A 65,212-nucleotide genomic window follows, 5' to 3' on the forward strand; every position below is an offset into this window, starting at 1 on the left:
TGACTACTTTGTATTTTGACCCTATTTGGAAACTCACTGACAGAAGTCGCAAGTTTTTCTTTCCGCAAACTATTACAACTGGTTTAGCTCTTCCTTTTTATTACAAGACTCTGTATTTATTCTAGACTTTAATGTAGCTTTCCAAGTGGCAATACAACAGTCGTGCAATACTGAATTTGGAAGAATTACACAAAGAGGTTTTATTCCAGAGAAACAGGAAGTTGTTACATGTATGCAAGAAATAACTATGCTTAAAGACTCAATTTCTGAATCTTCTCACAAGAAATTATGCTGTTAATACGAAAGAATATTTACTTATACAAAAGCCCCAACAAGTGTCATAATACACGTTGCCAACACCTATACGCAAGCACCTTAGATGTCAAATCAGGTTTTCAGAGCATTAAGGCAAGCATTGATTTGCGACTTTTGATTGCATGTAGTCTCTCCTATAAACTCAACTGTTTAGATTGCTGTCCTTTCAAAACTCATACTTTTAAAATGTTCTTCAAGCACATCAGAATCTTCATTGCTGTCTATACTGCCAAAGTTTGTATCAAAATCCAGCTCGTCCTCCAAAGCACTGGTTTCTTGGCCATTTTTAACAGTCACACTCTCAGTTCTGTCTTGTCCTTTATTAATCCTGCAGAAAGCAAGAGGATATTATCACCACTCTCTTTTGGAATTTATTTTTCTTTTAAAAAAGAATGGGATAGAGGGTAGAATATTCTCCTGGGGATGGAAGGGGGTGGGAGCTGGGGAGGAGAAGGAGACGGACAATAATCTAAAGTTACTTTCATGTTGAATAGGAAAGATGTAAAAGACAGTAAAGGAAAAAGAATCAGTGAATAAAAAATAAATAAATAAATGAGCAGTTTGACCAACCAACTGCTGGCCAGTTGTCACAAACTATTGAGCATCCCGTATTAATTTATGAAAGAGAACTTTAGTAGAAGAATAAAAAAAACAAAAGCCTGATAAATATGTTGCAGTAACTGTGCTCAATATCAGCTCTTGTTTAGTTTTTCTGTTCACTAGTAACTGAATCATGAAATGCCAGACAAAATGCAAACAGTAAATTGGCTTATGCATATTTTATTATGCTTTATACTGAAATCCATTTTGAGTGCTTCGTTCCTAAGGAAAATATGCAATTTACCCTTTGGTATCAAAATAAAGTGTCTAATCCAAGTAAGAATTTTTTCGGCCCAGGCCCGCTAACATCAATAGGCATTTTATCCCTAGTTTCAGCAGAAGAAAGAGAGGGTAATGACTCCTACTGATTCCTGTCAGGATTATTCAGAATATGGCGTAAAGTACAACAGCTTGTTGGCAGTTTCCAAACAAGCTTTATTAAAAGGAGAAGAAACAGTGCAGTACTGAAACTGTGTAACCTATGAGCTACTTACGGAATTACTATTTCTTCTTCTTTTCCACATTTAGCACAAACTTCTAGTTTACTAGCACATGGTCGACAAATAATATGGTAAGGATCTTTTACAGTCTTCTGGAGGCACTTCACACTATGAAGAGAAAGAAAACATGATGAAGAAAATATTTATGGACACTTATTAAAAATTCTGTCTTCAAAGACAATGTAAACATACTCTTCAAAAAAGGATAACAGCATGTTATAGGCCAGTTTCATATGAAACAATTGGTGTTTTAACAAGCAGCACTATCAAAATCATTGCCTGTCTTCCCTCTCCTTTAACTTCTTCAGGAAGAATTATTAAAAGAACTGAAGGAGAAACATAAAATCAATAATTTTTATATTTAGAAGCTGACAAAAGAAATCTTTTCATTCATATGAGTAGGTAGTTTTACTTTAAAAGCTACATAATTTCTTCTTCTGGTTTCATGATAAAATAAAAATATGGTATAAAAAGGTGGATGCATTCTACAAATAGAAAGCTTTCAACTCAAACACTACAATGTCTTCCTCTTGAACTTCTCAGAGTATAATCAAAGCTTTCTATGAACACAAGCCTGCATGGAACTGTATTCTGAACAAACCCAACCTTATTATGTAAAGGTTTTTGGGTATTCTTTTTCAAGATATGATAAAACTCTGTAGATTGTCATATTTAAAATGCTATAGCTTAACGTAATTCAGCTGACATTTCTAAAGCCTTGTGTTTTTGGAGAAGAGAATCTGGAACTATGTAACCCATGTAATGCAGCTGTCCTAAAAGTTATTCTTTCTTGGTTCCTCAGGCACTCAGAAGTCTGTCAAGAAAGCTTTAGCATACAGTTCTGAAAAGCGGATTTGCAGACTTGGCTAAAATAGGCTAAAGAAAAATATCAAGTGTTTTTGCATGCCTTATAAAGAGAGATGCGCTAACTAGCATCTAGTGAAACAGAACTTTTACTTGCTTTCTCAAATCCCATTCTTAAGCACTATCGCCTTCTCCCTACTATCTTCATCTAGGCTCTGCTGAGCTTTCATTATTAAGATATGCACATCTAATTTCTTAAGAATTGCCGCAAGACACATTCGACAAAAGCAAAGTCTGAACTGCCTAGTGTTTCTGGTCCTCTCCTCCAGTTAAATCCCACACTTAGATGCCACATGGATGGAAATACCTACTTAGTTTTGGGTTTTTTTTTTCTTTCTTCTATGTTCAGTTGCATTAGTATTAAAAAATGCCTACAGCTCTTCCCAGCCATGTCACACCAGACAGGGCCACTATCAATGAAAGGTGAATAGACTTTTTTTTTTACAGAGTTTAATTTGTAATAAATAAATACTTGAAATAAAAGTAAAGAATGGATAACTTGTGGTTGTACTAGCAATCATAATTTTGAAGGTGTTAAAAAACTAAAAATACGTTGAGGTACAGAGAAGTCCTCCACTCCCATCGTCTGTGACATGAAGAATTCATTTTTTACCATGTAGTCACATCTCTAATGTCTATAGTGTGTTTACTACACCTAGAAGCTTCACTCATTGAGTACATTCATAGTCTTGTCCTTTCAGAACAGTGGCCCACTCAGCCATTGTACTCCTGTAGGCTGAGCTAGAAACCACCACCTGTAGAGCTAGAATGGTCTGCAGGCCAATTTACTTACTCAAAACTGAAAACATCACATATTCTGTCATAAGCAGCTTTTTTTATTCCCAATGCTTCTCTGATTTACATGCTTTTTTGCCTGATTTTTTTCCTTTGGGTGTCGGCAGAGAAGAGGCAAAAGAACCAGATCCACCACTATGATTTGTTACAGCTCATTACTTTGAAACAGGATGCACATAGTCATTTGAGAAAAAAGTTAAAAAAAGACAAATTCCAACTTTATCCAGAGTGAATAGAACCCAGAATGTTTAGTTTGAGAACCAGTGAGACTTCTACCTAATCTTTTTTTTTTACATGAAAGCGTGAAATTGTTTACTAAACCCAAAATATTTGTTTCATATGGTTTCATATTGAAAAGTAAAACTTTTCACAAGTGAGGGATATAGTATGAACAAACACTCCTTCTCTTTTAATCCACTAAAAATCAAAATAAAATATACTGTCATTCAGGGAACTGAATACATACATTTACGGAATCTCTTCAAGTAGTGCATAAGTATTTCAGAAGGATATAACTGAGAACAACACACAAACGCAGAGCAAACTATTGTAACGAAACGGGCTGTATCATACACCACAGCCCAGCTGTAGTTTCTTTGAGTTCAACATTTCATTGTTGAAACACTGTGTCTGCAGCCACAGAGGTAAGGACCTCTGCAGCTGAGCAAGTAAGAAGGAAGCAGAGCGTACCCACTTCAGAAAATTAACCTATCACAACCTAGAAATTATTTTAAGATATTTATCACCTTTGTTATGTAATTATCCAAAAACACCTAATCCAGAACTGTATGCAAACTATCATTTAGTATTTAGGATTACAGTTTCATACACAAAAAGAAAGAACATGCTAAGAGGTAATGAAATGCATGTATTGCAAACAGTTTGTAAAAACTGAGGCCTCGGTAATGCTGCGAACAGTGTTGCTGATGAGTTTTGATATGATACAAAATTAAAGCCTTCCTCTCCCCATTTCTCTATTAGATAGTCCTGGTCAACCACAAAAGTTAAGAGATGTTCAGATTTCTCTAGTACTGACTTCCAAGGAGGCCTTGGAAAATTGTGTTGCAACTGGTTCAGATTTGTTCAGAAGGACACAGTTCAAGCATTTCAACAGCGAAGAGGGAAGCAGTTGCTTTTCCACTGCGTTTTCTTTGCAAAAGTTTAAGATAAAAGACTAATGAATTAGAAAATTAACACTGCATACATATTGTCATTGCAGACACCAAATTTGAAGAATTCATATAGTAGCAGCTACTACTTGTGAGTTTCCAAAACTAGAATATTTTCCAAAAAGTTTACAAACCACACTACCAGTGATTAACACAAAGTGTCTTAACTCACCATTTTTTAGGTTTTGATAGTAGTTTGTACTTGCTGAATTTTACCCGCCACTCCAAGATACCTTTGCAATGCCGACATACTCCATCATGAAGCTTAGCATTTATTTTCTGGGGGAAAAAAAAAAAAAAAAAGAATATATTGAAGATTTCCTACTTTTACAGGTATAATCTTGCTTAGAAAGCATTTCCACACATCACGTTATTAATACAGTATTTAGAAAGATGTTTGTTTAATATTAACATCAGCATTTCGTACATATTTACTGCTAGTAATTTTCTTCCATGGAAAGAGGGCTGAGGTAGTCTTTTACCTGGAGTCTTCATTACTATCATAATTTTAATATTGCTAATAATAGTACTTATTTTTGTTACAATAGATTGTTACAGATACTTTATTTTTATTTTAATCTCTAGAGATTTTACGAAACAGATGTAAGTAGGAGCGAGCCCTGAAATATGCAAGTTTTATCCAAAGAAGATACAAACTCACAAGACTTAACATTTAACTCATTATTGCTCAAGCTACCATTATACTACATACTTTAAGTAAGTAGTCTCAGAATTTTTCTCAGATCACAGTAAAGTAGAATCCACACATTATTTGCAGTCAAATCTCTTTCATCATAATTTCCTTTATGAAAAAGCAGTACACTTTTGCTCTCAGTATCTAAGATAAAATTGTCAAAATGGTCATTTAAACTATGGTATATTTTGAAGACAATGCAAAGTTAAACCTTAAGATCTTCTACAACATTTTGTGTTTAGTTTGCTCAGAGATACAAAATGTCGACTGCCCAGTACTATTTGCACAAGAGAAGTCATTCTGAGATGGGAAATAATACCAAACCACACTGTTACCTTAATAACAAGCAACAGGTACTTGTACATTCAACCGACTTTTATTTCTTCTCTAGAAATGACAGCAGTAATTTTATCTTTCATACAGTTGTGTGCATTCATTCAGAACTTTAAAAATAGAAATTTCACAATTAAAAAAAACGCATATAGCAAAAAAAAAAAATCTATTGTGCCTTTTTAAAGACTGCTTAAAAATGGCTACTGTACCAAAATTACATTATTAACATGGTCTAAACCACATCTATTTCTCAGAATAGCTAAAAGTTCATTGGAACAGATTCTGTATAAACTGGGATTAGAGTTTATGTTATTCTTTTACAAATAAACTGAAAAGTTATTCTATGCATACAGCAGCTTCTGAAGTAATTTCCTATTTTTATGACCCAAAAGTGCTTCTTACTAATCCACAAAGTTCTGCTTCAATCCACGAGACAAAAGAACAAGCCTAGTTTTAGAAATACAGTAAATTATTCTGAAAAATATATGTGGCAGAGGAAATGCTACTTACAAGTGAGACTATACTATGGGACTTGTTTTCCTTTGTTTCCTTTTTTACTAAACGTATGCTATTCAGTATGAGTTTTCCCATGGTGCAGTTAATTGAAGGTGTGGTGGGTTTTGGTTCAGTTAAAAGATATTAAACTTCTTTTCAAATAAGCAAATACAGACTTGACATGTTTAAAAAAAAAAGAAAGAAAGAAACAAGGTTTTGCAGAATGTTTGAATATTGAATACAGAAAGCTGTGGTTAGGATGTCAGCCATGCATTATGAATTAAACACTCTAAGAAACACAAATATTTCGCCTATGTGGAAACTTTCTGAGAGAAGAAAATCATTGGTAAGTTCTCAGCAGATATCTGTTGAAGGGCTGGCAATTCAAACTGCTGTCAGCTCAGACTGTGTTCATTCTTTCAAAATTCATGCGATTTGAAGATAAGCCTTCTTTTCAGTGCTTGACTAGCACAAAGTAAGGCTCCAAATAGTATAGTTTGAAAAAGCTTCTAATAACCTGCAAATTAGTCTGAACTTCCCAGTTCTCCCTCTCCTGATCTGCATTAATTAGTAATGCAGGAGGGAAGAAAGACACAAACACTGTAATTTGTATTCCCAGGTGTTCTTTATTGTGATCAACTATTTTTAGTATTGCTAAGGCAGAACCTAATAAATGACAAAAGATTGCAATAGTTTAAGCTGAAGATCACTAGTTGTCTTTCCAAAGGGAGTTAGCTTCCTTGATGAAAACTACCTCGTTTCCAATAATACATCCTGACATCATGGCTAGGGACAGGAGCCCCAGCAATGCGTAACGCACTTGGAATGCAATAGGCCACACTCAGGACTGTATGGGGCATAAACAGTGCAGAAGAACAAAATAGGAACTACTTTCACCTCTTATCTGAAGGAATTCCAAAGTTTGTCGAACAGGCAGCCTATTACATATTCTGCTAAACATTAGCTATGGAACAAGGAACTATGTACAATTATTATTAATAGAGCTTTATAAAGCTCTCCCCCCTCCCAATATGCTTATCATCTGGCTCCAGAATAAAAAACAATCATACAGTGATGAATTTCTTTTTTATTTTTTATCAGCCAAACTAAACCGCAGACCATCCCAAATTCCGAAGATGCCTTTTCATGTTACTCATAGTATAGATCTTTGCATGAAAATACCACCTCATAGCAAAGCCAAGAGACCAAGGCTATATTATTGGGACTTCACCTTTGCTTTGAACAACAAAGGCCTCCATCTTATCTGATGACCTCATCGCAAAGATTAGCCCTCCCTCTATATTAAGACATTGTTTCACCACTAAAAAAGGTCTTTACAAGATAAGTAACGCACAAGAAACTCTAAAGTAAAGTTAATGTAATTCAACTGCACAGCAGCAATCACAGTATCCACATGAAGGCAACGAATCTCTATCAGAGCTGGTCTTGTATTTAGATTACTTGTCCACAGTCACATTTGAACTGTTCGTTTTCTTGTTATGATCAGCAACACTTTCAAATATCCAGTGCAAAGATAAAGAACATGGACCAAAATGCTGCCTAAGAGTCTTTTGACACCAAATAATTTTGTAGCTATGAAGATCATATTTACGTGTAACTTAAGATCCTGATCCAGGCATAAAGATGCTTGGACTTTTTAACCTAGTCACCTGTAGGACCACAAATCTTACACAACTCAAAGAAACCACGTGGTATCTGCTCAGAAGGTAGCAATTGCAAGAAAGACAACAGCTTTTAAGTTCTAACTTCCTCCTTCCAACAGGCACATGTACAGCAGAGTCTCTTCCCCCGTTTCAGCAATTTCCTGTATTTTTTACTCAATGTTGGCACTTCAAGTATGGGGTGGTATAGTTAATGATTGGCTCAGCAAATTTGAATATGAGAGAGACTATGACCCTACAATCCTTCTACCAGGCTGTTGATTTAGAAAGTCAACAGAGAATGATGGATTGATGTAAAAACAGCAAGCAGAGAGATTCACAGTTTAACCTTGACTTGTGTTTGCCTTCCAAGTTTATTTTGCTCAGAAAAAATGCCTGATATTTAAATGTTACTACTACGAAAACAAGTTGATAATTTACTGTGGTTTTTGACACTAATTTCAACATTTCCTTTGACAAAAAAAGTATCATATCACTTTCAAAAGCAACACAGACTTGAAGAAGCAAAGAAAGATGTCCCTAGTTAAAGATTTGGACAAGCTGTTTTTTGCAGATTTTTGAAATCACCAAAGAACACATGAGAGTAAGTTCTCCTAACAAACTGGAAGAGAAAAACTTTCCTGCTATCTCAGTTCCCAGTCAGAATGGGCAAGTTATTACTTAAAGCAAAGAAATCCCTCTGCTGCTTACTTTTCCTGTTAATATTCACTTTTAAAATATATTTTGTACATTGTTTAAACTTTCGTATATTCATATTTTCTTCCTTTTGCCCATTTAATAGCTTGTTTTCCTTTAAGGGTACAAGAAACCCAAGAAACCACACTAAGACCTAAACAAGGTTTGTCAACTTCATTATTCCTTTCCAACTTTTCTACCCAGCTTTTACGCAGGTAGTTAGCTCTCATTCACAAAGGGGTGGTAGTGCTTATGGTCTAAAATGGATTTTTTGGTGTGAGAACTACTCTGATAGGTTAGATTCTGCTTCTGTCACAGCAGTTTCTCTATTTATTTGCTTTTATGCTCATTTCCCTGCTTTAGTCAATAGGTCTTTCCTCTTCTCTTTTGCCATACTTCCCTCCAAGGACAAGTGCAACTCATCCAGTGCTTATAGTATGTCTACATATTCTCCAAAGAAATTACAGTTATGCAATACAGACATACATAAACAGTCTTAAAGTACACAGTCACAACATATTCCATGTGCATATTGTATATACACTGTCAGGTCAACTGCATTAACAAAACAGCATCCTCTGTATGTTCATGTAACCCAATATTAAATCATTTAACAACCCGCCAAAAGCAGTTCAGAATGTATTAAAGTAAACACATGCTCCTACACCTACTAACTTGGTACACAAAATAACCTCTAGCTTATGCTAGCATTAAAGCACTCACAAGCAAGATGTAATGACTGGGTTTCAAAGAAGCCTTGCTGTCTGTATAGAAGTTTCTAATTATGGGTGAACCTATGGGTATTTTGATTTACTCTACTGAAAGCAGACTCCTACTATTGAGCACACATTAGTGGTCTATTCTGGTGTAAATGAATGCAATGTCAATGCCATCCATAAACTTCCTTGTCAGAAGCACAAGTGATACTGCTTCAACCAACAAGGCTGAATGCAGCACTTCTGAATAACTACACTCTCAGAAGAGCAAAACTCCACAGGATCTCTAGTGCACGACTTCAAAGCTGTTAGAGTAGATCAGTGCAGACTAACAAACATGAAAGTGTGATACGAGACATCAGCTCTTCAGGGTTCTAATACACATTTCACAGGCTGAAATCAAGTCCTCCAAAGAGCTTCACTTGGTCATGTATTTTATCAGTATTACTTTAAATTCTGTTCTCTACACAGTGGTTTTCTCATCTCTTTCTAAAAAGAGGTATACTTAACATTTTAACCAAAGCCTTGAGGTCTTCCTTACATCCATACTGGCTACGTATGGATGGCTATATAGCTTGCATTTAAGACCCTTTAGTATTTTATTGATCTGGACTTTAAAACACATGAAATCAAAAGCTTTCTCTAAGCCAAATTCCAAATGGCCATCTTGGAGATCAAGATGTTTACCTTTTTTCAGATCAGTGACCATGGATCTGAAAACATGCAAGTAACAAGCAAGACACTGTACACACTTGGAAGAACCAACAGTCAACTCCCATCCTCTTCCCCACAAAGAACTGAACACACACGTGGCTTGCGTGCTCCCTCCCTCTCTCTCCCCAACCCCATTCCCTCCAAGTTAAGTTAGAGTCCAGAACAGACATTATGCTTGCTCCTCTTCTCTTTACATGAAAGGCTATAACCCAGGCCTGAATGCACTTCCAAACCCAGAATAACAGGGGTGGCTAGAGAGTAGACTTTAGCCTACCAAGCTACTCTGTGTTGCAGCAAGAACAGAAACAAAACAAACTCCAGTACTGTTATCTGACAATTCCAGTTGGCTACTGGTTTATCTGTATCTCCCCTCTAAGCTTCAAGTCACAATCACTGACTCAGCATTTAAGCTCTCTATCCACCTGTTCTGTTCCTACTGCCTTCCCACAGTCTTGACCAGTGTCTCCATCAAAACAGGTTACTTATCCATAGAGACAGCTGAAGAAGTAGCTGATGTCAACACTATGGTAAAGCTGGGGTTCAGTGTTAATAACCTCTGAAATGTAGGGAAGTGCGAATTATCATCTGGGTCGTACTTAATGAGAGGAAAGAAATGGCGAAACAGATCAGTCATTTGGGTGTAAATATGAATCACTTTGTGGTTTACCATCTTATTATGACGGAATTCTGCATGTTCTCATTGAATGCTATTTGCTTTCATCTCTAGAACTACTCCAGCTTCTCTGTTGACTTATGTAATACACTTTACATAAAATGTATATTCATATAACATAATGTATATTCCTCAGCTCAGTGCTGCAAACAGGTGTTCTGGAATATACTATGTAAAGCAGGCACCCATAAACAAATGCCAAGATTCAATAACTAACAACACAGTGTGTCTTACCCTGTCCTGGCTCCTTCTTCTTCAGCTCATCCTAGGATGGAAGCTTTCCCAGCACTGTTGTAGGCAGTTACCCAAATACAGTAGAGAGGCAGTATACTTCACTGCAAGGGTATTTCACCTCAACTAGCCTATCTCAGAGTAATGCTGTAGTCAAGATTGATCATTAGAGGAAAGACAGATGGATCTTTCAGCATGTTCTGCAAGTAATCACATCTATGGTCTTTAAGATTAGAAAATGGATGCCACAGTGAGTGTCAGACAGAGAACACAAAATCTTCCAAGAAACCACAAAACAGCTGTATAATGACTGCCAGCAGGGAAAAGTCAAAAGACTATTAGATCAATTTCCTCTGCAGATACTGCTTCACTGAGAGAAGCAGCAGTAACACGGCAAATAACTACCTCAACTGCACCCACAGCATGACCTGAAGCTACTGTAGTTAATAGTCAACATTGCTAATGCAGTGCACAAATGCAGTGGGATAAAAATTTTAAGCCAAAAAGCCTTCTGCAGCCTTTCAAGATAGTATTGCATTGGACAGTGTATAACAGTAGTCAAAGATAGGCTAAACACTTAAAAAAAAAATATCAGAGATTTACAGAAGATTCACCCTCTTTCAGCAGCTCTGAGTATACTTTTGATCTACTAAGCTAGTGATAGGTGTAAAGCAAGACTGTGCCACTCCTGTATCAGTCTCTGTGATCAAATTGCTACTATTTCCTCCTTTCCCTCATCACACCCTGAACATCTGTGGCGCATCTGATCATTCAGGACTACACAAGACAGACATGCAAAACTGTCATCATTCAGCATAGCCTATGTCATAGTACCTAAACTATGACATTAATCACCACTTAACCTTTGTTAGTCTAACTTTTCTCCAAATCTCTCAAATAGCAGAGTCAGGCCTACTCATCATTATAAAGACCCCTGAGTACTCCTTAGCACTAGGATTTGTACATGACGGTACGCCAAAAGAAAAATGTGTTCTTTCCCTTTACCACACACTATCTAACCCTGTAATAGGAAGCACCTTCTTCAGGAAGCTTCTTCCCTCTGTTCAGAGATCTCCATGAACTGGAAGGCACAGAGAGAAAAGAAATCATTCACTAGAAACAGAAGGGAAAAAGACATAGCCCCGTACCACAGTTAATGCTCTCAGTGAATCTTGGCTACATTCAAAAGCTTTTTAAAAAATTTATTCATTTGAGTCCATGGTACTGTGTAGCCAGTTCTATCTGATACGAAATATTAAAAAATGGGAAGAAAAACAGCCATGTAGTTATTAAAGTAAATATTTCAGTCACAAAACTGATGCCAGAACTCAGTTTCTCTTTGAAGACTTTTCTGATAGACAACTCTCTAGGATATTTTTGTGTGTGTGTATGTGTAGAAGCCAGAGAGGAAAACACTCTCCTATCAGGGATCATGCAGTGACTCACAGGATAAATAACACCGGCCTGCCTAAAGCCCCAGGAAAGTGGCCTGTTCAACTTGCAGAACCAGTCCTACAACATCAGAAAAAAAAACCAAAACCCAAACCAAAACCCAAACCTCCCTCTTTGGTGCCATTGCTCTAACTTAGTATTTTCTTCCCCTCCTCTCAGTTCTTTTTGACAACCCAGTAAGGTTCAGTTAAGGGGTACTGACATAACAGCAGTAGACTAGATAAGCCTCTCTAGAATGCTCATCTTGTGTTTTGTTTTATTCATCTCTTTCAGTTTAGCTTGTAAGACATAACATCCCACTTTCATATTGTTACTGCTCAGGCATACTGCTTTGGTGTCCATCCTCTCCCAAACTGCTATTATGTTACCACAACTACAAGCACACAGCATGTTCCAAGAATATATGGTAAACCATTACCTTTTCTCTCTTCAGAAACAAAAAAAAAGACAACAATGGCCTTTTGTAACAATAGTGTGGAAATACCAAACCATGATAACGTGTGTAGCAAAAGCATTGATAAAACAGCTTAAAGACACCTTTCTATGTAACTACTCGGAAAAGCCCCTTAAGATTTTTTAAAGCCTTAAAGCAAATATTAGTCTTTTTTAAGTTGTCTCAAAAGTAGGCAAAGCAAAACTTGATATTTATACGGATGACGGGGGCAGTTGTTCAAAATAAATTCTCCAGATGTTAAGATGCCTGAAGTAAGACCTCATAGTCACAAACTTTCGGAAGACCAAACACCTTTCAAGAAGTCACATGGATAATACTTCAGGGAACGTTTACTTGCTGCACTTGCTGCACAAAAGTAAATGCTTTATCTCAGTCTTACTGTTAATAATTCTTTGGCTTAACGAGGGCCTTCCACGTCATAAATACCATGCACGTATCACGCAATGTATTTGCTTATGCAACAGCCAAAGACACGGCGCCAGGTGATAGCTGGCTGAAATGGCTTCTTATGGATTAGTCCCCGAGAACCACAATGAACCTTTCTGACAGACCTGGGCTTCTCCACCGCTAAAATGCGGAGGTTTCTCGGCTACTGTATGACTTCGTCCACGATCCTGAAGCTCTTCAGGACCCTCCACCACAGGACTGCACAGGATCAGGCCACCGCTTCGTCCGTGCGCCCAGCAGGCCGCAGCGGCTCCCATTTACACTAGACGCCATCAAACCTCTTCCGCCGCCCCGCCCCGCCATCGCTCCCGCCACCTCCAGAGGGGTCGCCCCTCCCGCGGCGTCTCCCTGCCAGCCCTCCCGCGACGCACCCGCGCCCACTGGGCAGCGAGCTGCCCGGAGAGGAGGGAGAAGTGGAGCCGGGGCCGCCCCACCGTCTACCTTGCGCCGGGCGCTGGTGTCGTACTTGTCGTTCCTGAAGGCGCGCGCGTTCTGGTAGCGCTGGGGCCGCGTGCGCGACACGTTCCCCTTCTCCGAGCTCATCCCCCGGGCAACGGCCACGGCCGGCGACACCTGCCCCGGAACCGCTCCGCACCCTCCGGCCCCCTCCGCCTCGCCATTGGGCCGCAGCCGGCGCCAGTGTAACCCCTCCGCCCACGACGGTTCGCTGCCTCATCACTGCTTCCCGCCCACCCGCGTTCAGGCGGAGCCTGAGTGGCCGGAGCGGCGCTGCGGGCTGCGCCCCCATTGGCGCGCTACAGCCGGCGGCCGGTCCCGCCCCGCCCCGCCGCCGCCGCCTTGGCCGCTCGAGTCTGCCGCCCGCCCCGATGCAGTCGCTCGGCGAGGCGAGGCCGGCGCTGCTCCCCTAGGCCGCGTGGAGAGCAGCTCTCCAGGAGCCGCGCGTGCTCTGCCGCGGAGCGCGGCCGCGGAGCTGCGGGCCGGGGCGCTGACAGCTGCCGCGCCGTTACTCAGCACAACCGGCACCCCTCCCCCCGCCGGAGCGCCAGGCGCAGGTACGGGCTCTCCCCCCGCCGGCAGCGGCGGGTCCGGGCCGGGGTTGTGTGGCCAGGCGAGTTGCGGCGAGTGGAATGGTGGGGAGCAGCCAGCGCGGGCTCGGCTCGGCTCTGGCGGCGGGGTTGCTGTTGGAGGATCTGCTTCCGAGGTGTGGGGGCGAGGGGGGCCCCTCCTCACCTACCCGCGGGCTTTCTCCTCCGTCTGGGGCACCGTGTGGCGGCCCCCCCGCCCCGGGGCCGTGGCGTGGGGCAGGAGGAAGGGCCGCAGCAGGTAACTTCTTAAACGGTTGTTAAATTCTGGCTTTTAGCGGGTCTAAATAGTGCCTCCGTGTCAGTGTTGTTGGCTTCCGCGAAGTCCTTGTTAGATACAGGCACCTGAAGAGTTCATTTAATTCTTGTGAACCTGATTTAACGTATTTCTTCAGCTTCTGCTGTTGGTGGTGGGAGGAACGCTGGCCTTACAATTGCTCTCAGGTGTTACTAGTTTAAAAGTTTAAAGTGTTTGGCCAGAAGGTAGCTAGAAAAATGCATGGCTGCAGAAACCAAAACAGGGCGGTCTGAATGTCGAGCGGTTCTGAAGCGGATCTGCTTGTGGACCGATGGACGGACCGACCGACGGGCGCAGGGAAGCACCAGGCCGGCGTGGCTGAAACGCAGCTGGGGGCTCCGGCGCCTGGCAGCATGCAGGGGGCTGTGGCAGGGCAGTTCCGTGGTGCAGAGTCTCGCTTGGACAGGCAGGACATCATGTAATCCGACTTAATCCCACAGTGGTCTAGTGGGGATCTTTAGAGGGTTGCCTTGTTGTTAAGGTGAGAAGGAAGGGCTAGATTTTACACTTTCCTGTATTGCCTTTTGGTTTTTTTTTTTTTTTTTTTTTTTTCCAGCGGGGCCATTAGGTTTCGAAGGTATACAAAGTAACCACCAGAAGAGTAATAATATCTCTATATACAAGATAAGATTGGGAATATTGCTAGAACTTGTGAGAATAGTAAAGCAGTTCATTTGTTTAAAATCAAACTAACCAAAATGAAATTCTGGTGCTATCAGGCTTCTCTGTTTTTATGTAGGTTGTTTTGCTCTTTGAAAACTACCTTAACGAGTTACTTCATGGTATTTCTTGGTATGGCTCTTTCGTTATTGAATAGACTTCCTCTTGTGTTCTTTTCCGGCCCTACTGTGTATTTTTTCTTAATAATTATATTAGTTTAATCCTTTTATATAACACTTAATCAAACACAGGCTTTTTTTCCCCCACTAACTATTTTGTTGCTTTAACTGTTGAAATACCCTTCTGTTCAATTTTTAATATAATGAGGATGTTGAAGTAAGTATGAGTGCTTGAGTAGTGGCTTGAACTCAAGTTTTCATTACATTGTGTTCAATGAAAGGGTGAGGGAAACTACTTGAGTTTCTTATTTCAGCAGTATATAATGAAAAATTATTATTTAAAAACAAAACACCCAAACAACAAACAAACAAAAAACCCCAGCAATTTGAATGTCTTGCCTCTTACAGTTAGAGCACCACTAAAATTTTCAAGCCAGCAGCTGTATTTACGAGATTGACTTTGTTCTTGTGAATAGTTCCTATGAAATAGGTAATTTAATTTAAATATACAATTAGGATAATTTATATTCAATGTAAATACAAGATTTCTAGATAAGTGTTTGCAAGGGTTGGGCTTTTGAGACTAACACGTAGTGAAGTACTCAGATGTGAATAATGGGAGTCACTTATGATTTGTGGAGGGAAAAGGACAGGAATAATTGCTTATATGAAAGGACTACATTTGTGTTATCCTAGGAATCACAAGATAAATATTTGAGGTGTTCTTTCAGATTAGATAGACTTTTTCCCCCCCTCCTCTGTCAGCCTTAATGAAAAGGTTAATTGCCGAAGAATTGATTGAAATTACTGCCTTTGGGCAGTTTTTACATTTGTCATTTTCTATGTTACTTTTTTATTCATAGGAGAGTTAAAGAGAGAAATTTTATCAAATTATCTCATCTCTCTTTTAAAAGCTATCCCTTGTAGGAATAGAAGGGGTGGGTTATGCCACTTGGGTGTGTTTTATGTCTTAGTCTTTCTTGGTGCTATAGTAGTTTATTACTTTTTCACAGTTTCTTCCACAGAATTTTTCTACTTAATTTATATGGAAAATGCAGTATAATTTTAAAGGATATATATATTTCTCTTATTATATTCTTTTTGTCGTTAGTAATTTTACCAGCATTAGGAACTGTGTTCGCAGGACAGCACTGGCTTCTTTATTAGTACTGCAATGACAAATAGAAGGTGAAGTAGTTATGTTGTTGGGTTGTGTTGATCTCTCTGTCTGATGATGCCACTGTAATGAGCACATTTACATCATACGTGCTAAGAAGGTGTTAGACTATAATTTAGGTATTCACAACATATCTTAGGCAAACAAGTCCCATTGAAGTTATTAATCTGTACTTGTGGAACTGTATGCTAAAGGTAATTTGTGGTCAGCGTTGGTTTTGCCCCGGTTTCACTAAGAGTCCAGATAAGCCCATTTGTTATTAGAGTGATTTTTTTTTTTTTATTGCAGCTTCACTTGTGATACCTTGTTTGCTTTCCATAAATCATATTTTAGACTTAATACAATAATTTGTCTCTTAAGAATGTTGATCTCCAAAGCTTTTTCCAAGGCTGGGTGATAATAAATAAAGGGGACTTTGTGACTTTTAATTTTTACTGTAATAATTTCTGGCGGGATGGAATCATTAGGGAGTCACATTACATGTCTTCTAACATTAAGAACATTTGGAAGAAAACACACTATTGGGGGGGTAACATTAAGTTTAATTCCTCGTTGAAGTATCTGAGCAGTATACTTTTTGAGGAAAGATAACACCTGTTTATTTGAAGTTAAATTATGACACCTGGTGGATAACTATGAGGCTGAAATGCTGATTCAGTTGAACTCTTAAACAGTGGTAGCAGAATTACTCTATACACCCTGGGGATTCTCTCACATGCTGGTTCCATTCCAGATCCGGAGGTTAAGAACACACTCATGTGAATACAATGAGTGACAAACCAGTTCCCGTATAATGGAAACGTTGTTTGCATTTAGTGAAGGTATCCTCCTGAGGAAGTGGGTATTTTGTGTCAGATTTGTTCAGTTAGTGATGCTACAGATCTGCTGGTTTTCTTGGGTCTTCTGAGTGAAGAAAATAGCAAGTATTCGTCTTAAAGAAAAGAGTTTTTGCTAGCCATGATTTACATGGAGAACAACTCTGGAGTCGGAATCTTTAGTTTCAGTAGACAGAGTTTCCATTGGATTAAATGGACATTATATAAAGTCTACATTACAGTCTAGTATAGGGAAGGAATAGTACTTTAACCATGGTCTTAGCATAAGTCATTTGCCATATGTGGCAACAGCTCATTTTTAGCACATTTAAGCTATCTTGGGGCACAGTACCACCTCAGCTGATTAACTGCGGTTACTGCAGTTCTGCCCGCTGTGTGAATTCCACAGACCAGCTTCCAGTCTTCTAAAATGACTTTGACAAATAGCAAATATTTTCTGAGTGAGATTGTATTTGTAGTGTTGCTGGACTGTTTGTAGTTATAAATAATGTAAACTTCTGTTTAATTCTTTCTGACAAATGGGTTGGGAAGGAAGTAAGAAATTCTGTAGCTATTGTTATAAACTGGAATAGAGCATAATCTGCTGTTCCTGGGTAGAACAGGCTATTTATACCTTACTTTTGGAGGTACATATTCTTCTAAATTTTTCAAATAAAAGATTTTTTTTTTTTCCTCCCCCACATAGAATAAATTGTAGTATCTAGCTCTGTCCTTTAATTTTTCTGAAAATGTGGGAAAACTTACTTGGAAGAGATCAGTTTAATAGTTTCTGATAGAAATAGAAGTGTGGTTGAATACCGGGTCATAAGCATTTCTTGCAAAAAAAGCTTATTGAGGCATCACAGCAGTTTCTCTGGGCTGTGAACATGAACTTTCTATGTAAAGGTGAAAAAAGTGGTTCCTTTGGTGCTCACAGCTGTAAGACAGGTAAAGAAGCAAAAAAAAGTATTGAGTTCTTCCTGTGCATAAGATAGCCTAAGCCTTTTGCCAGTCCCTAGACCTCTTCCATAGCCTGCTTCCACTTCCTGTCCCAACTTGAAGATTAAAATTAAAGTGTCCAAATAATCTCACCTGACAGGGAGAAGATGAGCTATTCCAAATTTGAGTTACTACTTGTACTGATTACATAAATACATTGAGGTTGTTTCTTTAGCTGGCAGAAATAAGGTTATTTATTCAGGATCTTAATTTAAGAGACAATCTGCATTTTTACAGGAGGTTGGAGCACAAGTCTTATGAGGAGCGGCTGAGGAAACTGGGGTTGTTTAGTCTGGAGAAGAGGAGGCTGAGGGGAGACCTTATCGCTCTCTACAACTACCTGAAAGGGGGTTGTGGCGACGAGGGTGTTGGCCTCTTTTCCCAAGTAACCAGTGATAGGACAAGAGGAAATGGCCTCAAGTTGTGCCAGGGGAGGTTTAGATTGGATATTAGGAAAAATTTCTTCACTGAGAGGGTGGTCAGGCATTGGAACAGGCTGCCCAGGGAGTTGGTAGAGTCACCATCTCTGGAAGCGTTCAAACAACATGTGGATGTGGCACTTCAAGAGATGGTTTAGGCAACATGGTGGCGCTGGATTAATGGTTGGACTTGATGATCTTGAAGGTCCTTTCCAACCTAGTGATTCTGTGATCGGTATGCCTTTCCTGCCATCTTCTCTAAATTGGTAGTGTTGGTCACGCATATCTAAGAATATGTGATTTCCCTCTATTTTGAAGAAAACTAGAGACTTGGGGTGAAGACTTGCAGCAGCCGTGGAAAAAAAAATGGTTTTTTTCTGCTGTACAAAGAGGAGTAGTATTCCAAGAATGCTCATGCTGTTTATCGGACTGTCTTGCTGTGCCTGTGTTTAATATTCCATGTAGCATTGTATGCAGTATGCATTCATACTCTACCACAGGGAAGAAACCATTCACAGATCCAAAATACAGATAGTTGTTCAGTGACCTGTATCAACAATTCATACAGTGTGTCCTTGAAGCTTTTCTAAAGAAATTTATACAGGCATGAAAACTATGCTTGTATACAAGTTACAGGACAAACTTTGAAATATGATATAAATACACAAAGTATTACAGTTAGCAGTAAGATTTTATTACTGGATTACCCAAATGCTTCTGAAACAACATGGGACGGTGGACATCAGAAATCAGCTTGCTTTGTTCCCATTTGTAAACTTGGATCTAGCAGTCAAAGGTGGTACATGAAACTTTAAGAGTGTCTCTGTTCTCAGTAACCTGGCAGGAGCTGAGCTTGAGACCTGTAGATAGATTTGGGATAGAAAAGTTGATTAAGTTGAGATGAAATGTCAGATGCCTTCATACAAGGAGAGTAGCGTAAATGCTTCCCTTAGGTGTGCTGGTTTCCAGCATTGCTTTTGGCAGATTTCATCATTCTTCCTACCTCTGAGAAAAAGTATTGTGATGACAAGTATCCTGCAAATGCTACAACATATTTTAATTGTTTTTTGTAACCTATGTATTTGTCAACGGGATGAACACTTCTCCTAATGGCTTAAGATGAGGGAATTATTTCCTCCACACAAGCTCCAAAACTCATGCTTTGTTCTTTCCCTGCGTAATCATATTTAACTTTAATATCTGGTACGGCTTCAGAGTTATCACTCTTCTCTAATAATATGCTCATTCTAAAGTAGCTAATAATATCAAATAAGCTATTAGATGGAAAATTACTTATGTTTTTAAATCTGTTTTGTTAAATGTTTCACTAAAATTATGTATTTTCTAGAGGTTAAGCTTACATTTTCCATGAGGTTTTCTTTGTTATATAGGATTGTAACTAGAAACTGATACCATTCTCTCTTCCTGTTTCAGACTAGAAGATGAATAATCTTTCCTTTAGTGAGCTGTGTTGCCTGTTCTGTTGTCCACCATGCCCAGGGAAAATTGCCTCCAAACTGGCATTCTTGCCTCCTGATCCCACGTACACACTGATGTGTGATGAGAGTGGTAGTCGCTGGACTTTACATCTCTCAGAGCGAGCAGACTGGCAATATTCTTCTAGAGAAAAAGATGCCATTGAGTGCTTCATGACTAGAACAAGTAAAGGTAACAGGATTGCCTGTATGTTTGTGCGTTGCTCGCCTAACGCCAAGTACACTTTGCTCTTCTCGCATGGAAATGCTGTTGACCTAGGTCAGATGAGCAGCTTTTACATAGGACTGGGTTCACGGATTAATTGCAACATATTCTCATATGATTATTCTGGATATGGTGCAAGTTCTGGGAAGCCAACAGAGAAGAATCTGTATGCTGACATTGATGCTGCTTGGGTGGCTCTTAGGACAAGGTAAGACATTAGTTGCCGTTTTTCTTTTACAGTGTGCTTTTTCAAATGGTTGTATTTAATCTGCATTAAATTAAATGCATAAATTAAATGCATAAAATACAGAAATGCTGTATTTTAGGATTAATGGGTTTGTATCCAAGCTGATTGGTGGTGCCTTATGCTGAAGGCATTGGCTGTATTGATATATCAGTATATAATGCGATGAAATTTAATAAGGTATGTTTCAGTCTTGAATGACTAGAAAATAATGCTTACTGTCACAGTTTGGGATCTTCTCAGTTGGAAATCTTGGAAGATAGGAAAAACCTAATTGATTCCCCAGTAGCTGAGACACTGGTGTGATGTGGTTGAGGGAAAATGCAGGTTGGTTTTTCAGATAATTGCAGCACCTACTATTTTTTGTAGGGAGGGGCAGTGGAAAAGCTGTTATAAGAGAATTTGGTGAGACTCTATTTGGATTTCTGTATGGTGTTCAGATCACCTTTGTTTCAGAATTCAGACTGGTAGCTACAGCATTTCCAAAGATAGCTTTTGATATAAAAGAAAAATGTTTTTATCTTAGCAGAATATGATGTGTGGGGAGGTTGTAATTGAGCTGTGTAAATACATTACGGTGGGGGAAAAAAAACCAGGAATTTGCATCAGTGGTGTTAGCTCAAATAGATTGAAACTGGACAAGGGGAAAAAAAGCAAATTGGAAGGATGATATTTCAGCAATTTCCGTGTTCTAAGCCTCTGGTTTTAGGGAGATAAAATAGTAACATCAAAGATTATGGAGGCACTCTGTGATAGAGGTAATCCCAGGCACCAAATGAATGTAGCACTGAATACCCACTTCTTAAATTTCAGAGCATTTTTCACAATGGTTTGTTCTATTTAAGGCAATATTCTTTTTGTGTTACAAGTACCCAAACTTAAAAAATATTTTAAAAATACTATGTGATCATAAGAATAGATGTTCACCAAAAAAACTCTCATCATATAGTGTATTTAGGACCAAAAAGCTGTGAAAACCTGAATTTAATGCAAAGCAGCATGTTATGGTTCAATCATTGCAACTTGAGCATACTGTTTAATATAATATCAGGGACATGACCTAGTGTAAGGGCATGTGTAAAGATTCTCCAAATCGTAGTTGTTGCAGTGACTTTAGAACTTGATCAGTGTAATATTAACTATTTCCTGTTACTTTGGAGCAGATTATTCCTTTTTAGTGTTTTAAATACACATATTATCTTGCATTTCTTTTACATTATAACAAAGATTATAATGTTCTTTTTAAAGAGGCATATTTTATTCATATATTAAAGTAGGGGGAACGCTTATTATCATAAACCTCATACAACCACAGGGGTTAGGTATTCAGCCTCGTATATTCAAAAACATGTGTACTGTGTTGTTAGAATAGGTTTTGGCATTTCCTTTGATTACAGTGGAAAGCTGAGATATAACTAGACATCCGTTCTGTAAGCCAAGAGCTGCAACAGGTGCACTAGTGGCTGTGGTTTGGAGTTGATAGGTGATCTGGAAGATAGCCACTTGGCGAAATACCCAGTAACTGACCAAAAGCATAATGCAGTTTGTGAACAATGTGGAAGACAGTCTGAATTGTTTAAATGTACCAGCAAATGGTGGAGAACTAGATGGTGAAGCTTAACTGTTTGTTTGTGTCAGTTTACAAGTTCTGTTTTATGAAGTAACTTGCAATTATTGTCTCTTCTTCCCCCAATTAGTTTCTGATTGAAAACCTAAAAGGAAATGTGATTGCAACTTGAATTCTTGCCACCATTTTTGAACAATGCATAGTGTACCTTCCCTAATCAAATAAGATTGTTCATTATAGTATCCCATCTGAACATGCTCTTTGCTGAGGAGACGTTGTTGGGCGGGGACTCTGAATACATACTCTGTCTATCTGCTTTTCCCTCTTCCGTTCAGGAATGACCTCAATCCCATTTGCTGTTTCTGTTTATTTTTTTGTGTCAAAACATCCTTTAGAAATATGTAATTCTGTAGAGTATATAGAGCTTGGATTGGTCTGCCCAACTTGTGGATTTCACAAACATGAACTGACTTTTCTCTGTTGCTTAAAAAATGGTTGGTATTACTAGTTTCCACTGTGATACTTTCAACAACTTTCCAATTAGCAGATCTGGTCTTGTCCTTGTATCTGAATGCTGGATGTAGCAGGGAGAAGTTCAGCACATGACTCTGGATGTACTGGCACTCTGTTTGGTTACCAGCCCATGGCATCCTCTTGAGCCCTGAGACGGTGCTCAGCTGTGTTTAAATATGTGATGAATATCTGGACCAGAATGGAGCCTTTGAGCATTTGCTGCAGCATTGATTCACTTTTCTAGCATAGCCTGTTCTGTCAGTGTTACACTGGCACCATCTTTAATGTTTTATAATGTAAGTGTTCTGCAAAAACAAACTAATTCAGTGGATTATTTGCAGTATAGCTGTAACTCCTTTGAAATTTGTGTTAATGGGATGAGAGAAGAAAGGGATCCTAGACTCTTAAACTGTGCCTCACAGATTGTGATGGAACAAAGAAAAGAATGGAGAAATTAACCTTTGTTGGAGGTTGATCACAGTCACCCACAGCTCCCTACATACCCCGTTCTGAGAAATGGGATCACAGAACCCAGCATTAACAGGTGTTTCTGGGCTAATTGAAATGCTGATGTGGACTTCATTCTACAGTCAACACAGCTGCTTGTGGTGGAGACATCTTAGTGTGTTAAGTTTTATACCTTGGAAAGACAATTCAGGTGGTCATTGTAAATTGGCACAACTGTCCAGTGGGGACTGGACACATAGAGTGAAATAGTCTGGCACTAGCATTGAGGGTGGTGGTCCAACATCATTTTTTTAAAACTGTTTGCTGTAAAGGTTTGTGAATATTATCGTTCATGTAAACGAATACAGAAAGCTAATTTGGCAGCTGATCAGAAGAGGTAAACAGCAGATGCAGATTCTAAATTGTGTCCGTATTCTTTACCTGCTTTAAGTATTTTAATAGGAAGCGGTAGCTATCCATGTGGATGCTGACTGTGGAAGAAGGGAAGGTGATTCACTGCTGTCATGTTTGGGAAAGTTGGACATTATTGCATATTCATGTGCATGGGACTATATAAAAGCTGCAAGTGAGGACATTCTTTTTCAGACTGTCATAGCTAGAAAGTGTTGAAATGCCAGGAGTCATTTTGGGATACGCCCATTTTCTGCTGTCCTGGTCTCTGAAGGCCTTTGATGACACCCTAGCAAGGTTGGAAAGGTTTAACCAGCCCCAAGCAAGTGCAGGGCAAGTGGCTTATTCAGGAACCTAAAGACTTGCCTGAGTTGCCTCAATACCAGATTTACCTTTAAGAAGCCAAACAGCCTTTTCATTGTTGCTTATCGTGGACTGTATAATAATTGAAAAATTGAAGGTTAAATCTCACCATCAGACTGATGTTTCAAAGTGGACAGAATGTCCATAATTTGAACAGCCATTTATAGGTATAATATCAAATCTATTTGGATGTTGTCTGAGTGTTCTGTTGAGAATTCACAAATTACATATTTTTTTCATTCAAAAGTAGGCTTTTTTTGCTAGAAGATGAGGTGCTTTAACTTTGAATATTTGGACATAAATTGAGCCTTTATTTAAATTGATAGGAAAAGTAGCTCAATTAATCACAAAGATAAATCTTTCCAATAAAACAAATGTATCAGTAGCATTGTAAGGTTTAGAAAAGCCCAAACCATCATGAGAGGCAGAGGAGGTACAGTTTGTGGATTACTACATGTGTGGTCAATGGGTTTGCCTCTCATAAAACATAGTTCCCTTTTTCTTCTAGCAATGTTACATGTTGTATACACCAGAAGGGGAATGTGCATCTGAGTTGGGGAAGAGCTGTATGCTCATGAGTTTCATTCACGGCCTGGAATGTTGGTAGTTAAAGATGTGGAGGATGTTCATGCCCTTCATGTTCTGCGATTTGCAGTTGTAATTTCATGTGTTATGTGCATGATGACAAAAGGTTCTAAAATGTGGATTGAAAATTCCCTCAGGACATTCCCCCTTGCTCCTTGTGCCCCAAGCACTGTTGTCACTTGGTTAAATGCATGTGTTGCAATAGCTTTACAGACAATAACCTCTCTAGAGCATCTATTGCACCTCTTCGTTAGTGTGAGCCCAAGAGGTACTACTGAAAATGTACCCTGCTAAGGTTGATTTTACTGCTACTTTATTAGTATAAAGTGTACAAGTCTTCTAATAAGTAAAAAGATAAATTGCTTTCTGTCTCCCTTAGAGTACCTGCCATTTTGCCCTGGATATACCTAAGAGCCTGCAAGTATAGTATGGTAATTTCAACTGGTATTTGGTTGTTAAAGGTAACTGATGTTTAAAAAAAACCCCAAAACAAACAAACCAAAAAAATCCCACTCGTTACAGCCAGACATGCATTTTGTAGTTTGTATAATGCACATCATGGTAATGTAATGTATATCCAATGAAAGTATATAATGTGGTAATATCCAATGTAAGTAATGTATGATGTATATCCAATTAAAGTTTTCAAGGTAAGGTCAGGCGGGGCTTTGAGCAATCTGATTTAATGAAAGATGTCCCTGCCTATGGCGAGGGGCTGGACTAGATCATCTTCCAACCCAAACTGTTCTATGATTCTATGAAAAGAAAAAAGGGAGGAGGGAGGGGCAGAAAAGAGGTGGACTGCCACTAAGATAACTGTTTAGTAAAGTGCAGAAAAGGTCTTCTTACAGGGGCAGAAATGTAAAGGAAACGGTGAAAGAGTTTCTGCTACAGCACATTGTGAAGTTTGTCACAAAGGGAAAAAAAGAATATTTCATTGCTGTTTTGCAGTTCTTCTTTTCCTTCCAGAAGCTGAAAAGGTCCATCAGGAGTGTTCAGGGTTGCCTCTTTTACAAGAGACGGTCAGTATCTCATCAGCATATGTAGGCTTGCAGAAGAGGATACTGGCTTCGTTAGTTGTCCTCTATCAGCTTGAGCCCTGATTTCAGGGAGTAGTCTGATGGTACAGGTACAATGATTTATTGGCTTGCTCCTTCCTTTAACCCACCAGCGGCATGTCATTTCTTGCCTGGCCCTGAAGACAGCCAGCACAAAGGAGTGTACCTTTAGTGTGGTGATAGGGCAGAAGTTTGTGAGTGCTCAGACACTCTGTGTGGATGCTAGCAAGCTTATGTCAACAGAGGTATGTTTAGTTCTATGTAAAAACTGCTCTTCAAGTTCTCTGTGCTTTCCAGGCAGGTAGCCTTTAGGTACATAAATATAAAGGATGAATCAGGCATTGAAAGGAATTGCAATCTCGCTCAGTTGCTGTGGGAAAGAGAAAAATGTTGTGGGCAGCCTTTAAACTGCAGAAAATATCTAAATTGTATGCCAGATTCTATCTAGAATAACTTGTCTGTGAGGAAGAGTGCTTTCTCTGAGAACGCACAGCTACTATAAAGACTTTGTTCCCAGGTCCCTTCTGGGGATTATGGCTTTGAAAAAGAAAACCCCAGCATTACCACCACCAGCAAACTGAAGGCCTGTCTATTCTGACACAAATTATCTAAGATTACTTGAGTAGACAGTAGTGTTTACATTAATCCTATGATCAACATAATGACCTTTCAAAGATACCAAGTTTTTACAGCATGTCTTCAAGCTCTTGTCACCAGAACAGCTACTTACAGCATATGGCCCTGTAACGGTCATATTCCCCTTCCTCAGGATGGCCTTTAATTCTAAGGTACTGATTAAGAGAATAATAATTCTGCCACTTTTTCTCCTGATCTGACACTTCTTCACCTGGGAGACCAGGTGTGTAGTCAACTAATAATTTTCTACCAAGCTTCTTGGAGTTTACCTGGAGTTTACAAGGCTGTCAAAAGGAGTATAAGATCAATTTTATGACTAGGGAACTTAACAATAGATATCTTTTCAAGAGTTCTTCCATTTTAGGTTGGAAATTGATAATTTTGGGAGATGTGAAGTGAGGGACAGTTGAGTTGGTCTCTTCCTTTTTCCCCAAACTCTTCAGAAGCCTGCTCAAGAGAAGAAGGAAGACTGGAGACAGACACAGCAGATGTTGTTCTCTGTTTTCCCAGCTTCTTGCTTTGGTTTTTTTTTTTTCAAGCTGGAGTGTTCAAAAGCCTGACTACTTTGAACCACCACTGCTGGTGATTTGCCTCACTATTTGAGTTTCCAGACTTGAAACAAATGGTTTCTGGTGGGTGCTGTGAAGCCAATCTGTTTGGCTGTGATGGAGAAAAGCTTGTTTTAATCCAAGAAAAACATTTACTATATTTGGGTCACTTTTGTAGCTAATATTTACCTATCTTTAGGCTGAAGGATTTAGATCCAAAAATAAGGGGATGAATAATGAGAAAGAGAATAACATATGCTTCAAAGTATACTTTTACATTTTGCTTTAAAATTCTGTGCAGTGGCCTGCATCTTGTAAAACTCAATAGCTGAGAAATGTGTGATAATGTAATTCTTGAAATCTTGCAAATTATGTCATAAAGTGCTGTGCAAACTCAATGCCATACTAATGATGCAAAGTGTCAGCTGTTAATGTGAGTTTTGTTCAGATTATAGGAAAAGGATAGAAAGCCATACTGTACTTTCAGAATGCACAAATGCAATTTGAATTACTTTTGAATTGGGACATTAATTGTAAAAGGAGAGGTGCTAGGCTGTTCTCAAGTGTTTCAGAAGACATACAGAAGAAGTGAAGACCTTACACTTGTTTCAGTTTCAAAGCTTTAATTTATTGTATTTGTGTATGTTGGAATTTTGATAAAATCTTTGTTAATCAGAATGTTTGAATTTTTTTATTCTGAGAACTGTTGTGAGGTGGAGGGCTTGCCTGTAGTTCCAGGCTGATGATTGAATCATAGTGATTTAGAACTCTTAACTTGATTGTGATCCTAGAAACTCTTTCTAGGAAACAGTGATAGTGATTAAGTAGTCATGTTACAGATACATTCATAGAATCTATCTGTGCTAATACTTTTACAGCTTTTATGTTTCACTCTAGTGAAACACAGTTTAAATAGTTGAGTAGTTAAATAGACAATGTTAGCTGTGAACAGTGGAATTTACTCCCAATTTAGAAAACTTATTGGGGTCCCTAATGAGTTCTGTAGTGATACATTTTAGTAATACTTAAATGTGATTTTTGTTTTTCTTGAAATCTTCCTAGATTGTTTTATTAACTGTTTATTACATACAAATGTAACACAGAGGACATGGTTTCTGGCTTATCGAAAAGTAGTTGTGGATTTTTTTGTTTTTGTTGGTTGGTAATTTGAAAGTCTTGGTACGTGTGAAACATCTTTTTCCCTAATGTTCTGATTTTGAGGCTTTTGGACTTCGATGTTAGTGCTTGGTGACCTACAGAGTTGCCATACAGTTATTTAGCTGTAAGTGTAATGTACTGGACAATTTTTCATTACCTCTGTTTTCCTGGCTTTACTGGAGATGTGTGAAATGTACTAATTTGATAACTCCTTTGTGGGTGTCAGTGGTGTTGTCTATCTTTGACAGAAAAAATGCATGCATTTATTGTAGAATAGGTAATGGTTGCACTTTCTTTCACTTCAACTGAAAACAGATAGTCCTTTTCGGACTGTAGTCAATTGGCAAATGTTAAACTTACCTTATGCTGTTCCGCAGTGGTGTTAGGCTAGTCTGCACTAACTCAAAGCTGAACAAGCTTCTGATAATATATGAGAACAATGTTTGATTTCTTTTTCTTTTTTTTTTTGTTAATGCAGTGCAGTATCTCTTCCTATTCAAGGTACTTCCTTTCCCAAATAAGTTAAACAAAGGTACCCAGATAGACACACTCTTGCAGCCTGAACCTGTACTAAGAGTACTTTCTTAGTATAGATTGGTGTATCAGCAGCTCACTTCTGCTGTGGCCACTGTTCTTGCCAGCATGACATTCTGCGTCGAGGCTTTTCCAGCATTACTTGGGAACCAGCTACTCTTTGTATCCACACTAATGCAGAAAAATGTATTAGATTTGACTTGTATAACTAGATGTTTCATGACTCTTTTGTTTACCTCAGTTAATTACCGAAAAAATGAGTGTTTTCATATTACTAGGAGGGAGGCTTTGACTTTAATTTTGTAGTGCTTATTGGGCTGTCTTAATTATGGGTTAGGTTGGGTATTCCTCTTGCTAGCTTGCATGTCAAATCAACTGTGATAAGCTATTACATAAAATGCATAATATTCTGAACACTGGCTGTATGGGCATGCTATAGGTCCCACTAAATTGCTAAGCAATGTTACTAGCTTGCAGTTTTTATCAGCTATCAGAAGAGCAAAGATGGCCAAATTTTTGCAGTTTTGACTGTGCTCCACTTGATGATAATCATAACGCTAGTAAGGCTCTGATCAGTTTTCTGTTGCAGGTCCACTACAGTTACTAGTAAAGGCTTTCAACTAGTATACAAGTTAGAACTGCATTCAAAAATCCGTATTTAAACCCATATTTCAGTACCATTCAGGCATAAGGCAAAAAAAAATTACTGCAAATACAGAATAAATGATTGTCCCTTTAGTCAGGTATGTTATAGAACATACTTGCCTGTTCTTCTGCCAGCTCCTGCTTCATAGTTTATCCTCTTCAGGAAATTTTTATCTTCAGAAAAGCTTTTTTGCCTTGCTGTCTAGTTGCAGTTTTGTGTGTTTCACTTTATATGCCACTTCTGTTAACATTTTAAATTTTTTAGGTACGGAATCCGCCCTGAAAATGTGATTATATATGGCCAGAGTATAGGAACAGTACCATCTGTGGATCTTGCTGCTAGGTACGAAAGTGCTGCTGTAATTCTTCATTCTCCACTGACCTCAGGAATGCGAGTAGCTTTTCCTGATACAAAGAAGACCTATTGCTTCGATGCATTCCCGAAGTAAGTTGTAGGACTTTTTTATTCTGTATGCAGTTTTTCCCTATTACAGAAGTTTTAGTCTAGGGAAACAAGTAATATGGCAAATTCTCTGAAATTTCTTTCAAAGGTTTAAAAAACAGTTGGAGAAAAATCAGAGTGAGTAACAACAATGAGGAGCATTTGATTTGAAGGAGTTTACACAACTTTGCACAGCTTCTAGGCTTTTCACATCTCTAATCATTTCAGTGTTAAAGAAGTGATTAGTCTTCCTATATGTAACCCCAGATATCATTAATTCTAGCAAGCAGTTCTAGTCCAGTGAATTGTTAATCTGGCTTCTAGTCCAGTGAACTGTTAATCTGGGTAACCGTGAACAAAAGTATTTTGCGTATGCTTCTGTAAGTAGCAAAGACTGGAAAACTAAGTAGACTTTAACTTAAGAAAATTCCTGTCATGTATTTCAGAACTATGCCACTAGTTGGCCCATACACTTGTCTCAAAGAATTACTTGTATTTTGAGCATCTAACTTCAAAGACTTTTTTTCCCTATAGATGGTCAAACTTTAAGTGCTAAAATTCTTTCACTTCTGACAAGCACTTTTTTACCAAAGAAACTCAGAAGTAGTATTTTCATCAGTCCAGGGACTTTGATTTTTTTTTTTTTTTTTTTGAAGTGAACATGTCAATGAATACCGCTTTTTGATGGATTGCTCTGTTGTTCAATCCTAATAGTTTCCAGAAATATTTTTCCTTTCTGTGTGGCTTTACATGTGCTACTGTACTGGCTTCCAGGGTGTTGATAAGATGTAATTTTTCTAATGATTTAAACAACTTCAGAATTAAAACATTAAAACTACTATGTGTAATTAAAGTGAAGTTAACAGTCTGGTCCTTCAGAAAGATTTTAAAAGCTCACTGTGTTCATAGATCTAATCTTTTCCTTACAGCATTGACAAAATTTCTAAAATAACATCTCCTGTGTTAATAATCCATGGGACTGAAGATGAAGTTATTGACTTTTCACACGGCCTAGCATTATTTGAGCGTTGCCAGAGACCTGTAGAACCACTGTGGGTAGAAGGAGCGGGCCATAATGATGTGGAACTCTATGGACAGTACCTTGAAAGATTAAAACAGTTTGTGTCACAGGAACTGATGAACTTGTAATTTTCTTTGTATATTTACATGCTTTTTCATTTCACTGCAGAACTGCACACCTTGGTAAATACATAACATAAAACCTGAAAGTTGTGTTTTCAAATCATCTTGGTTGCCTTCATTAAATGTACAGGTAATGATTTGTCAACATAATTAATGAAGGTTTTAATGCCAGTATTATAAACTGGAATTACATGATCATGCAGTCAAGCTTGGCAGTTCATATTCCTTTGTGTGAGGTTTTTTTTCTTCTTAGATGTATAAAAACAAAATCACAAGGAGTACTGTATGACATATTAATTATATAAAATCAAATGCTGTAAAAGTGTTGCCAAATTCTTTAGCATATCAAAAACAAGTTTATAAATATTTTCTAAACATCTCAAAATGTACTGTGACTTACTTCGTTGCACAGGTGTAAATTAAAAAACAGACTTTAAGCAGTTGTTCTGTAAAAAGGTAATAGCCATGGAATTAGAGCAAATACTAATGTATGTGATAAGAATAGGCAGTCACTGGAAATGACACATGCCCTGTTATAGGGGGAGAGTGTCAAAATAGATCTCCCTTTCCATGTTTTTCATGTCTTCCGTGCTTAGTTTTAGTTCAGTTGATTTGTTTTTGTGTTGTCCCTTACCTTTCAGGTTAAACAAAATTACCCACTGATCTTCTTAGCAGTCCTAATCTTGCCAAAATAATGCTGCAAGTTATCATTGTTGTAACGTAAATATCATTCACATGATCGCTACTGAGGCCACTAAGTACTTCACTGAAACCAGTAAGACTTTTAGAACCCAGAAGACTTTGTGGACAATGTAGTTTCAAACATTGATTGCATAGAGTTTTGGTATTTGACTAGAAAAACCTGGAAGTTTATCCAAATTCATAATAAGCAATTTGCAAGTTTGCAGTTGTCTGATCAGGCTTACTTTTGAATGTTTAGTGTAAAAGCTTATAATTTCTCCAGTGTTTTATGGAAACTTTACTAACCGTACCTGGATGGGCTGGGGAGAGGGACAAGAAAAGAATGTTGATACTTTTCTATTAATTCATAGTAAAATAAACTTTGTAAGTTGCCTTTCGCTTGAATGAATTTTGCTTGAATAAAACTATGAAAAATAAACTTAACTATATGTAGCCTATTTGTAAACAAAGTAATATTCCAGTAATACACACTGTGCTTCTAATCTTAAGGCCTTATGTAATTTAATTGTTTCGCTTGTTTTTTGTGATTCAGGCTATTGTATACTTAAATGTAGCTTCAAATATTGTGAAAATTTTGGTTAAGATGTGTTGATTAACAGTAAACAATATTCCACACACTTGCTGTTCTTCCTTTCTTTTTTTTTTTAAAGACTAGCAACAGTTGCTTGTGATATCAAAATAATAAGCAATTCCCCATTTACTCTAGGAAATCCAAGAACTAAAGCAGTAACCTATTGTTATGAATTGTCAGCACATTTCTTTATCAGCAGCTACTGATCTGATCACCCTCCCACCCCCATGCTTCATCTTTCTGCCATTCAGCATGCAGGCTTTCTGCTGCAGAACTACTTGTAAACATTCTTCTGTAATGAATTCAAATCTAGCTTTCTTTGAAATCATCAGTGACATCCTGTCTTGTGCTCTTTGGTTTCTTAATTGAAATAGAAAAAAATTTGAATTTGTTCTCAAGCAACTAGGTTCTTGTTTGTCTTTTTGATCAAGTATGCTTCAATGTGTTCTGAACTTCAAATTAGTATTCAGGCAAAATAATATTAAAGATTTTTCATCCTAATCCAGGATTTTGCAATTGCAAGCATGCTTAAATAGATATGTAACTCAGCTTTACTACATTGTACTGTATACAGAGTTTGGTTTCATTTTCTTATCACCTTCCAGCCATTATCTCAGATTTGGATGGAAATCGTTACCATTAAGTGTTGAAGTGCTTTCTTTGTGATGAATGAGGTCTGTTTTGAGAGTCCTCTTCAGATATTCACAGATAAAGAATGTAGAATTGCAGTAAGTCATACAGATTGGCTGATAGTACTGCAAACTGCAGGCAAATGATCAAGTGTCATCACAAGAACTATCTGATTGTTCTAGGGAGTATTATGGCACCCTGCAACTGAAAAGACGGAAAAGGTGGTATAGCAGTTTTGCTGCTTTTGTTTCTGTGTTTTGTTGAAGCTGAACAAAAGGTCTGATTAACAGTGTTTTGTCTTCAGTAGATGCAGCTGTACTGAATTACACTGGTGAGTAAAGGTTCTGGTCTCTTTGGGACCGGTTATGCATGGTTAATTATTGCCAGTTTGTTCTGCTTTGTATTTTATACCTAGATTTTTCAGATCAGTTGTTTACTGAAGGAATTGAAATTGGTTTTAGGCACAGCCTAGCTTGTATTGAGAACTGTATTATGGCAACAAACTTGTTACTAACATAAAACAACTCTGAGCTATTGCAGCTAGGAAGAAAATGTTTGACATGGTGGTTGTCTTGTCCTTAAACCTTCGTTTTGGTGAAATTGACAACAGGCTGTTGTTTTATGCTATAAATGCAATTGTCTCATGATAAATAAGAGTTGATTCAGCATTCATTAACAAGACAATGTCTGTATTTTAGGGAAAAATGAAAGAGCATTTTGTGAACCATGTGGCCTCATTCCTTTTTTTTTTTTTCTTTGAGACACAAATATTTGACAGTAAACTGCCTTTTCCAGTTCTGGAAACCTTGGCAAATAACTTTAAAAACTACTTCATTTATGTAAAATATGACATTACCTTCTAAAGGTGGGGTCTTCTGGGATACGTTTTGCTGTCTCACATTCCCAGCTACACATTAAAAGAAAATTTAAAACCTCCCCTCTCTTTACTGTCTGCTTATGGCAGCAAAGAATTCTAGTGTATGTTCAGTTAGCTATTCTTATTGCCTGATTTTAAACCTGCTTTCCTTTTCAAGCTTTTTTTTTTTAGTGGGGGGAAAAAAAAGACATGTAAACTATTGGGCTCTTAATTGGATGGCATTGTGCAGCAGGGTAATACTTGGTAATATTCCAGGTCCTACAGATAAAAAATTTTCTTACTATACAGTAGGCTTTGATAATATCTTAAAGACAAAAATAAGGAAAATAGTGTTTGAGAACCAGAGGAAAAAGCATCTTGTTTAAGTAGGAGGCTGATCACTTGAAAGCAGCTTTGTAGAAAAGAAGGTGGACAACAAACTGACCATGAGCCAGTGATGCATCCTTACAGCAAAGACAACCAACAACATCCTGGGCTGCATTAGGAAGAGACTTGCCAGCAGGTCAAGTGAGGTGATCTTCCCCTCCACTCTGCAGTGTAAGCAGAGACACAGCTGGAGTGCTGGGTCCACTTCTGGGCTCTCTTGTGTAAGGAAGATATGGATGTACTGGCACAAATCCAGTGCAGGGCCACAGCTATGACTGAAGGACTGGAGCATCTGTCATAGGAAGAGTTCATCCTGGAGAAGGAAAGACTCGGGAGGATCCTACCTGTGTGTGTGAATATCTGATTGAGGGAGTGGAGACATCTAGACTTTCCCCAGTACTGCCCAGTGAGAGGACAAGAGGCAATGAGGACACACTGAAAAGCAGGAAATCTGACCTGAATACCAGAAAACAACCTTTTTTGCCTTTGAGGGAGGTCAAACACTGGAACTGACTGTGGAGGTCCTATCTTCACAGATATTCAGAACACAACTGAGCACAGCCCTGGGAAACCTGCTGTAGCTGACCCTGCTTCGAGCACGAGAGTTGGACTAGACTATTTCAAGGGTTCCCTTTCAACCTCAGGCATTCTGTGGTTTTGTGAAGTATGGCATACAAATCTTTTAGATGTTGACACTACACATATTTTTGTGCCATCACTGTAGACCAGCTCAGAAGTGGAGACTGTTAAGTTACAAGAATTATCTTAATTTAGTGTTTCCTACTTTTGATGGTTTATTTTTCAGAAATAGAAAGCAACAAAAGGACTGCTATGAAAAAAAAACTTTATCTCTTAATCTTGAGACCATCACTGTTTGATGTGCTGTTGCTAAGACTGACTCTAATACTGAAATTTATACCACACACAGTGTCATCAGAGATCTCATTGCTACCCCACTGCAAAAATAAGACTGAAAAGCTAGATGTAAAGTATAGGTATGCTATCCAGAAAAGAGAAAAAGTGCTTCATGGAGGTCTTAACATTCTTAAAGGTGGGAACGTTGTATTCACAACTACTATATCACGTGTGCTTGGCAAGCAGCAGAGGGGAGACTGAACGGAGATAGGGTTGTTTTGGGTTGTTTTAATAAAATTAGTTAATGAAGCTTGTTCCACTTGAACAGTGTTTGTAAAACAAAAAAAAGGGTTTTTTTATATTCTCATTGGGGGGAAAAAAAAAATTTTTCATGAGCTACTACCTGTGCATCAGGCTTGCTGCCCTTCACTGTTTAAGTTCAGATAACATTTGACTCTTTCTGAACATTGAAAGTTAGTGTGAAAACCGATTGAGCTTAAGTAGCACCAGATTGAAATTTCAGCATGAAATAGCCTTAGAACTCTTAACATACCAAACTTCTTAACCAATTCACTTTGAGAGAATATTAGTTATAAAACAAACATAGAAATGTTTCCCTGTGAAGAAATTTGATTGTATCATGATAATAATAAAGTCTACACTATACCTGTTTTTAATTTTTTTTTTTATTTCCTAGGTAAGATCCTTGCTCTTTTTTTCTGTGAAAGGAAGTAAAATTCTAGCATATTTCTTGTAAAATGACAAGGAAAATGCTTTAAGAAAGAGGATAGAGTGAAAGAAACATTCTTAAAAACTGATTACTCTGCCAGTGAGGGAGGGGCCAACCTTAAAAAAAAAAAAATCTCAGCATCAACTTTTCCCTTGAGGTATTAGTAAGGTATCTTAGGCTAATAATCTAATTCAAAATAATTACAAAACCTCAAATGGGCTTTGTTGCCTAGAAGAGGTTTTGTGGTTGGTAAATGAGGCATCATACAAATGGTTGTAATTTTAACATTTTATTTTCAATTTTATTTGCTTATAGAGGGCAAATAGTTTTCTAACATTTACCACTGAAGAGACAAAAGAGAGATTATTGAAGATCAGATAGTCAATTTACCTTCCTATTATGCTAGTAACCATGTCCATCTCAAGGTAGCTGTGCCATGTCTCCTAGAGCATAGGGTATATCCATACAAATGGAATCAGGCTGCCATATTGGGACATTTTTTTTCTTCCAAAGCCACAAATGTTTTTGCCCAAAGTTTTCTTCTGAAGTAAGGTAAATAGTGCATTCACTACACTGTTCTAGAACAGAATTATACCAAAGACGCTAGAACAGCATTTTAAGTTATTTGATCAGTAACTCATCTAGTACCTCAAAGACATATAATAGCAATGCAAGTCTTTCTCAAGCATCTTGAGCATTGCAGAAGTCCTTGGTTGGGCAGGTCATCTGCTTTGAAAGATCATACAGTCTAAATGTAAAAGGGCTGTAAGGCATCCTAAGGAGAGCAAGAAGGGTGCGAACTCAAAATCACCAGCAGCTTTGTCAGAGCATTACTGATTTGGAGGCACATATGGTGCACTGTGTTTTTGCCCCAGATCGTGATTAACATAAGTTTTCTAGGTCCATGTGGTAGATGCTGCACACTATTTGGAACTGTGCTGGTCACTGGTTTGAAATGGCCTCCCAGGATGGTGCTATTTAATTACATTAGTGGTGATGTTTTAATTCATTGTACGTTCAGAAAAGATTTGGATAATAAAACTTAAGTGCTGACAGAAGGCATTGGATTTTCAGACCTTCCTGCCTCCTAAGGTGGCATGTGATTGTGCTAAATATATAGTTTCCTTTATTTAGCATTTGGCCAACTTTTTTTAGCATTCCCTACAGAGAAGGGCAAAGTATTTCATGGTTTACTTACCAGAATTCTATCTGTGTTGTAGTATCATTTATAGTTAGCAACAAACTTGAATGAAAGCCAATACCTGTCAGAGGCTTTGTGGCCACTCAAGTGGTATAACACATGCCGTATGCTTGGAAGCCAGAACAGGAGGATAGATGAAGAATACAGTCTTGAAAAATGTGAGTTCCTGTTCTGATGTAGTCATAGAACCCAGCATGCTCTTGGTTTGCCCATCATAGCAGGTGTGTAATAGGTAACCTGTCATTCTGTCATTTATGATTCCTAAACAAAAAGAATTGGAGTAATTCTAAAAGTTATGATGATACGAAGGCTGTATTTTATGTGTTTCTCTGTAATCTAGAGACAGTTCTATTTTAAGGAAAAGTTGAGATTCACTTGTCAATAGATAGAGCTCTTTAGAGACCTGAGATATCCTAAGACATGATAAAACCATCAGCACTGGCAAATCTGAATATGCAGTCCTGGAGACACCTCCAGAATAATGCAGATAGGGTAAATGTTAAATCTAAGCCATGATCATTTCAGACCGTGCTGTTACAATGCATTACTCTCATGCCAGATTTTCACTTAGTAACGGTAAGGAGATGCATTTTACATAAGGCATTGTTCATGAATAACAAAGTCGCATTGTATTTGCCCATGACTCTGATGTGTGACACTGATGCTTGCTTTCTACAGAAATTTGTGTAAAGATGTTTGTTTACATGGATGTTTGGGGAATAGCTATTCTAAAAAACAATCATGTATGAACAAGAGTGGTCATATGTAAACAGAGTATTATGACTCATTTCTGATTATTGCTTTGTCTGTGTTCAACAGCTCTTCTGGGCCAGGTTGTCTCTTTTTCTGTGTGTCGTATGTGAGGACTTGGACAGCCATGAGAAAGTATGTGTTTAATAGTAATTTTGTTGTTCCCTTATTTAAGTGTTATCACTTGTTCTGAATTGTAATTAATACTGTATAACTTTGGTGAACAACTGGATTTTATAAGTAACAAGGAATCACTAAGGTATAGGTGTGTGTTTGTTAATTACTATTTTTAAATACACACATTTCCATATATCACTGTCAGTGCACAGAAGACTTAGATATATGGCTGTTGTATAATTGTATAGTTTCATTGGAGTCAATCGTGATCATTTATGATAGCCATGGATTTGATTCTTACTCATAATGAATGATTTAACTAGCTGCAGTGCTTTTTTTGTGCTTCCCTTTTATGGTTCACAGGGGTTTTTTCCTATTACATAGGTCTAATTAAAGAAGCAATTTGGTTATGATGATGGGAGCTGATCCACTCCATTAGGTTTCCATGAAACATACAAACACCTGTTTCCATATCTAAATTGTATATTATTGCAGCTTCTGCACTATGCAGACTGCATGTAGAGCAACAGGATACGGATGCACAATAAAGCTTTTACTTAAGCAAACGTATGAATGTCTTCTATGTCAGTTTTTCTGCAATAACCCTGTGGCCTTACCCACAATAAATGCAGGATTACTTATGCTGCTTTCCTTTAATTGTACCACACACACATGGGTAATAACATGCAAACAGATTAGCAACTAATGCACAGTAAATGCTTTCCTTGCAGTAAATTCTCTTAAAAAGTGCCCTAGTTTGTCAGATAAATTGTCCATCTGTGCCAGTATTCTGTCTGGCAGTTGGAGATGCTCTTTAGGAAGAGCTTGCAGATCTGGGAACTATTTGTTGTCAGATCGTCTCATACTCCACTGGCATCCTAAATTACAGAAGTAGAAATGTTAAAGGGTACATCCAAACCTATGCCCTTTAATATCTGTTCATCTCATATGCTAATTTGTTTATCCCCTTTTTCAACTTCTTGATACTGTTGTTCCAAGAAATCCGAGGATTTTGTTATTCTAACGGAAGTACTTTCTTTTCTTTGTTTTAAATCTGTGTCATAAAAATTTCACTCCTAAATGAATGTCCTCCATTATGTGTTTGCAGGATTTGGTGAACAGCTCTGCCATCATCTTACCCATCTTACCCCTAGCAGATTTCAGACCATTTTTCCTTGTAAAGCAAGTGCTCCCTCTCCTTAATCATGTTAGTTGTCCTCTACTATGTCCTGTTTGAGAAGCAGTAATTGGAGTGCACAAAGAAACCGCATTACTGAAAATACATGCACATGCTTTCAAATAATCTGATAAAGAGAGAAGATCCAAAGTGACTAAATATTGAATTTTAGCACTTGTTATACACTATGGATCAATACTTCTATAGACACATTTTTATTGACTTTTGAGACCATTAGCATAGAAAAGGAGATGACATGGAATGTGGATGTTGATATTGTTTCTGGAATACAGTTATTCAGAAAAAATATTGTTAGAAGGAAGTATGTAAAAAAAGGAAAACGTTCTTTCCAAAGCACTTAGATTTTTTAAACACAGTTAAAGCAGTAAAACCAGGTACCAGCGTATATTTTGAGGACTAATTTAAATATTCATCTTTAACTTGTTAATAAACTTATCTCATATGTACTGTAATACTTTGACGTGATATTTCTGACCAAAGGTGTCCATATACATTGATAATTCCCAAAGCGACCCCTTCTTTTAAGTCTAGGAATTTTTCTAATGAAAAAAATATATTAAGTGCCTTAGTATCTATATTAGTCTTTTTTGGCTTACACTTCGCTGTTACTGATAATTTCTTATGCCGTTGTGTATGTGGAAACACCCAGGGTAATGACTTTTTGACAATTGCAGCAGCAGAGAAACAACTAAATAAATAATCTCAGACTTCAAAGGCTTTTGACCACTACATCGCATGTTGCCGGACTGCTTACTGTATTGATTGCTGCTGTAACAATAGCCGAATAAAAATCGTGTGCTCTGGCACGTAATTGCCACCTGCGAATGAAGGAAGTCTTCCCTTGAGAACTTACAGTTCTTTAGCTACAGCGCTGAGGCGCACACCCGCCCGTTCCTCGCTGCAGAGTCTCACCTGCCGCCTTCTCTCCCCCGTGCACCCCGGGGCGGTCCCTGTGCTAGCCAGCCTCACTGCTTCGCAAGCCAGGGCATCCTCCCAGAAGCCTGCCAGCCTGCTGCCAGCAGGGGACGAGGCCCCGCTGGCTGCGCGCCGGCTTCTGCGTTTCGGCGGCGCGGAGGGCCGCGGAGGGGCAGGGGCTCGCTGCAGCACAGGGTCAGCTATTCCAGCTTTCGTAAGGGCAGGTTTGTGCCAAGGGAAGGGTGACCGGAAGGCTAGCGGAAACAGGACACTACAAAGGCATGTCTCTACTCCCAAGTATTTCTCTTCCCTCTTGTTGTGGGAAAAGAAAATAACAGGAAAGAGAGGATGTGGAAAATACAAAGTCCCGCTGGGGAAAAGAAAAAAGGTTCGGGTCGGAGGAGGGGTGGGAGGAAATAGGCGATGGGAGGGCCCAAAGGTGGGTCCGAAAATCAGATAAAAGGGGCTTGTGGTTAGGTAGAGGAGGGCAAAAAAAAGTAGGATAAGACAGAAAAAAGAGGAGATGCTGGGAGTGCGCAGAGATTATGACAGAACTAGGAAAACTGGGAAACAGGGAAAATGAGAAGAAAAAGCCAAAAGGAGAGAAGAGCTTTTGGCTTTATAAAATAAAACATTTTTTGAAAGAAAGATGTTACTAAACCAAATGGGAGTGGAGAAATTAATTGATGGAGAAGTGCCAAATATAGTGAAAAGCAAAGGGGAAGAAGGAAAATGGAAAAATAAAAGGAAGCGGAAAGGAGAGGAGGGGGGGAACACCCTATAAATTTGGTTCTTTTTTTCTAATTCCTGTGTTTTGTCACATGTCCTTGGGGAATCAGTTTATTCTGATAAAAGCATTTAAGTGTAAAGCTGGCACATCCTCTGCTTTTATTCATTGATACCATTACTGAACTAGGGCTAGACCAGTGGTCTCCAAACATTTTTGAACATGCACCTCTATCAGTAAAACATTTTTGAGCACATGCTCCTAATAGATGTATATTTATTTATTTATAAATTAGATAAATGCACTATTGTATGGATATATTATGTACATCATAAAACATTAAAATATAAATTTAAAAAATGGATGAGGTAAAGATGAAGCAAACACTATTTTAAAAATATTTTATTTAATTTATTAATGCTAAAACCCATATATTCCTGCACCCCAGTGGATTGTCTCGCACATACCCTCAGGTGTAGTCCCCACCCTGCCACACACACACACTTTGGAGACCAGTGGGCTAGACCCTAATGCAATGACTAAAGCTCCATGATGACCTCTCTCCAAAGCTATTGCTGACATTTCTGATGGCCTTGGTGATGTCACAGGGTGTCACAAGCTGAGATAAGAGCTGTCTTGGCTCTTCATGGCAGTGGAGTCTAAGTGTTTGCAGCACCGCACACCAACAGATCCTCATATAGCCAGAGACAGGACAGTCCAAATCAAATATATGATCATTCAGTCTGACACTTGAATTTTCTAGGTTCTTGTTTTCTCATTTTTATCAGCTACAAGGATAAAAATTGCAGTTTTCAAAAAATATGCATGTCTCACGGAAGGCAGGGGCCATGACTTTAGAAGTTTCTAGTTCTGCTACAACCAAATTAGACCTTAAAAATGTTTTCTAAAGACATTGAGAATTTCATTCTATTGAAGGTCTTTTATATTTTTCTAAGATTCTTTGCAAAGTCGGATCAGTAAATTGAAGTGAGTTGTGTAAATTCTTTGAATTAGACCTGCAATCATGCTTTCGGTTGCACAGATAAGATTAGACTAACTGCTTCAGGGATAACTTTATTTACATGTGTTGACTTTTAATTTTTGAATTAAATGTAACACATTAATGTGACATGCAAAACCTCAGTAATAAATCATACTGGGCTTTCTTGAGAAGGGTAAGTCTGCAAACACCTGCCTTCGTTTTGTCACCTTCCCATGTGCTTTCCTGTGGAAATTGATATTACAAAGATTATGGGAAGGTAACAGCTGTAAGAAAATAAGCGTAGACTTCTATTTAAAGAATATGTCTTTATTTCTGATTAACAACACTTACATTTAATGTTTATAAAATTCATTTTCTTATGCCTAGAAGCAGCAATTTCAAGCAGTAGCAAAAGGCAAATGCTGATAGTGAAACAAAAGTATGCTAAAACAATGGATTATTTAAACATATTTTTAGGTTAGATTGCAACTGGAAGCTTTATAACTTTCTCTGTGCCCTCTGCTGACAAATGCCTGAATTACCAGACATTAATACATTTAACATGCTAGGCTGAAGAATCTTTGTTATAGGCAGATTAACTGATGCAGTCTTCAGTTGAATGGAAAGGCTCTGGGTTTGAGTGCTGTAGGAGTGTAAGAATTTATGCCAGCACAAAAAGTGGCAAATGGTATTACACTCTTTAGATGAGTATATACTTATGTTTCAAATACGTACTTGCAGTTTAGTGGTTTTTTCTCACTACCTTGTCATTTTACATGTTTTCTTGAAAGAGTCCATCAATAGTATTGACTGTTGTTATTAATGACTTAGGACCAGGATGGGTAGATTCCCAAAAGATATGTTTAATCTTCCTGGGCTTGAACTTTCTGCTGAGAATACCAAATAAGACAGTAATTGTTACAAAACAGACATCAGTTTGCATAGAACTGGACTGAGAAGATTGCTTCTCTTCAGTATGCTTCCCCACAGTGGCATCAGGCAATTCCTCTGCACTTTGTTTTTAACTCATTTTATAAACACAAATCCATCATTCTTTTCATCTGCTGGAGTACTGGTTGAAGTTGACTCAAAGATAAAAGGGTCCGTATCCTGTTAGCTGCCTGCTACCCTTTAAGCAGCATTTAATGACTGTACTCTTTGTGAGACAATACTGACAGAATGATAGGAAGACAATACTGCATTGTGAAATAAAAATGATATTATCAATGAGATAACTTTAAAAAAAAAAGTTTCCTATACAGCTGTATGTAGATAGTGTATCTGGAATTTAGTTCCAAATAGAATGCATTCTGTGAAGTTTTATAAGAGATCTGTTTCCCTAAGGATGTTTATGAGTCTTTTCAACAAGGAAGAACTAGTGAACTCAAGCCCAGCCCAATCCGGTATATTAAAAACACATGTTGGACCACAAAAAGTCCTGAGTTTATCCCTCTGCCTCAAGACTAAGCCAAGCTTGGTCCTTTTGATTTACCTCCTGTGTTTTGGATCTGTAAAGGACACACAAGATACATTGCCAAGCTCCATCTTCAAAACAGAAGCTAAAAATACTTCATTTTAAAAAGAAAGCTTAGATTCTGATGTAACAATAGCATTCTAGAAAGAATAGAGAGTAGAGACTGTAGGGCAAACTTCTGATTAAACTTCAAGCTAATGAAAGAGGCATGGGAGCTGACAACACCGAATGTGCTTCAGTTTACACTTTTCCTTGTGCACTGGTACTTGCAGGACCAATTCTGAGGTTCTGCACGCTGGGACTTAAGGCGTCAAGGACATGTGCCTGAGGTCATAACTGATGGGTACCTTAGGGTATGTGACAGGGGAGATCACAGCTTTGGCCTCTGTAATTCCACAACTTCTCGGAGTTTAGGCTATTTGTAATCCAGAGGAGATTTCAGTGCTGCAACTGGAAGATTAAATACGTTGCTAAGTTTGAGCCAGACGTCAAATGTAGTGGTCTCATGTGTTAGATATGCCTGGTCTATAGTAAGATGCAGCTTCTCTGTTGCTAGCATTATCTGAGTGTTTAGAAGAGCCTTAAGCCATGAGAAACTTCGCCCTAAGCTTCTGTACCTTCCAGTTCCTGTGCAAAGCCTAAGAATCACCATCTTCTTTTCCAGGGATTTCTTATTCCTTGGCCATGATCAAGTCCAAGAGATACAAAAATGGCCTTCATGAGACAGTTCTCTTCATATCTTAAATACTTCTCTAATTTAGCTTCTAGCTCAAGAGTAGTCCAAAGAACAGACCTCCTGTGACATTTCAGGTGTTGTCGACTGCATATGAAAAAGTCAGCATTTCATTCACAAAGAAAGAGAAAGCTTGTAGCTGTCTGCCTTCCTCACTGAGGAAACATTTGTAATACTGAAGGGGACATAGTGTACACCAGGATGGAAGTGAAATTCTTTCAAAGGGAGGAAGGAAACTCATTCTCCAGGCAAGCGATTACAGATAGCAAGTATCTGTTCCACTCCAGGTTTGGATTGGAATATGGCACTAACCAACAGTGATGGGGAGTTATCAGCCATACTAACTTCCCCCCTCGCCCCCAATCAGGAGTATAGTGATTACTAATATTTACCTTTAAAATGTGATTAGTGAGCTTCAGGATTAGCACGCATGAGACATGCGGGAGCCATTCTCATCTCATGCCTTTTGTTGTACCAGTCAGCGATCTCTGTCATTAAGCTGATATGCAGTCCATATTTTGAAACTTAATTGTAGAGCTTCAGGCTTTCCAAGGCAGATATTAAGACTACCTGAATATATTTGTATAGTATCTCACAAGAAACTTAAAGACACTGAATTGTAAATACATCAAATAAAATAGGATCCCTTTTTTGGGGTAGGAGAGAGGAGTAGTAAACCAAAGCTTAAACTTTGGAGACCAAATAAAGCCATACATTTAAAAAAAAAGAGGTCATTAAAAGTGAATAATCCTCACTTACATCTAGCAATATGTCACTGAGTATTTGCTATACAGGGCAGATGGATCAGATAGTACTGCTTCAAATGTAATGATACTCTATGAGAAGAGATCTGAAATAACAGTATGCAAAGACATTTGTGCCCATTATCTCATTTTAATTAATTATCTCTACATCAAGTCAGCATTTTGCATTGAGGAGGATGTTTTAAAAGTGAAAGTGATTTCTGTACTGTCTGGTTTTTGGACAATTTATGATTTATTGTCACATTTCTCTGATTAAGTGTTTTCTTTCCCTGGTTATTTTTGACAGACAATACAAATTGTGAAGCTGACTAGAGGTAAGCTGTACCAAAGATGCAAAATAAACAGGGTTATTTCCATTAAAATGATGCACCACAAAGATAAAGCTACTATATAGTTCTGTGCGGTTGACCTTGGCTGGACGCCAGGTGCCCACCAAAGCTGTTCTGTTACTCCCCCTCCCTAACAGGACCTGGGGGAGAAAATAGATGGAAAGGCTTGTGGGTGGAGATAAGGACGGGGAGATCACTCAGCAATTACCGTCATGGGCAAAACAGACGCAGCGTGGGGAAAGGAATTTGATTTATTACTAATCAAATCAGAGTAGTATAATGAGAAATAAAATCAAATCTTAAACAACCTTCCCCCAACACCTCCCTTCTTCCCGGGCTCAACTTCACTCCCAAGTTCTCTATCTCCTCCCTCCAAGTGGCGCAGGGGGACAGGGAATAGGGGTAACAGTCAGTTCATCACACGTTGTCTCTGCGCTCCTTCCTCCTCATGGGGAGGACTCATCACACTCTTCCCCTGCTCCAGCATGGGGACCTCCCATGGGAGACAGTCCTCCATGAATTTCTCCAACGTGAGTCCTTCCCACAGGCTGCAGTTCTTCACAAACTGCTCCAGCCTGGGTCCCTTCCATGGGGTGCCGTCCTTCAGGAACAGACTGCTCCAGCCTGGGTCCCCCATGGGGTCACAAGTCCTGCCAGCAAATCTGTTCCAGTGTGGGCTTCACTTTCCATGGGGCCACAGGTCCCGTCAGGAGCCTGCTCCAGCATGGGCTTCCCACGGTGTCACAGCCTCCTTCAGGCACACACCTGCTCTGGCGTGGGGTCCTCCCCAGGCTGCAGGTGGAGATCTGCTCCCCCGTGGAGCTCCAGGGGCTGCCGGGGAACCTCTGCTCTGGAACCTGGAGCCCCTCCTGCCCCTCCTGCTGCTCTGACCTGGGGGGCTGCAGGGCTGTTTCTCTCACACATTCTCACTCCTCTCTCTGGCTGCTGTTGTGCAGCAGCTTTTTCCTACTTCTTAAATACGTTGTCCCAGAGGTGCTACCACTGTCAGTGATGGGCTCGGCCTTGGCCAGCAGCAGGTCTGTCTTGGAGCCGTCTGGCACCGGCTCTATCAGAGACGGGGGAAACTTCTAGCAACTTCTCACAGAAGCCATCCCTGCAGTCCATCACTACCAAAAGCTTGCTGTGCAAACACAATACAATAATTTACATGTAGGATTTGGGTTTTATCTCCTGAAAGGTGGTATGTCAGAAGTGTTAGACATTGGATAACTGCAATGAGTAACAGTTATTAAATAACAAACGTAAAATACAAAATAAAGTAACTGTGTAGTAAACAATCCTTTGTGCATAGCAAGAGATTTAACCTAAAACCATCTGTAGGTTTGGAAAACAGCAGTATCCCACTCTTTGCCTTTTTGGTTATCAGGACTGTGGATGTCTGAGGGTTTACGTTCCAATTGCTGAGTGCTTCAAGTAGAAGACACAAATTTTCCCAGTCTCAGAGAGCTTCTTGTTCTGACCAGTCCTGCTCAAGAACACCTTTTCTGAAAGTATAAGTAGCTTTCATCATACACACTAAGTATTTGTTTACCAAGTTCAACTCTACTCCTTTGTTCTTAATTCCTTAGAATTAGAGCATGAATCTGGTTCATGTACAGGTGGAGGTTTAGTCCAATGCCTGCATGAAGCTCATCCCTGTAGCAGAGGCCAACGAGAAGCTGCTGCCTTTGCTTAGGCCTTGCCTGAGTTTTAGTCTGAACCTCTGGAAATGTCTAATCATTGTACTAGCTCAGCACAATTGGTGATTCCTTATGCCTGTAAACAATGTAAGTGCATGGTAGGAAACACCATACTTAGTGGAAAACATTGACCAAACAAGTCTTGTAGACACGTATGATACGTAAAGCCCTCAGGACCTTTTCAGAACAGAACAGTGTCTGTGCGGGTGCAGTCATTACTTCTGATTCTCTGAAGGCTTGGTTGTGTGGGGTTTTTTGTAGACCCCCAACCATAGCATTTTTTTCCCAGCAATTGGCTTAAATTACAGCTAGGTTTTTCATCTCCATAAAGACTGTGCTCGGTCTAATTCAGACGTGGAAAAAATTGCTTTGACAGATATTATGCTATCTGTATGCTCAGTTTAAAGTTTCCTTGTCTAAGAAATCTTCACTGTCCGAGTTTTGGATGCGTTACACAAAAACATGAAGTATGTTCACAGCTGTAGTCTTTTTTTTTCTTCCTCCCCCCCCTTTTTTTTTTTTTTTTGGTCCTCTTGTTCAATGCAGCATGCTCCATGGAATTTTGTGGAGGTAGGACTTAATGATAAAATGTTGGTGTCAGTCCAACATGTACATCTGGCTTGCTTAGTAAATGTGCTTCTACTGCAATAAAGTAGGCAATAGGGGAAGGGAGTGGAACAAAAAAGCAAGAAACAATAGGTTGGTAGCAACTGAGCTTGAAAGAAAACTAAGGGGTCAGCAGAAAAGAACTTTCCTGATCTTAGTGGTATCTAGCCTTAAGTGTATAAAGAATGTCAAGCTTGCACTGAGGACACTGTCTTGCCTGGAGCATGTTATATACTTTATTAGGTATTTTTCATGCTTTTTTTTTCACTAATTCTTTATCTAAAATTAAATGACAGTGTTTGAAGAGGTAACAGAGAAGTGGTATTCTGTTTTCATAAAAGAGCTGGTGTGTTGCAAAGGTTATGATCTTTGCATTGTTCCTATTTTTAACTGACACAGAACAGGAAAATGGAATTAATCTGAAGGGCAGTTCCTTCTTAAAAACTTACTGATCTGATTGTGGTAGCACACGGTACTTACAAGCTGTTGTGAAATCTTAAGTAAATTTTATGTACACAGTTATGGGCTCTAAACAGTTACTGTTCAGAAATAAGGTCTTGGCATTAAAATGAATACTACTAAGCAAACGTCAGCTTAATGTTCTGTGGTGGCCAACAAAGCAAGAAAACTTTAGAGGTGATTTAGGGACAGAAGAGAATAAAAAAGGAAACAGATTTTTCAATCCAGGTTACCCATATTCTGGAACCTACTGCAATTCTGGTTCTGTCATCTTCAAAAAAATGTGCAGCAAAATTGGCAAAATAACAATAAGGATGACAAGATATGAAACAGCTTCCATGTAAGGGACAAAGAAATATATTTAGTTAATGTGTTTGGATTGGAAAAGAGATAAGTATTGGGAGGAGGTGATGGAGTGGCATGGAGAAGGTGAGTAAGGAATGACCGTTTCTTTCAAATGTAACAGCTATGAGGTATCATATGAAATGGGTAAGTGGAAGCTCCAAACCCAACAGCAAGAGGCATTTCTTCCTACAAGAAGCAGTTATGCTCCATAACTCCTTGTCACAGGACACCATGGATGCTACAAACTTCTGTGAGTTCAGAAAGCAATGGATTATTTTAACAGAAGCTGGCAAAGAGTTGTATATCAACAGTGACACAGAGCTGCAAATCATTGGAAGATGGGGAAGTAGTCCTCCAAGTGTTGATGTATGTTTACTTAACTTTTTTTACTCTTGTCATCTCTCGTCATCAGCTACTGTTGGAAACAGGCTACTTTGCTAGATAAACCTCTGCTCTGGTATAGATAATGCCATTTTAACATAACTTTGTGGTTTTTTAAAGAAATGTATCTGCAAAGACAGTAATGGTCACTTTGCTTTCACCTCAAGCTCTTGTTTTAGGACCTTACTTCAAAAAAGGGGCATGATTTTTAGGATTATTGAATATCTCAACCTGAACTTCCAGTTGTTTGAAGTGATACATGTTCTGCAGCACTGCAAATGCACCTCAGAGAATCAAAGGGTTCATTTCTGATGGGCAAACAAATATTTCTTGTTTTTACATTTGGCTGTCATTCATATGAGACACTTCAATTCCTGTTTTTTGTAAAAAACAAAAGGTCAGGATGATATCCTATGCAGGGAACCCAATAGATAACTTTTCCTGTAACAGTGATTAGCCTTTGTATTTGTTCTTTCCCAAAAGGAAAAAGGTTCAGTCAGCCATTTGGTGACGCACTGTGTTGTCAGAAAACTGAAAATTTACTGGAAACAAATGCCTTCAGTTTAACATACACATATTTTGGTACAAAACAAGGTAAGCAACGTAACCTCCTTATTCTGCAATGTTACTTAAAAGTGTGTCAAATGTGTTTTCACTGAATTTTACAGAGGTTTTTGTAAAAGAGTATAATTTTGAGGACTGTGGTCTGAATGCATATCGGAGTTGAGAGCCCAAAGATTTGCTGAAAGATTTGCATTAGCAAATCATCTCGTGCAAGAAACATGTCTTTTGCAGTGTTCAGTGGAAAGTTCTGTTTCAAACTTGAATGTAATGCCATGAAAATGAATGTTACCTTGGAGTCCTAAGGTTGCAATTTACCTGTTACGTTTTCAAAAAAACAAAAGGCATTCCTACCTGCATAAGTTTCTTCTGGAAGGAAGGAAGTTACCAGCAAATACAGGTTTTCAGCAATTTTACATCTGTTTTTGGCAACAATCTGGAAGCATTATAGCTTTGTTCTTTTTCCAGAAGTATTTATTAATGCTTTTAAATTATGTAATATTCCTGAGCATTTCTACTTGTGAATATATTTACATTGTCTCTGCAATCAGATATGTAATAAATAACCACAAAAGCAAAGCACTTAAAATGCACTTCTGTACAGTAGAAGTCAGACTCTCCATCTTTCTCCAAGATTAAAACAACACAATTTTGTCATGTGTCTAGCTGACTTGCGTATGTCTCCTAATGTGAATGTAGATCAGAAATCTGTGGTTTAAGCTCTGCTATTAATCTTATACATTTCACAGAGTCGTAACTAAAATCATTCTCTGTTAGGATAAAGGCAAAGAGCAAAAAACTTGAGACATAAATTTATTGCATAGAAATATTATGTGCATAATTTTAAAATGATTACACCAAGTACATGAGATGAAACACAAATGATCATAGATATTCAAAATAGTCTCAAGTAAAGTCTGGCAAGCAGTTTGTAGGAAATTATGTGTTTAAAAATTTTTAGTCTGCCTTATGGATTGTAGAATGTCTCATAATCTGTTGTGTATCAAATATTTCTGACAGATGCATCTGTCTGTATACTGTAGACTGTGGCTTTTGACTTGTGTGCGCAGCACTCCAGACTCAACTCTCATGGAATGGACTAGCCTAACATTTATGTGGTTATGTATTTTTTTATGTTTTTTGACCAAACAAGTAAATAGGACCACTAGTTACCTTACGGTAACTTTCTGGTAAAAACAGTCCTTTTGCGTAACTCATTTAGCAATGAGTTTCCATCAATATTTCTATTAAAAGCAAGCCAAATTTACGATTTACAATTTGCTAGTAAAATTGGCATAAATATCAACCCAAACCACATTGAAGTAAATATTGAAGTGACTTGGAAGGTGGAGACCTTTCAAAGGAAGCCTTCCCAAGGAAAAAGTGTTTAATACAGAAGACAATCACATGTTTTTAATAACATTGAACTAAAATGTAAACACAATGAGAAAACATTATCTGTGTTTCTTAATGTGAGTTGGATGGATTGGTTTGGTAGGAATTTGTGACTTTTATTCACATGATATTAAAAATCAATGCAACATGAATTTGTTGCATTTTGTCTTTCATCAAACTGCACTTTAGGAGAAGTATAAAAGGCAAAATACAACTTCCTTGTACCCATATTTGTGTTGTGGGTTTGTTTTTTTTTTTCTTTTTCCATTTGTCTCAGTTATCTGCTCCCCTTCATGTTTTCCATCTATGTATATCTGGTTCCTCACAGTTGCCCCATTCTCATTTGCTCTTTACATTAATTTTCAACTATTATTTAAAAAAAAAAATGTATGAATCTTCCTTTCAACCTTCAGTGCAGTGTATACTCCCTTCATTAACAGGAATTTTGAAATTATTTTGCTGATTCACTGTCAGTGTCTGATTCCAGGGGAGAAAATCTAAAAGACAGTAAAAATTTATCAGGTTTTGCTGTTGGGGTTCAACAGTTTTTCATCTTTATATGACCCAGAATCTTGAAATTTTGATGTTTCGCCGTTGTAAAATTTTTGGTGACAGCCAAAGTGAGTGGGGGAGAATGAAAGGTAGGATTTTAGACAGAACTCAGTAATGGGTCATTAGGGGAAGCTTTAGGGAAGTTGGTAAAATCCCTGAAGCACCCAGAGCAGATACTGCAGTCTTGAGGCCACACGTCTCCTGTCAGCATCACTGCTGTGGAGGACAGTCATTGTCACTGATTTAAAAGTCTTTTTCTGTAAGACAGGTAAGGACTGAACCCAGACTTCCGAACTCCTGAGTGAATGCGTTTGCCACGTAACACAGGTTTCTGTTGTTTGCTTTTAATGTTATTAATTTCAGTAATAATAAATGAATTCCCTAATGACATCCTTCACAATTTTTTGTAGGCCTGCAAAAAGCAAATGAGTTGCATATGGGTTTGTTTTGACACGCATCCAGAAAAAGGCATGATCTTTCAATGGGCAAGGGAAGACAGTACATTGAAATTGTTCCCTACTAAAGTGTGGTTACAAATGTTCTTTATATTACCCCTGTATGCATTTTAAACTCTTGTCTTCTCCCTTAAACTGTTTTTATATTTTGTTAACTGCTGTTAACTTTGATTGAAGCACAGTATGTCAAAGTAGGAACAGGCTTTCGCCAAGAGCAAACCTCCCCTCGGCCTAGGCAGCCTTTGTATTATTTCAGGAATTCAACATTTTTTTGCCATTCGATGTGTTAGACTCCCAGAGAGGTAGTCAAAAATCGGTGTGTTTAGTATGATAATTTAAAACACAGCTACTATATGGAAAAGGTATTATCACGGGGTATCTGGGACATATGCCAGAAAGTCTTAAATAAGGAAAGAAATATGTATGATTGCTCTTTTATTTCAATAGACCAACATTACGGTTTTCTAAATCACAAGGATCTGGATGGGAATTCAGAGAATAGGACATAATTTTAACTAGTAACTGGACATAGTGTCCCCCCCCTTCTCCTAGTACCTCTTTGTGTTCAGAAGGACAAAAGTTGGCTTCATCCTCACTTCTTTTGAAATCATCAGACCATAGTGACTGCATCAGTGACCTCTTTCAAGTTGATGTTCTGCTATTTTTAAGCTTTGGGTTGTACACTTGGCCAAGGTTCTGTCTGCTTAAACCCAAAGCAGTATGATGAAAGAAGTCATTCCAGATGGAGATGTGATGCTTTAGTGCGCCATTTGGGTTTCATACAGAGATTTCAAATATTCAGGTACACTTAAAGTCCGTAAGTCCTTTCACATACTTACAGGGTTTAGGGATTGTTTTATTCAAAGCTATCCATCACTTTAAAAAAAAATATAGCTCTTGGGTGATAATTCCATCCTGTAAGAGATCTGGTGTTCTTACAGCTGACAGGTATTTGTGATTTGCCTAAGACTGACAAGTATGCGTTGTGTGTGTTGTCTAAAATACATACACACACACACAGATGCATATATGTATAATGCGCTATATTTAGCTTCAGACTCCTTAAAGTATGTAGAAGTGTTTCTACTTTATGTCCCCATGTAGTAGTACTAGCAAACAGGTAGCAGTGAAATGACCTCTTTGCAGGCTTACGACTGGGAATGTTGATCAGCAGTCTGTGTGTCTTCATTCCGTATACAGTATATAGAAAGGAAATACTTTCTGTTCCTGGACTCCTATCTTTCCAGTGGAGAAGCAGTGCTTTGTGTAAATGAAAACCAGAAGCTTTTGAAGAGTCACACATCTGAAGGGTTTAGTTCTATTGTTTAATGAGGACAGAGAACATAACCATCTGGCAAAATCACCTTTGCAGATATTATTGGTGGAAGTACTGCATTAAGTGAAAATAAGTTCTCAAGGGAGAGGAAAGGTTTAACCCTAAACAGTTTATAGAATACAAGGATTTCCACAAATAAAATTGCAGGAACTTTTTTTATTACAGTTGGCATTCCTGAGGAATAATAAAACATTATTTTTTATATAGGATTATATGACAAAAAATAATTGAAAGAATGTTTAGATATTAAAAAAACAACTTTCAGAAGGTCAGATACATAGTAAAAACAGTGCATGAACAGTACACTTACTGCTTATTCACTGTAGTCTCACTGTAGGTCAACACAATTTGCCCATCCAAGTAGACAACTGAGTTAATAATTGGATGCGTGCATTTCATGGGCAAACATAATTTTACATGTGTGAAACGGATGTCCAGTGCCATGCTGATTTTTTTTTTTTGAACTGGGCATTTTTTTCAGCTGAAAAGTTTGAATTTCGCATTAAACAAAAATAAACTAACTTCAATTTGAGTTCAGCCAAAGTCATGGGCAAATGTAAATATTCAGTTTGCATGTGCATTTGTCGAAATGAGGCAAAGATTTACAATCACACATGTTAGAAGGATTGTGCTCCTGGGCATTCAAAAAAAAAATTAAGCTAAAGAAGAAGGAATAGAAACATGGAGATATCATCAAAGTGAAGATGAAATGGCCTTATTCATACACCTAAGGCTTCCTTCACTGTGGTTTAGTGAGAAGGGCAAGTTAGGAACTGTCCCAATCCCTTTTGTGTCTATACAGACAAACCGCTGTCTTGAGTAAAGTATTACTCGAAATCTCAGTCCTGAAAGTCATGGCCTGAAGCTCAAGCTGTGTGATTGGAGCTGCAGCAGCCGTCACAGCTTGAGTTCATGCAGCTGCTCGTTCCATCACGGCCCCTCCATAGGGCAACTGCTGCTTTGCGGTGCGGTGGTTTGCAGTTGTACCAGCCCGGATGCTGCAATCCTAGCGAAATACTGCAAGCGAAGGATCCTAGTATAATCTCTTAAAATTTCAGACTAATAGAAGTTGATCTGCAGTTTATTACTTAGTCACTAGATGTCTCCGTATGCTGTAAGCGAACACTGGCTGTGCTTACTGGTAAACAAAGAAGAAATCGCTAGAACTAAAGTTATGTGGGGCGGTGTTTATAGGAGTATAAATGAGTTATCACTTCGTTTCCAGCTGTCTGGAATTTTCCCAAGGAAATAATTATGTTGGAAAAGGCTCGCTGTATTTCCCGACTCATTTCATTGAAAGCATCTTGAATCTGATCGGGGTGCGCTTTTTTTTTTTTTTTTTTTATTTGTAATGAGTTTGGCCCAACCTCGGTGCACTGGAAACGGTGGGAGGTCCCAAACTGAAGAGAAGCCCGTTGTCAGATCCACATCAAAGCTGACAGCCTGGGAGGCTGAGGTGCCCTGGAGCTCCGGGTCGCCAGCAAAGGTAAATCCCTGGAGTTTCTAAAGCAGATTGATGTCCTTTGCTGTGGAACAGCGGCAGTCACTGGTTCCTTGAAATTCAGAACATTTTTGGGTTTAGTTTTATTTTACTCCAAATCAGACTTTAAAAAAAAAAGGCAAAACTAAAAAATTCCCAGAAAGCAGAACCAGATTTTCCAGCCAGCTCTTTTCCCAGGTCAGAGACTGCCCTGGCTACGACTCTGGTAAGTAAGTTTATTCTCTCTTCCCTTTCGGCCCGGTAAGCCTGCCTCTGATGATATCCTTTCAGCTTTCTGCTAGTGCTGCCTCCGGTTTACCTCCTGCGTCCCTCTCTGCCGAGGTTACCAGGACAGCGCGCTGCGCCCGCCCGCGTACAACCGGGGCCGTTCACACCTCCCCGGCTGCTCCTCTGTGCTTACCTTGGTGGGTTTTTATTATTTTTACTCGGACGTGGGCAAATAACGCTGTGTTCGCGAATTTAGCTGTAGTTTAGCTTTACCTCCACGGCGCCCGGAGGAGAGCCGTGGGTCACGTTCGGGGTGCGAAGCGCCCCCGTGCCTGCTCCCGCTCCCCGCCCCAGCGCCGGGTGCTGCAGGAGGCGGCACCCGGCCCATTCCCAGCGGCTGGGAGGGCCGGGGCTGCTGCAGGCCGGGCCGGGCACCCCCGCGGCCGGGCCGGGAACCCCGCGGCCGGGCCGGGCCCGAGGTGCCGGCGCTCCCGCGTGCAGGGCCGGGCCGGGCCGCGCGGCGCCGGGCGGAGCGCAGGGCGGGGCGAGGGGCGGCCCCGCTCCTCCCGCGGCGCGGGGGCGGGGCGGCGGGAGGCGGGGCGGCGGCGGCGGCGGGGCGCAGCCGCCTCCTTTCGGGGCCGGGGATCGTCGCCCCGGGGGGGCTGTGGCCGCTGCCAATTGCGTAAGGGCGGCAGCCGGGGCGGGGAGCGGCGGGAGGTGCCGAGCAACTGGGCGGCCTCCCGCCGTGTCCGGGGCGGGGAGCGCCATGCCGCCGCCCTGAGCGCGCCGCCGCGCCGGGCCCAGGTGAGGCCGGGGCCGAGGAGCGGCGGGATCGGGACGTGGCGGGGCCGGGCGGGGCTGCCGGCGGGGGCGAGGCGCCGGGGCGCGAGACGGGCCGCCGCGGGCCCCCGGACGGCCGCTACGGCACCGGCCTCTTTTGTTCCCGGGGCCGGCGGGAGGGGAGAGAAGGAGGGAGGGGAGGGGAGGGGAGGGGAGGGGAGGGGAGGGGAGGGGAGGGGAGGGAGCGGGGGCGGGGAGGGCCGGCGGCGGGCGCCGCCGCGGCTGCCGGGAGGAGCCCTGCGGGTGCGTCCCGGGCGCGGAGGCGGCGGTGTGTGTGCGTGCGTGTCTGTCCCCACCCGCGGCGTGTCCCCTCCCCGACAGGCGTGGGCTCCGCGCCCCGCCGTGGGGTCTGGCGGCAGGTGCCGCGGCGGGGGTGCGTTGTCAGGGCTCCGTCGCTTTCGGGAGCGCCGCCGGCGGGGCGCGGCCGCAGTCCCCCCGGGGAGCGGGGCTGGGCTCGGCGGAGACCGCTTTCACGGCGGTAACGGCGCTATAGGACCTGCCCCGACAGGTATCCCCGAGGGCGGGGACGGTGCGGATCGCCTGCCCGGCGCCCGGTAGCCCGCGGCCCGCCTTACCTGCCCGGGGGCACGGGGAAGCCACGCCTGGGAGCGGCGGGGCTCAGCCCTGCCGGTGGAAGAGGCCGTGCGGTGATGAACGGCCTGCGGTCCTGCTGCACCGCAGCGGGGGTGAGGGGGTTGTGCTCGGGGTACGACCCGTGTTTGTACTTTAGATGTGAGCTCGTAGCAGGCGTTTCTTTAAAAGGGAAGAGATTTTATATTCCTGCCTAGCTGTAAAAACGAAATAGTGCTTGGGGCTCGACAGAGACAATGCAATAAGGAAGATAACGCCGTACTTGAAATTTTTGAGTGGCATTAGTCAAGTCTGGATGAGTCCCAGAGAGAGATTTGTAACAGCTTATCTGCATCACTGATGTGGAGTGAATGGCCCGTGGGCAGCAGCAGGGAGGGGGGGAGGTTCATCTTTGTTCTTAGGGGTCTGTAGCTCTCCGAGACGCTTTGTCTGCATGGATCCTGCGCACTGCCCGGCACGAATGTGAGGTCTTCTGCCAGATCAGGTTTGCTCTCTGCCTACTAACATGGCATCCAGCAGAGCGTATGCCAGGGGCTGGAGCTAGGCAAAGTGTCCAGAAAAATAACAATTTTATGCACAGTACAAGTAATGCCCTCCAGCTACAGGGCTTCAGGCAGAAAAAGAAGAAAAGGTGTGGGAGGGAAGACACGAGGACTGCTGTGAGGCCCTTGCTACAGTGGGATCGCAGAAGTGTCTTCTGAAATTTAGCACCTGATCTGAACAGTAGCTGTGGCATGTGCCGTTTCGAGATGTGGGTAGATTTTTTTTTTTTTCAGTGGTGGACAGTAGGGTTTTTTTAATTGCAAACATTAACACTTTAGCCCCACAGTGTTCTGTGAGGAAAGTGGTGGTGAGGGTGGGCTGGAGGCTTTTAACCTATTCTTCGGACTTGTTGCTAAGTGGTGGCGACACTAAGCAGTAGAGGGTGGTGACGCTTGTGTGGAAAAACTGTTGTTTTCAGCAGGCCCTGTAAAAATCCACTGAGGGTTTCCCAGCTGTAACTGGTCCCATGACTGGAAGAGTTGCCATTTGGTGGCACAGTTCATGTTTCTTCCAAGTTGACAAACCAGGGGATGGAGTAGGGGAACAAAAAGGTTGCTTTCCCTCTAAGGTGTGAATATAAAAATAGGTACAGCACAAGGAGACCTACTAGTCTTAGAAGCTTGAAGAACAAACTGTGGGACCCCCTCAGTTATTTTACGGCTTGATTTTTTTTTTTTTAATTTTTTTTTTCTTTAAATCTCAGTTGATACATGTTTCAATAGCTTGTACTTGAAAGGAGGAGGTTAGGAGATTTTGTTTCCTTGAGTAATGACAGGTGCTTTTCAGTCCAATTTAAATAAATGGAAAACAGCATTCTTACCAATGAAGACACAAATAGATGCCTACATACTTTGGACAATCTGGACTAGAAACGTTCTTTAATTACAGAGAATTTAATAAATTTGTTCTTAAGCACAGTCATTAATGTTCTTTATCATGTGTCCCCCCACACTGCAGAAAAATTTTTAATAGACAGTTTTAGCATACTATTTTTGTGAAATTTGAAGTAAGTCAGTTCAGCTTCTTGGTGTGGAAGAAAATGAGGTTGTGAATGTGAGGAACAAGCCCGATGTGACCAGAAGGTTAAGGCACAGGGAGGGACCTAGTGTCACTTCTCCTGAATTGACCAACAGGTGTCTCGACCACTCCTGGGACCAGGGCGAGAGAAGGTTCCAGAAGTCCAGGACTGGAGACCGTAAATAGGGGCACATGCAAGTCTCGGGGGCTCTCTACACCGAACACCCCCACTGGTAGGCCCGACGTGGATCCAGGACTGGTGATCTCTTTCTCTTTTTTTTCTCCCCTCCCCTCTCTATCTTTCCCTTTCTCTCTCGCCTCTTAAAGTTGTTAAGTAACGCGGGGCTTACCTGGATTTCCCATAACGCCGCACAGCTTAGGCAGATGTAGTTGTGAGGGGGCTAACGTTTACAGCGTACTTGTTCTCTAGAAATTTCCCGTTAAAGTCGACGTTTATGCGCGGGCCTCCAGTGTTCTCTCACCTTCACCCACACGGAGGGGATTTGCCGGTCGGCGTCACTCCGCCCTCCCCGCAGGTGGCAGGAGAGAAAGGTGGGCACTGGAAATGTCAGAGGATGTCACTTCGTGACTCACGTTTATCTGACCTCTTGAGTAGGAGGTAGCCCTTCGTGGCTTCACCCCTGGGACGGCGCTGACCACCCTCTAGGCCGGGATCAGAGCTCCGTCTTTGTTCTCCTGCCTTGCAGAGGAGATGGCGGCTGCAGGGGGAACCCGCCCCTGCAACCCCCGCCCCGCGGCCGGAGGAGCCCCTCAGCTGACGGGCCGGGTCACGCATCCCGGTGAGGAAGCTTGTCGCACGGGGCTTGCGGCGACTCTGTTCTTCGCCTTCTGCATGCTTGGTGCCAACGATTAAAAACTGCTGACTGATATTATCATCCAGTAAATCTCACTTTCTGCGTATTAAAAACCGATGTGGTAGGAGCACAGTCCGAAATGTATCGGTGAAGTTCACTCTTTGCATTAGCAAGGCGGTTCTCTAAAAGCAGCTGAAGTATACGTCAAAACGTGATTAAAATCTGTATTGTAAATTACAGTTCCTTGTTTGGAATCAAACCATGAGGAGGCTTGAGCCATTCTCAGCTTATTTTTACTAAAAAGGATTTCACTACTGATTTAATGTAGATGTTTTTGGCAAGATAAATGGGAACGAATTGTTTGTAGATGTGGGTGTAGAAAGCCACAGAAATATTTTCTCGGAATACTAATACTGAGAAAGGAAATGGAGAGGGTGTAGAAAACTATATACCTTGAAGAAAGATGTGAGGAGGAAAAAAGTCATGTATTTGCCAATACGGAAAGGAAATACTGAAGACATTAAAGACTGCATGCTTTAAAACTTGTAACTGATTTTATTCCTTTGTTGTGAAGTAGGTTAACAAAAGGGAATGTACTGGTAGCTCTTCTATCTTTTCGGCACATGGGACTAAGAAGAAAAAGGATAAGGAAAAAAAAAAAAGTAGCGCAGTAATACAAAATGACTAGCTATACCTGGCAGGATGTTGCAGGGCTTGGCCGTTGGGTGCAAAGTTCTTGGAGTGTCCCAGAAAAGAATTTACCACAGTAATCCAAAATATGAATGCAGCCACCAGCCCAGCAGAATGCATACTTAATGCTGGATTAGAGGGCTTTGTTTTGCTTTTTGAAGACTTGCTTCTGTTTTGAGGTATCCCAGATAAGCTGTTTGTGATTTTTTTTATAAAAGGGAAATGATGGAAAATGTTTTTTCTTTTCTAAAGTTGTACAAGAGTTTTACATCACGTAACTTCAATCTCTGTACATTACACATGACTTGTGTGATACCTTAGGGCCACGGGGAACGTTGGCATTCAGACATACAGTCAAGTTATTCTGTGTTTAGCTTAGCTGTAGAAACTTTTCAAGAACACTGTTACTTTTAAGGCTTTGTGCTCTTACAGGCTTAGCTGGTATGTGCCCTGCCCTTCTGCTGGATGCCGCCGTTCCTACAGCAAAATGAAAACTGTGTTTCAGCTACCATATGTCAGTCTGGCACGTTAATTTAAGCCTTCAGGTAAAGGTGTATTTTGCGCTGATAATGTCAACAGACTATTGCAGTGGCTGAGCTGAGGGGGGATTTGGCCCTTGGAAGAGGAGGTCGTTTTGGAAAAGTGGGGACAGAAGAAGACAGTTAAATGAGATCTTAAAGCATAGTAGAGGAATGGCCACATCATATCAGATGAAGTGGCCATTTAGACAATTACACAATGTCTGACAGTGATGAGTAATAGATGTCTGGTAAAGATACTACATAATGATACTACTGCTTTCAGCCCCCAGCAGCTTATGGTTCATGGACTTCCTAAGCTCGAGGCAGTATTGTTTATGCAACACTTCTCTTCTGTGACCTTGACGCTATATCTGAACCTATGTAAATAAAAAATCCATAGCATCCACTACTGAGTCAGGTTCAGAAACATCTTTATGCATGCTTTTTTTTTTTTTTTCCCTTGGAAAAGACATGAACAGTCATTTGCTTTCTCAGCACTACTTCTGACTGCATGGACCTGTGTCATATATCCTCTCTCTTAGTTATCCTTCTCCAGGATGAAGAATCCTTTGGGGGTTCGAACAGCGAAGAGGTGCTGATGTCACAGCTGTTTGCTCAGTGGATGTGATTTGGAGCTCTTAGCTTAGTTATCTTTTAATGCAAACTCATTTAGCTTGGCTCATGCAAATGCAAGACAACTCTAAAAGAATGTGGGTGTACAGCTACAGCAGTTCAGCTTCTTGAGCGGCATTGATTTCTTTGTGGCTGATGCACAGTTAAAAACTGCAGAGACAAACTTCAAGTAAGCAGAATAAGGGGTGGCATATCATTTACTGAAATTTGAGTTGGACTGAAAAAAAATTATAAGAACTTGAGAGCTGTACTTGAGGAAAAAAAACAGTGTAAGTACAAAGAACGAGGATGAAGAAGAGAGAGATACATATGCTGATACGGAAGAGAGTGTGTTATGCCACTGATTCATGTTTTACATATAATTTAAGCATGACAACCCACTGATTATTAAGTGATTCTGTCAGTACACTTAGGAGTTTCTTGGAGTATTTATGCTCATGTCTTGTTGACCAAAGCTAAATATGGGATCTGACTCTTTTTCCTCACCGCCTGATACATTCTGTAGTGTCATATATGCTTATAATTTATTTGTGAGAGCTTTTCTGATTTAATAAGAGGAAAATAGATATCTAATCTCACCTTCCTCCTCTTGAATGGGTTGCAGGCCAGAACTCTGTTTCATCAGTGATTGAAGGTAGTGCCAGAACTGGACCTCAGTTCTCTGAAGTGTATTGCCATTACATAGACATTTCTTCTGCAGTGAAGTCCTAACCTGTAGCTGTTTTGGATGGGATTTGTGTTCTTCTAGAGTCTGCAGATATCTGTAGATACCATTTCTTCTTATCGTCAGTATGAGAAGTAGTTTAAAAAACAATTTTTTTCCTGTTTTTACGTTTTTTCCTTGCCGTCTTCTTCGGGTTCTCTAAGGTGAATGCTGCAAATCGGTTACTTTCATGTGGAAGTTGTTGACTTAAACAGAGCTATTTATTTGCTTAAAAGTAGGCTTGTACTCAGATGCATTGCTGGGCTGAGGGAGACCAAAGTGTTCTGTAAACTAACCCTCACAATGTCCCTGTGAGCTTAGTGACCACTGTTTTTTCCTCATGTTACAGGCTTGGGGCCCAAATTAGCTGTGACTCACACAGAAAGCTAATGATAGATGCATGATTAAAATGCAAGTTTCCACTCTTGATCTCTTATGTAAGTTATTAAATCTTTCATATATGAACATGAGAGAAACAGTAAAAATTATTCCATTCGTGTTGCCTATTTCAGCACACATCCCGTGTTTCCTAGTGTGCTGTCTTGGGTCCTCTGTATTTAAGTCACTGATCAATTTACTTGTATGCAAAGAAACAAATGCAGAACATGCTATTGTTTTAACAGTGAACGAAAATCGGAATAGAGTTCTCCAATTTGTAAGTGATTTACACAGAATAACTGTGTCAAAAAGAAACAACGGGGGAAAAAATTGAAGTCGCGGGAAGTGTCAGGCATCATTTTAGATACACAGACCACAGTTCAATGCTGTGGCTTCTGGCTTATGTTTCTTTGTTTCAGTGGGCAAGATCTGAAGACGTTACAAATGTATTAGAGAAGACAAAATAGTGTCTTGAGGTCAGTTGCGAGCACTTGAATGCTTGCAGGATGATGTTTGGTGTCCAGGAATTGGAAAAGACCAACATGTCCCTGTAGTTTCTGCAGTAAGATGCATTTCTGCAGAAGCACTACAAAAATCCCTAAGTACTGTACATGAACTTTCTGAAAGTTACATATTTCATGTGCTGCATCAAATGCTTTCCTGACAATTATGTAAGTGAAACCAAGTGACTGCTGCGGAGCTCATCCATACAAACCGTGGGTGAAGGACAAAAGCCCAGCTCTCATGGGAGAGGGGAACCATTTTTCTTGTATGAAAACCCACTTTGCCTCTGACCTTTCAGCTTCATCCTTAATGGAGATCTACCAAACGCCTTCAGAAGACGCTAGGAACTAAATTCATGGGTCTCTTGTATGCTGTAAGTGATGAACCCGAGAGGGTCTTTGCCTGACGCGCTGTAATTTCATACTTGTTCCCCCAGACAAACTCCTATTCCACAGGCTACGAATTAGCTGTCTCGTTCCCTTGGGAAGTGATCTTCTCACCATCCTCTCCCCCTCGCCGCAGCATCCTTTCTAATCCATAGATAATAACTAAGTTGTTTTGCATATCACCTAAACATAGGTAACTAGACTTTCCCTACTTGTATATAGTTTTGAAATTTGCTTCTGACCCAGACAGGGCTTGTGTGCGCAAAAGATTTCATTAGACCAGCTGATGAAGATTACTTCCGTCTACAGACCTTGTCTTGTACTATAAATATTATATATGCTTGCACTTCTGTGTCTTGATCTTTGGAAAGACTTGTTTTAGGAATTGTGGTCCTCAGCTTGAGTAGTTTCTAGTGGTTGTGTATCATGCAATTCTGTGCATTTTTCTGTGTGCCAAGAAATTAGATGAAAATTAGTAGTTGCTACACAGGAAATTCAGAAAATCTGGTGCAGTATGACTTATTTTGGACACAGTTTTATAATTCTTCCTGTGCTGGTATTTCTGTTTGTCACTGACTGTTGCTGTTTGTCCTCTGATTTTCTTTTGGAACTGCTGGGCAAGGGAAAATTGATGTTACAGAGCAAACAGTGTATGTGATAGAAGATATCTAGGGTTTTTACACTTTTTTAAGTCAGCTGGGATTTTTTCAGGCTGTTAGAAACATTGTTGTGATTTCCTTAACTGTGTTAATGTGTTTTACTGTGCGCATGCTCTTTCCAGCTCTTGCACACACAGGTAGAAAAGTGGATTCCTACAAACATGCTGTCTGTTATCATAGTGAATAGGTGTAATTTCAGAACAAGGCAGTGGAAGAAAACGCGGAACCAGATAGGAAAGCATATAGGCACTCCATGTGGCTACTGGGAACCTTTAATTTTCATAACGGTGAGATTAAGGCTTGTTGAACTGGGGACTTCTAGGGCACTCCAAACATTGTCCTGAAATTAGTATCTTTGTTGTAGTTGACCAGCTCGGAGGCTTCTAAAGGTGTGCATGTCATGCTTTAGGAGTTTGCTTTACACCACTTTCTGTACAGTTAATTGTAGCTACTTAGGAGCTTTCTAATACTGACTGCTTGTACCTTTCCCTTCTCTTGGGTTCCTCGCTGCCCTTTGATCTTACACCAGACACGGGCTTGTGCCAGGAAAGCGGCGGTAACCGGTGTGGTGCTGGACTGCATGGGGAAATGTTTTTCTTGATCTGCGGGGCTTTCCCCCACCCTTTCTCCATCTTTTCCTTAATGGCAATTACATACTCTGAGATTAAATGGTGTGGTAATAGGTCAGCACTACAGCTGGTGGTGTTTGATAGCCCAGAGCAACAGAAATGGGGTTTCTTCTAGTTTCTCTCTTATTTTTAAGAGCTGTGGACTATGCATCCTTAAAATATGATTTAAGGGAAGCGTTAATTTCTTTGCATTGCATGGAAGTAGGCATACTTTGTTTAGAAAGTTTGGAGAAGGCGCAAGGGTGCGGGAGTTTTCTAGCGCTTTTGACGCGTGTTGTTACACTAAGCATTCGACAGCAGAGAAGTGTGAAATATCTTGGTACATTTCTCACGGTTTGGGTGGTGTCAGCTGATGTTTTGAATTACCTTGTGAAAGAATCCTATTCCTTTCCAGGAACCCAGCCCTGAAGTGAGTAGCAGATAAGCACACCGCTGGCTTCTGAGTGCGCACTTACGTCCGAGGAGGTTCGGATGTTATCCCTTGGTCGTACGGTGCGTGTGTTTCTAGTTTCTGCCAGCGTGGAACAATGTGGGCTTGTACGAGTGTGTAGTAGTGGCTCAAGTTAAAAGAGGTAAAGAAATACGTGAGGAGACTGGAGATGTTCCAGCCTGTGCCGTGGCTCGTTGCCGTCTGCCTGCCGGGCTTTGCTGTCCACGCAGCTCAGGTGCTCGGTTGGCAGAGCCAGACTTGCCAGGTAGTCACTGTTTTTACTTAGATGCTGTGCAAAATAAACTCCTACACACCCCTTCCCTCCTTTTTTTTTTTTTTAAATGTGGTTTAAACAGAATTGTCTGATGTGACGAGTATGAGAAGTACTTGCTTGCCTGTGTTGGGGGAAGGGGTGCAAAAGCAGAAACCTGGATGGTGTGGAGGGGGGCAGCTCTTGCAAGAGTGACATGCAGACAGTGTAGCCTTCCAGCAGATGCGGGGTAACGAGTGCCTGGTGGGCTGAAGCACCTGAGACGGCTGGAAGCGTCCCTGGTTCTGGTGAGCTGGAAGCACATACTGACATGTGGCCCTGACTAAAAGCTGTGGTAAATAATGGTTTTGAAAATGCTGGATAAAACCCTGTTGAAGGCTGAAGGGCAAGAAGTTTGGGAACACTGAGACAGCAGCCTGCCTGAATGGCATGGCAAATAACAGATTTGTACAGACTGAGTCCTGTGTAACGCTGTTAGGTGAGGTAATTGGTTGTATGTTGTGCAAGAACGTGACTTCTACTGAAATCACTCTGAAGCAAGCTACAAAGTAGTGCATCACTGTATACTGCAACTGTAAAAGCGGCGGTGTTCTTCTCCAGGACTGCACCATCAGGATGAGGCACCCAGATCCTTTAGGAGACTTCCTAATTCTGTGGGTTTGGGTCCCGGTGACAGAAGCCAGTCCTCTCTGGTGTTTTTAATTGCAACTGTGGCCTTTGAGCTCAGTATTTTTTGTGTCCTCCCCCCCCCCCCTTTTTTTTTTTAAAGTAACTTAGCATAAGCACAGGTCAAAGGGAAATGGGAAACCTTGGGTGGAGAAAGAAAAAGTGTTACATGGAAAAATTCAGTTGCATGGCATCTTGCAATGAAATGGGGTATTTAAATGAAATTGAAAGAGATTCCCTCCTCTCCCCTCCCTGTGCCGCACTTTACTCAAACGGTATTTGTGCAGCCAAATAACCGCACTTTCTAGGGTGTAACTGGCCGCATAGCCCATTACCACACTTGCATTTGTGTGGTGCTATGTGAAGACTTCCACAGAGAGGAAATCAACAAGTAGATAATTTGAATCAGATTATCACTGTGTCTTAATTTTAAAGAAAAGCCAGTAGCTGCTCTACAGGATAGAAAAGATCCTTCTTTCAACTAGAGAATTTCAGATAGCACAGGAAGAGGGAAGGAAGTGTTGAAATGGTTACTCCTGTTGTAATGGAAAACTATGTAGTAAATATTTTGATTCTGCAAAGTATCTCCTTATGGCTTTGTTTCATTATTTTAATTTTGTGATGGGTAAGACAGTAATTCTGCAGTCTCTTTTCCACCTGTCCTTGAGGTGACCTGTGTTTGCACTTCAGTGGGATACTTGGAAAACTTTTAGTTTGCAGAATGAGGCTTGCAAACAAAGTGGAATGCTTTGTACAAAACAAAATATGCTTGAAACATGACACAAGTGTTTTTGATGTCTGTTTAAAGGGCTGACAGTACTTCAAGAGGCCTTAGTAGGCAAAATTGTGTTAAAATTATTTTGTAAAAGTTCTGCATAACCATTCTGGACTTAGTTGATATAGCTGAGCAACTAACAAACTTGTTAACTCTTTGTATCACATTATAATGAACACTGTAGTCATTTTGTCAGTGTGATAGATAAATGCTCTATCCGAAAACTTTTTAAGCAAGTTTGAGGAGTTGGGGGTCCAAACCATAAAAAAAAAAACCCTCAATGCTGAATCGAACTTATTTAAATTTTTAATCAAAAGTTCTTCAGTATTTGTTTCAGCTAGACATAAAAACTGCCTTTGAATTAGTTGAAAAGCTCCTTCTCTACTTGGCTTTTAACACCACTTCTAA

The 65,212-nt window shown here is 40.0% G+C and overlaps 2 protein-coding genes across 2 annotated transcripts; one reads left to right on the forward strand and one right to left on the reverse strand.

The window, feature by feature from the left end:
• Nucleotides 1–465: 465 nt before the first annotated feature.
• Nucleotides 466–13,352, reverse strand: LOC309415329 (uncharacterized protein C9orf85 homolog; the record flags this gene model as incomplete). Its single annotated transcript, XM_082012821.1, has 4 exons — nucleotides 466–643; nucleotides 1,410–1,523; nucleotides 4,416–4,522; nucleotides 13,251–13,352. 4 exons carry the CDS (start codon nucleotides 13,350–13,352, stop codon nucleotides 466–468), a joined length of 501 nt encoding a protein of 166 aa, XP_081868947.1.
• A 6,429-nt stretch (nucleotides 13,353–19,781) lies between these two features.
• Nucleotides 19,782–30,340, forward strand: ABHD17B (abhydrolase domain containing 17B, depalmitoylase; the record flags this gene model as incomplete). Its single annotated transcript, XM_082013090.1, has 3 exons — nucleotides 19,782–20,248; nucleotides 29,015–29,194; nucleotides 30,121–30,340. The coding sequence occupies 3 exons, from the start codon at nucleotides 19,782–19,784 to the stop codon at nucleotides 30,338–30,340; spliced, it is 867 nt and encodes a 288-aa protein (XP_081869216.1).
• Between the last annotated feature and the right edge of the window lie 34,872 nt (nucleotides 30,341–65,212).

Source organism: Phaethon aethereus (genome assembly GCF_964289735.1).
Source record: "Phaethon aethereus genome assembly, chromosome: Z".
Lineage (NCBI taxonomy): Eukaryota > Metazoa > Chordata > Aves > Phaethontiformes > Phaethontidae > Phaethon > Phaethon aethereus.